At 32.0% G+C, this 60,948-nt stretch overlaps 7 protein-coding genes across 8 annotated transcripts; 5 read left to right on the top strand and 2 right to left on the bottom strand.

Annotated features, from left to right (window-relative positions):
- The first annotated feature begins 7,664 nt into the window (after positions 1 to 7,664).
- On the top strand, positions 7,665 to 14,356 carry LOC25500424 (ABC transporter C family member 8). Its single transcript, XM_013588838.3, has 12 exons — positions 7,665 to 7,852; positions 8,117 to 10,053; positions 10,287 to 10,607; positions 10,747 to 10,833; positions 10,908 to 11,495; positions 11,611 to 11,775; positions 11,877 to 12,171; positions 12,657 to 12,871; positions 13,068 to 13,373; positions 13,450 to 13,513; positions 13,647 to 13,886; positions 13,961 to 14,356. Exons 1-12 carry the CDS (start codon positions 7,828 to 7,830, stop codon positions 14,080 to 14,082), a joined length of 4,365 nt encoding a protein of 1,454 aa, XP_013444292.1. The 5' UTR covers positions 7,665 to 7,827; the 3' UTR covers positions 14,083 to 14,356.
- A 729-nt stretch (positions 14,357 to 15,085) lies between these two features.
- LOC25500423 (ABC transporter C family member 8) lies at positions 15,086 to 22,133 on the top strand. Of its 2 annotated transcripts, none has more exons than XM_013588834.2 (12): positions 15,086 to 15,238; positions 16,134 to 17,548; positions 17,874 to 18,194; positions 18,748 to 18,834; positions 18,907 to 19,527; positions 19,625 to 19,789; positions 19,890 to 20,184; positions 20,384 to 20,598; positions 20,771 to 21,076; positions 21,182 to 21,245; positions 21,374 to 21,613; positions 21,721 to 22,133. In XM_013588834.2, exons 1-12 carry the CDS (start codon positions 15,208 to 15,210, stop codon positions 21,849 to 21,851), a joined length of 3,891 nt encoding a protein of 1,296 aa, XP_013444288.1. In that variant the 5' UTR covers positions 15,086 to 15,207; the 3' UTR covers positions 21,852 to 22,133. The 2 variants fall into 2 exon arrangements, with proteins under 2 accessions (XP_013444288.1, XP_013444289.1); XM_013588835.3 differs by having other exon boundaries at positions 15,110 to 15,238; positions 15,339 to 17,548.
- A 1,633-nt stretch (positions 22,134 to 23,766) lies between these two features.
- LOC25500422 (inorganic pyrophosphatase 2) lies at positions 23,767 to 25,178 on the top strand. Its single transcript, XM_013588833.3, has 3 exons — positions 23,767 to 24,101; positions 24,219 to 24,545; positions 24,731 to 25,178. Exons 1-3 carry the CDS (start codon positions 23,961 to 23,963, stop codon positions 25,085 to 25,087), a joined length of 825 nt encoding a protein of 274 aa, XP_013444287.1. The 5' UTR covers positions 23,767 to 23,960; the 3' UTR covers positions 25,088 to 25,178.
- Positions 25,179 to 27,830: 2,652 nt separating this feature from the next.
- Positions 27,831 to 29,221, top strand: LOC25500421 (inorganic pyrophosphatase 1). The gene is made up of 3 exons (XM_013588832.3): positions 27,831 to 28,071; positions 28,197 to 28,523; positions 28,722 to 29,221. Exons 1-3 carry the CDS (start codon positions 27,931 to 27,933, stop codon positions 29,076 to 29,078), a joined length of 825 nt encoding a protein of 274 aa, XP_013444286.1. The 5' UTR covers positions 27,831 to 27,930; the 3' UTR covers positions 29,079 to 29,221.
- Positions 29,222 to 30,789: 1,568 nt separating this feature from the next.
- LOC25500420 (inorganic pyrophosphatase 2) lies at positions 30,790 to 32,041 on the bottom strand. Its single transcript, XM_013588831.3, has 3 exons — positions 31,810 to 32,041; positions 31,363 to 31,686; positions 30,790 to 31,272 (listed from the first exon to the last, which is right to left on the bottom strand). Exons 1-3 carry the CDS (start codon positions 31,948 to 31,950, stop codon positions 30,934 to 30,936), a joined length of 804 nt encoding a protein of 267 aa, XP_013444285.1. The 5' UTR covers positions 31,951 to 32,041; the 3' UTR covers positions 30,790 to 30,933.
- A 2,881-nt stretch (positions 32,042 to 34,922) lies between these two features.
- LOC25500419 (squamous cell carcinoma antigen recognized by T-cells 3) lies at positions 34,923 to 47,733 on the top strand. Its single transcript, XM_013588830.3, has 15 exons — positions 34,923 to 35,227; positions 35,387 to 35,581; positions 36,518 to 36,733; positions 37,818 to 38,090; positions 38,191 to 38,325; positions 38,429 to 38,554; positions 40,059 to 40,103; positions 40,256 to 40,360; positions 42,056 to 42,198; positions 42,299 to 42,422; positions 44,322 to 44,396; positions 44,904 to 45,257; positions 45,341 to 45,433; positions 46,061 to 46,214; positions 47,024 to 47,733. Exons 1-15 carry the CDS (start codon positions 35,033 to 35,035, stop codon positions 47,281 to 47,283), a joined length of 2,493 nt encoding a protein of 830 aa, XP_013444284.1. The 5' UTR covers positions 34,923 to 35,032; the 3' UTR covers positions 47,284 to 47,733.
- A 1,651-nt stretch (positions 47,734 to 49,384) lies between these two features.
- Positions 49,385 to 52,128, bottom strand: LOC25500417 (inorganic pyrophosphatase 2). Its single transcript, XM_013588828.3, has 3 exons — positions 51,848 to 52,128; positions 51,386 to 51,709; positions 49,385 to 49,919 (listed from the first exon to the last, which is right to left on the bottom strand). The coding sequence occupies exons 1-3, from the start codon at positions 51,986 to 51,988 to the stop codon at positions 49,563 to 49,565; spliced, it is 822 nt and encodes a 273-aa protein (XP_013444282.1). The 5' UTR covers positions 51,989 to 52,128; the 3' UTR covers positions 49,385 to 49,562.
- Positions 52,129 to 60,948: the final 8,820 nt, after the last annotated feature.

Here is a 60,948-nt window from a genome sequence, read left to right as displayed (position 1 = left end):
AGGAAGCCTCGGCAGTTAACTACCAAGAAAAAATGAAACCGGCGGCAGTTAACTGCCGAATTTTTAATTTCTCATAGTTAACTGTCGAGGGGACAAAAACGTATTTTACTCGTGTTTCTCAACCTTATCAAATGTGTCAACAACAATTCTCTAATAACATGATACTTCTTAATAAAGTGAAGGTAATTTCTCATGACAATAATAGTCCAATTAATTCCATAATATAACAGAAGCATATACTGATGGCATAACTCAACAGAATATGTCTGCACACGCCAACAATAGAAATAAGAAAAAGAACTTTTCATTGACATTTCCATTTCCATCCTGTGCTCCTTTTGTAGCAGAGAAGCTTGTCTCATTGAGAACAAGTTTGTTTAAATTATATGTACAACACAACTTTCCACTTGACATGTTCATTTGTATATCTAATCTCTGCACTACGTCCTACAATAATTGTTGCACTTGACCAATTTACACATTAAAAAAATAGGAAATGCTAAAGAATGCCCTTAGGGCATTGATTAAAAGGATAAAAATAAAAATATTATGATGAAAAGTGATGAATTTTTTAAAAGTCAAAATATTGTTGAATTCAATGCAAACTTACTACTTTTGGTTTCCTTAACAAGTGCTATTTTATTAGCATAACCCTAAAAAAATTAAACAAATGAAAGAAAGAGAATTTTGATTTGGAAAATTCTATGGTGAAGTCATGAGAATGACTTTTTTAATGAAGTTAACACTATAGCATCAAAAGTGTTGTAAGTAGCACTCTACTGTTTGTACAGTGGCATCAAAAGTTCAGTCCTTATAGTATCATCAATTCATCAGATTAACAAGAATACACTTAATCTAATTTTATCCAACCTTGTTTTAAGTGTAACACCCCACAAAGTGTAACACTTAAGATTATCAAATGATATCAGCAATTTTGTTTGCATGTTAAAGATAACAACGATAAAATAGTACATGTAAGTCCAAGATGTTGCAAGCATTACTAGATGAATTACTATTAATCATTAATCAGTAATCAACAATTTAAAAATGAATTAAACATTAAGATTAAAATTAACTTTTTCAAAAAAGTCAGTTTCATGACTGCACCATAGAAGCTCCCTTTTGATTTTACTAATTTATCTTATTAATTATTGTTGTATTTACATTACAATAAATGCAAGGTGAAAAATGATAACTTGAAAGTGGTGGAAACTATATTAATTCGAGCATACATTTGAAAAAGGAGTGTAATTGTGTAACAAATATAATTGTTTTTCATTAAGTCAGTCTCCATTGTTTGGGAAGGAACCCTTCCTGCAGCTAGACCAATATTCAGCTACCAACTTAACTTAGAGACTGAAGAGTTTGTGTTCATTAGCTTTGAAGGCTCATCATATTCCACAAGTTTCCCTATATCTTACTTCCAAGCTTCTTACACATAGAAAGTACTAAAGTAAAGAATGAAGGATCAATTCACATTTGTTTGTTACAAGAAAATATCAATTCACTTATTATATATAAAACACACCCCTTCCATTGGATCATCATCATTCATAATCATCGGAAGTCTTTATCCCATGTTATTTTATCCACTAAACTTCCATAATATTTATCCACTAAATAAGCGAACTAAAAAGAAAATAAATAGTTAAATATTGTGCACGAATGTAAATACAGGTCGGATCGAGATTCAAATCATGAATCGGAAGAAAAATTTACGGGTCATGAATTTAATCTTGTTATGAATCATAAGATACCGTATCAATAAAATAGTGACATTTTTCAGTAAAAACAAGTGATATGGCAAAATTATACGTTAAATAATCCAAGATTAATGTCATAAATCAAATGAAAATGAAAAATGTTTGGTTGTTCAAAGTTGACAAAAAAGTTGTTGATTACACAAAGTTTTGATAAAATGATTTGATAGAGCGCACACATGCACGTGCGCGCGTGCACTCACACACACAATATAGATTTGTATTGAGTGGGTTGATTTTAGTATTTGAATCGAGATACGACTCACAAGTACGTAACATATTGATATCAATGATGTGTGCATATTCCTTGATATGAAGCAAAAAGAGAAATAAAGAGAATTTGCATATGGTGAAATCATTTGTTTGAATTACAAGAGTCGTTTTTAATATATAAGCTCAAGGCAATATATTCAAATAAATGTAGAAGATACTATTTCTATTTACATTATATGATATGCATGTACAATAAATAGGAAGATCATATTATATTTTGAACATACATCTTTCTTTATGAGAAATAAATGAAAAAATAAATAAATTTAATGCTTGCTTTAGTGTATGTTTAGAAAATTGACAAATACACAAATGTGCCCCAAAGTGTAAGACGTGTACCGACTTTACCACTAATGGACTTAAACTTATTTCTAACTCTTGCAAGTAAGTACAAGTTTTTCTTATTTTTGGATGATAATAATAATAATAATAATAATAATAATAATAATAATGAGACTACAAGTTCTATTTATACACAAATGTGTCAATATGCTAAGCTATGATGTAACTAACAACACCAGAACATTGTAACTAACAGCCTCACTAGTTAACTTGCTGACTAAGTAACTAGATTTCAAACTTCAGCTTTTGATTTAAGTTTGAAAAAATTAATTGTTATTGAAATTTGTACAAATATAATTTTTTTAATAAATAATTGTTGTTTTCAATAAAAAAAATTTGTTAGTTTTAGTAGTTTTAACATGTGTAATATTGCACATGTTTGACAAACTCTTTAATTTTGCAAGGATAAGAACCTAAGAGCACAAGATAAGAACCTAAAAATAGAATTAAAAAATAAACGTTGCATCGAAAAGATAAATTTTTAAAATTATAAATACACAATTTTCAATACTAAATTTTTAAAATTAGTTTGTTATCTTGTGCCCAAACAAAAAACAGATCACCATATTATTAATACTAAAAAAAACTTACAAGGACTTTCCAAAAAAAACTTACAAAGAGTAATACTAAAAATGACTACAATCGTAAGAAATAAGGACCATTGACATTTTAAACCTAAAAATAAATATTATTGTTCTCGTTGTTACGGTCTAATGATTCAACTGTGAGCATATTTCATGTGGCATCATGACTTTAAACACAGATCACCATATTCTCCTATATTCATGTGTATTTATTTGAGTAATTAAAAAAAGTTAAAGATAATTGGTGAATTCAAAATTATACATAAGAGTGTGTTTGTTCATTGTGAATGCTAAAACGTACGATTGAAAACATATCATGTATATGATGAGAAAGAGAAACATACTGATATCAAACTCCACTTCATTAGAGATGTGATTGAATCCAAAGAATTTCATATGACGGCAGACGGTGCACAACATTAATTAATGAAGTAACTTAAGCAAAAGGAATATTATTTAAAGTTGATTTGACTTACAACAATCACTTTGTCTACCGATAATTTCGTATGGATCGAAGCATATGTCCAAAAGTCAAATTATATGGTTGATAAACTCAAGCTTGGAGGGTCCATTCATTAAATCAATGTCAAATCATCTGGACCAAGTGTATTTTCTGATAGAAGAAATGCCAAATACTTAGAAAATCATATGAGGAAAAGGTAGCATAACATGCGATGTTTCTAGCAAACATCCATGAAAGAGACTAAAGAGAGAAAAGCATCTAGGACTATACTATCCAACATGTAAAAAGATTACAATCCAAACACAAATCCATCAAAAACATTTTCCAGACAACTTTTGTTTTCTTTCGATACAAAAATGTTGAAGACAATGGTGAACAGTGATATGAGAGACAAACCGAAATTATTGTTGGCAAGGAGAATACAATAATGTTATTGTATGTGATTTAAAAAAAAAAAATGTAAGAAAAAAGAAAAGAAAACTGGCACAACCGATTATCAAGTAACAAATAAAAAAGTGGGTGACTTGACAACTTATTATTGGACTATGTTAGAGGGTGCAACCCTAACATTTCTCTAAAATCTCTTTATAAAGAGAGAACTATTTGTAGCTACCTTAAATAGTGAACCAATATAAATACAATGTGTTCATTTCATTTTTTACTATTGATGTTTGGTGTAAATTTCTTTATGCATGTTTTAACGACAACTTTTTGTCTATCTAATTTAATTGAAGTTCTTCTTTAGGGCAAATATATATTATATATAAAAAGGAGAAATATCCTACAAGAGACAAACAAATATAAAAAATTGAATACAATAAGTATTCAAGTCAACTGATAACAAAATTAAAGGATCCATCCTACAGAAAAACAATAGCGAAAACTAAAACAACAACAAAGAACCATTTAAAGCCCTAATAATTGAACAAGAGGAAGACTAGGAACAAAATTCCTCAGTCAACTAACTCATAGACAAATCTGCCACAAGTCACTAATAGTACCAACATATAATGAGTTTATGATCTCACTCATAGAAGGAACAGTATGACCAGAACGTTTTTCCACCTAAATATGAGCATTTAATTGAAGTTAAATGATTTGATAGAGAACTGCTTACTACTACGTTGTTTGCAAAAGAATTTTTAAATGATCAACCCAATTTAAACTCTCATTTTTTTTGTGTTTTCCAACACCTTCAACTTCATTTGTGAACATGTTCAATTATATTTGGTTCACGTTCGGTCTCAGGATCAGCTAGTTGATTTTCTCACTAAATATCTACCAAATCTACTCTTTCTATCTCTGACATCCATGTCTAGAATACTTGACTTTTATTTCCCAACTTGAGCGGGAGTCCATGACCGTCTTAATAAATTCGTAGGCCCGGTTTTAGTCTTTTAGGAATGTAAAAAAATTTGTGGGCCCCAAAAAAAATAACTAAGGCACTATAAAGAAATATTATTAAAAGAAAAACAATCTAGCAAGACTTAAACCCATGACCACACGCTGACACACAAATGGCCACGCCACTGAAGCACTGTGATCAATATGATAATTTTTCACTTTAACCACATATAACTAATATTTTTGTGCGCTAGATAGAAAAGAAAAATATTTTGGGCCCCCAAAAAATTGAGGCCTAGTGGCATAGCTCAGCCTCGACGATTATGGGCTCTGGGGGCGTATTCCACCAATTAGATTCGTTAAGAATAGATTAAGATGTCATTTACTTAGTTATTGTGAGTTAGTTTTTAAACGCTAAATACCAAATCATTGTGTTTATAAAGGGTTATAACTATTTTAACTACTCCCTCTGTTTTAAAATGATGGTCGTTTTAGCCAAAAAAAAAAAATCAAAATGAATGTCACTTTAAGTTTCTAATGCAATAATAATTTTTTCTTTTCAATTGTACCCTTCAATTAATATTATATACACTACTTCCAAAATATTATTTTTTTCATTAATAAAAAACAAAGCAATAGTTGATTAGGATAATTTGGTAAAATATATATCTCTTTCTTTTAATCAATACATTTCTTAATATGTGTGTAAAAACTTTAAACAACATTCATTTTAAAACGGGGGAATATCATCATTCAACTCAGTTTTTCAAGAAATCAAAGAGTTTCATTCTCTCCCAATTCATGAGTTCTTCATTGATGTTTATGTGATAAAACGTGAGAATTTTGTTTCACTTTTTAATAAATTTATTCAGAGAAGAAAACAAAGATGCTGCAATATTCGTGAAACACGATGGAACAGTGGAGAGGCAAATCTTTGTTTGTCTAACTATTTTGGTTTTGTCTGACCAGTTGTGAGATTCCGTATATGTCTTTTTCACATTTGAGTCAGATTTACTTGGCTTCATTGTCATGCATGCATATTGTATCCACACAATCCTTCTTGCATTATTTTTTTCTAAGAAACTAGATAGCCCACTCAAGTTGGTGTCCGAAAGAATTGAATCTAAGATTTTGAAGAGGAGAATACTCTAAAGTCTCAAACCAACACGTCCTTCTTCTTGCATTATTAATATTGCACCGTATGATTATTATCATTTTACAAATATGTTTTTTACTAAAGTTTTGTTTTGATCATAGCTTATTGTGGGTATATTTTTATATTGGATAGATGAATGAATGTATTGCACATGACTCTGTCGTGTTTCTCTCAAGTGTCTTGTGATGTATTGGAAGAATACTAGCTACTAGGAAGTAAAGCTCTAGCTAGCACATTGTTGCTATTCATTTATCATGATTCATCAATTATTGGCCACAAATCTATGTTTTGTCTGATTGTAATCCATATCATTTTTATTGGTTCTTGTTCATGTCTGAAAGATGATTGGTTTTATTGTCCGGATGAGAATGAGAAATCTTTTCTAAATTCTTCACGTGGAGGTGCATAAGTGATGAAGACACTTCAAAGTCGGTAAAAGATATATACATCAACAAAGTGTTATCAAGTTAAATAGCGGTATTGCTACGTCAAAACCCACATTAGCAAATTAATTTGGGGTTAGACCCCTTGTTTTGAGAGATGATTAGTTGGTTAAAAACACGGATAGGTTAAAAACTATTTTAAAGTGTATCATTACATTACTGAGGCCGATAGAGGTTGGTATAATTGGTATGTTGATTCATTTATTGTAAGGGTGTCAGTTCAACTTTCAGCAAGAGTGTTAGGATTTCATTGTGAGACAATTTGTAAGTACGTAGGTTAAAGTACTTTTTAAAATTGATGGAGGATCAAATTGGACGAAGGAGAAAAACATTCCAAACTAACCCCACCAAGATTGATGTTGAAGATAATCAAACACAAGACTTTGTAATTTACTAAATTAATCGTAGTAATATTGTGTTCTTAAGGGAAGCATTTCTATCTACTGAATTTAATTTTTATTTTAGAAAACTCTAGTGAACTCTACCAAAAAAATTGAACTAAAAATATATAAATATGAATAATAAAACCAAACTAATCATATTTTTAAACTTTGTAAATTTATGTTATACTCCAATTATAAAAATAGCATTGTTAACGAGTGCCTCCGGAGCAGTCTTTAAGCATTTTAAAATAAGTAATTGTTCTTTATAAAAGTTAAATATTTTGATTTTTAATGCAATAATTACATGCATTTTCATAAATACTTCTTGCTTATGGTCCTTAAAGAGTGTCTCAGGAAGCACTCGTTAACATTTCCCTATAAAAAATTCATGTAATTATAAATAAAAAATTATTGGGAGAGTGTATAATCATTAAACTCCAAAAGTTTTGTATGATCTCAAGTACAAATATTTTGGATGAGTTTAATTAATATACTCAATGTACAATTATTTCACACGTATTTAATTATGTGTTGTCACTTTAATTAATAGAAATGATAACTCGTGTGTTTTCATATCCATTTGATACATGTATAAAATAATTATACAATAACAAATTACAGAAATTAAATTTGTTTTGGATTTAGGCATACTCAAGATGAAAAAAATTAGAAGAGAAAGTATTTTATTTTTTAAATATTATTATTTCATTTAATTTTTTTAAAAACTACATAGCCCACATTCCAATGTCTCAAGATAACAGCACTAGTTAGGTGTTAATAATGATGTTTCCTTTTTTTACTTTTTATAATTTGTGGTTGTGCTCAAATCCAAAATATTTGTGTGTGACCATATATCATAATATCTCATGATTTAAGGAGTGATATATATATATATATATATGATTAGATGTGGGTATAAAACTTATTTACACTCTCGGTATAAACTCATAACAAATTACTATTATAAACACGTAACAAACAGCAGGAGAATAATGGTCACAACTCTTGGAAATAATCACTTCTCAGAGTCTGTCCTGCTGATGTAAGGAACAAAAACTATTCAAATTCAAGCTCCAAAAATGGCTTACTTTGATAACACAATAGGTAACTTTCATTGTATCTTCTTCCAGCTATATTATGTAACAGATTCATGCTTTTTTAATTTGCACCAATTGATTTATGTATGTTACAACTATCATGATCACTTCTTGATTATTTCGTAGACTAATATTATCTGATAAGTAAGCAGACGCTTTAATGTTGTCGAGTAACAAGAAAACTAAGTATTGTACAATTTGTAATGGATTATTTAACCTTAGAACATTGATTAACTGTTTATCTTTAATGGATTATATATATGCTGTGCAGGTGAAATTTCATGGATTTGTTTGAAGAATTTCGATTTCAATTCTTTATGTTCTCAAAGGAGCTTAATAGACACTATCAATATACTCTTTGTATGTGTCTATTGCACATCTTTGATTATCACTTTAATCAGAAAAAGTTCTACAAATGGAAGCCACGGAAAATGCTGGATTTTCATTATTGTCTCAATTTGTTGTGGTACTATTAGCATTGCATTTTTCAGTATTGGATTGTGGGATTTCATAGCTAAAACTGATAACTCTGAGAAACTGAGTTGCATTATCAAGGGATTGATTTGGATTTCTTTGTCTGTTTCCTTGATCGTTCAAAGAGTCAAATGGATTAGGATATTAATCTCTATATGGTGGACATTTTCTTGTGTATTGGTTTCATCTCTCAACATTGAAATTCTGTTAAGAAATCATGCAATTGAAACATTTGATATTGTACAGTGGCTTGTACATTTCCTTCTTCTATATTGTGCCTTCAAAAATCTTGATTATATAGGAACTCATAGTGTACAAGAAGGTTTAACTGAGCCACTCTTAGCTGGAAAAAATGAAACTAAACAAACAGGATTAGGCCGTGCTACTTTTCTTAGCAAGTTGAATTTCTCTTGGATTAATTCTTTACTCAGTTTAGGTTACTCAAAGCCGCTTGATCTTGAAGATATACCTTCCGTTGTTTCTGAAGATGAAGCTGACATGTCGTATCAAAAATTTGTTAATGCTTGGGAATCACTTGTGAGAGAGAGGACAAAGAATAATACAAAGAGTTTGGTTCTTTGGTCTATAGTTAGAACTTTCTTGAAAGAAAACATATTAATAGCATTTTATGCATTAATAAGAACTGTTTCGGTTGCAGTTTCACCTCTTATACTCTATGCTTTTGTTAACTACTCAAATAGAACCGAGGCAGATCTCAAACAAGGTCTTTCCATAGTTGGTATTTTGATTCTCACCAAAGTTTTTGAGTCTTTATCTCAAAGGCATTGGTTTTTTAACTCAAGGAGGTCAGGAATGAAAATGAGATCAGCTCTTATGGTGGCGGTTTACCGAAAGCAGTTAAAGCTTTCTAGCTCGGCAAGGCAGAGACACTCGGCCGGTGAAATTGTGAATTACATTGCAGTTGATGCATACAGAATGGGAGAATTTCCATGGTGGTTTCATACAACATGGACTTGTGCATTTCAACTTATTCTTTCCATTAGTGTCCTCTTTGGTGTTGTCGGTGTTGGTGCTCTTCCTGGTTTAGTCCCTCTTCTTATATGTGGACTCCTCAATGTACCATTTGCAAGGATCCTACAAAACTGTCAGTCACAGTTTATGATTGCACAGGACGAACGTCTTCGATCAACTTCGGAGGTTCTAAATAGTATGAAGATCATTAAGTTACAGTCATGGGAAGAAAAATTCAAGAACTTAGTTGAGTTGTTACGCGATAAAGAGTTTGTATGGTTGTCGAAGGCACAGATCCTGAAAGCTACTAATTCATTTCTCTATTGGATGTCTCCTACAGTTGTATCTGCTGTTGTTTTTGTTGGATGTGCTGTTACCAAGAGTGCACCATTAAATGCTGAAACCATTTTCACAGTTCTTGCAACATTGAGGAACATGGGAGAACCTGTTAGAATGATCCCTGAAGCTCTATCCATTCTGATTCAAGTTAAGGTTTCGTTCGATCGTCTTACTAATTTTTTGCTTGATGAAGAACTAAACAATGATGATAGTGAAAGAAACATACAGCAACTTTCGGTCAATGCTGTGGAGATTCAAGATGGAAACTTCAATTGGGATCATGAATCTATGTCTCCAACCTTAAAGGATGTAAATTTAGAAATCAAATGGAGACAGAAAATAGCAGTTTGTGGACCAGTTGGAGCTGGAAAATCATCACTTTTGTATGCAATACTTGGAGAGATTCCCAAGATTCAAGGAACTGTAAGTTAGTTATAAAACAGATTTAGTAATAAACATAGTTTTAAGGCATGTTTGAATTGACTCATTTGAGTTTATTTAATAGCATGTCCATAAGTTCTTTTCAGCTTCATTCTATAAGTTTTTCACGATAGCTTATGAATATAGCTTACATGAAAACAGTTTGACTATTTTATTTGTTATAGAAATAGCTTATACATAAGCACTTGTATGATACTTTGCTATAATGGAAACAGGTTAATGTTGGTGGCACACTGGCCTATGTTTCTCAATCTTCTTGGATACAAAGTGGAACAGTTCAAGAAAATATACTCTTTGGCAAGCCAATGGATAAAAGAAGATATGAGAAAGCAATCAAAGCTTGTGCCTTAGATAAGGATATCAATGATTTTAGCCATGGTGATCTTACAGAAATCGGTCAGAGAGGGATTAACATGAGTGGAGGACAAAAGCAAAGGATTCAACTAGCTAGAGCAGTCTACAATGATGCTGATATCTATCTCCTTGATGATCCTTTCAGTGCAGTTGATGCTCATACAGCTGCAATACTATTCAATGTAAGAAAATGTCACTTTAATCATGTTAATCTATACCATAATATATAGAGGTAATTTCAAATTTAACAGCTAATTTTGGCTAGACCTTTTTCGATATAAATTTACTCATATGAAACTAACTGCATCTGCAACATTACAGGATTGTGTCATGACTGCTTTAAGAGAGAAAACAGTCATTCTAGTTACTCATCAAGTGGAGTTTCTCTCAGAAGTTGATACTATCTTGGTAAAATATTTCATTTGGATTCCTGTATTATATTACATTTGAACATTGTTTAACAGGATGAACTCAAATTCTAGGTCATGGAGGGTGGAAAAGTTATTCAATCAGGTAGTTATGAGAATCTCCTGACAGCTGGAACAGCCTTTGAACAACTTGTGAGAGCACATAAGGACACAATTACTGAGTTGAATCAAGATCAGGAAAATAAAGAAGGTTCTGAAAATGAGGTTTTGGCTAAACATCAAAGTGAGGGAGAGATTTCTAGTATCAAGGGTCCAATTGGAGCACAGCTTACACAAGAGGAAGAAAAAGTGATTGGTAATGTTGGATGGAAGCCATTTTGGGATTATATTAATTATTCCAAAGGGACATTCATGCTGTGTATGATCATGTTATCACAATCTGGTTTTATGGCTTTGCAAACTTCATCAACCTATTGGCTTGCTATTGCCATTGAAATTCCAAAAGTAACTAATGCCGCCTTGATTGGAGTTTATGCATTAATTTCTTTTTCTAGTGCTGCTTTTGTTTATGTAAGGTCTTACTTGACTGCACTTTTGGGATTAAAAGCTTCTACTGTTTTCTTCTCAAGCTTCACTACAGCTATCTTCAATGCTCCGATGCTTTTCTTTGATTCAACTCCTGTTGGAAGGATTTTGACAAGAGTAAGATTTTTTTTCATTCCCAAAAAGGAAAAAAAAAATCTATGTATTTTCCTTCAATTCATTCATTACTATTTAATTAACATCCACAATTTTACTATTATTTTCTCTTATGCAGGCTTCATCAGATTTGAGTATTTTGGACTTTGATATACCTTATTCCATCACCTTTGTAGCATCAATAGCAATTGAAGTTTTGGTCATAATTTGTGTAGTGGCTTCAGTCACATGGCAAGTTCTCATTGTTGCTGTTCCTGCAATGGTTGCATCAATATACGTTCAGGTTTAGCCGCTTTCTAAGTTTTCTTGATCCCTCATTCTATGTACAAGGTTAGATCATTGAGCTAAGAACTTCTTAATCTTCCTTTTTATTATTCCTTAAAGCAATATTATCAAGCCACTGCAAGTGAACTAATACGGATCAACGGAACCACCAAAGCTCCAGTCATGAATTTTGCAGCTGAGACATCACTTGGAGTAGTTACAGTAAGATCATTCAACATGGTAGACAGATTTTTCAAAAACTACTTGAAACTTGTGGACACAGATGCTTCATTGTTCTTTCATTCAAATGGGGCCATGGAATGGGTGGTTTTAAGGATTGAAGCACTTCAAAACTTGACTGTCATCACTGCAGCTCTTTTGCTTATTCTACTTCCTCAGGGATATGTATCCCCAGGTAATAATATAACATAGGTTTAAATATATTTTTGGTTCCTGCAAATATATCAAATTTTGTTTTTTGTTCCTGTTATTTTTTTCCATTTTTAGTGCTTACAAATATACCACATTTTCCTTCAAGTCCTTGTTGTTTTGTTTTATTCCCTGCAAAATTTGTTCGAACTGTAATTGGCCCTTGTAATAAGTGTAATATTCATTTTAGTTCTTATGTAGATCATATTGAAGGGACAAAATCAAATGTTCTACATATTACAGGGATCAATTCTAAGTAAGCAAATATTTCAGGGTCTAAAATAAAATAAAAACAAAAAATGAAATATTTGCAGGGACTTCAAAAAAAGATTCAGAGACTAAAAGAAAAAATTGCATATTCGCATATACAAACACATATTTAAACCTGTAATATAATAGTTCTATTAACATTTACCATGACAAGATTTTGTTCAAGCTAATAACTCTTGGCAACTCTTCTGTTGTGTGCAGGCCTTGTGGGGCTGTCTCTTTCTTATGCTTTTACTTTGACAGGAGCCCAAATATTTTGGAGTAGATGGTTTTCCAACTTATCAAACCATATTATCTCCGTTGAAAGAATCAACCAATTCATTCACATACCAGCTGAACCGCCTGCCATTGTGGATAATAACCGACCACCATCTTCATGGCCTTCCAAGGGCAAGATTGATCTTCAAGGCTTAGAGGTAATGTTGCATCCATGTCCTAGTATTTGGGAATCCATCCCAATGACGAATTTAGTATAACCTCTGATATCAACTTGAAATTTCCTATAATACTACACCATGTCTTTTTTTCACCTCTACTTTCAGTTTTCTCCTTTATATTTCTGAATTGAACAGAAAATTGTTCTCTGATGGCTGTTTTTTACATTGGTTTCAGATTAGATATCGTCCTAATAGTCCATTAGTACTTAAGGGAATCATTTGTACATTTAAAGAAGGAAGTAGGGTAGGAGTTGTTGGAAGGACTGGAAGTGGGAAAAGCACACTGATTAGTGCTTTGTTTCGCTTAGTTGAGCCTTCAAGAGGTGATATTCTTATAGATGGGGTTAACATATGCTCAATCGGATTGAAGGATTTGAGAACAAAGCTAAGCATCATTCCTCAAGAACCAACACTTTTCAAGGGCAGCATTAGAACAAACCTGGACCCTCTAGGCCTGTATTCAGATGATGAAATATGGAAGGTGAATTAACAACTTTAATTGCAGTTGAATTTTACATGAGCCATTCAATAAAATAAAATTTGATTTGTATATTTAGGCTGTAGAAAAATGTCAGCTTAAGGAAACAATCAGCAAGCTACCAAATCTCTTAGACTCTTCTGGTAAGTCTTTCAACATTAAGGAAACTATATAATCATTGAAGCTACAGCTATTCATTTCTATTCTATTGTTCAACATATGATTTTGCAACCATTAAATAAGGCATGAAAGTCTTAACTCTGATAAGTTTTGCAGTGAGCGATGAAGGTGGAAATTGGAGCTTGGGACAAAGGCAATTGTTTTGCCTTGGAAGAGTTCTACTTAAGAGAAACAGAATTCTTGTTCTGGATGAAGCAACAGCATCCATTGACTCTGCGACGGATGCAATTCTACAAAGAGTAATTAGACAAGAATTTTCAGAATGCACAGTTATAACTGTGGCTCACAGAGTTCCAACTGTAATAGACAGTGACATGGTCATGGTCCTATCTTATGGTATGTTATTTCCTTAATCTTCTCTACTTTTGTTTTCTATTTTTGCCTCATAATTTTTTGCTGGTTTATTAAAGGGAAACTTGTGGAATATGATGAGCCTTCAAAGCTAATGGATACAAACTCATCATTCTCTAAGCTGGTAGCTGAATATTGGTCTAGTTGCAGGAAGAGTTCCTCACAAAGATTATCAGGATGAAGCGATGAGTAATGACTTATTGGAAAATAAAGATTATAAATAAATTGAGGGAATATAGTTCACACCCCACCCCAGTAGTTATGATCCCAGAAGAATAAAGGGAAAAAATTGATTTCTTGAATTTTTTATATATGTACATATTTAAATTTAGTTGTTCTCCCTAATCTATATATAATAAATGTGTTAAACCTGAAGCAGGTACTGTGAAGATGCTTCTCAGCAAATTCAATCAGTATTATCTTGCTGCATAAGATAATTGTCCACTACTTTAATTTCATTAGTGTTAAGATTCTTTTTAATTTTGAGGTTCAAATAATAATCATTTTGTTAAGAACAATGTTATGAAAACCAGTTTGTATGCATAGAGATAGCTGATATATTTTCCTTAATATAATCATAAAAATGCCACGGTTCAAAAGGCAGCAGCAAGGTAACTTGTTACGAAAAAAACTGCATCATACGTACTACGTAGTCCCCAGAAAACGAAATAATATTAATAGCAAGACAACTGCTACAAAAACTAGTACTATAAAAAGAAGAGTGGTTGAAAATATAAATATTGACATGAAGAAAAGTACAAGAGTTGACCGCTCTCATAAATAATGAGAGTTGGTAAGGGTTTGAAAATATAAATATTGACGTGGTGGATGATTTTTAAGTGCTCTTTGAGCATTGAGATCTATTCTAACTCTTGTGAAATCTCGGACTCCAATTCGTCTAAACTTTTTCTTATAAAAAAACAAAAATTAAGACACTTAATATACATAAAATTATAATTATCTTCTACTTGTCTTTAAATTTTCAAAAGTTTTGTAAGATTTTTTCATTTTCAATTATCTCTCTTTATTTACTTGACCAACCAACAATTCAAAAATTCATCCCACGTGATTATTTATTTGATTAGAATAGGAACTTTTTTATATAAAAAAAAATGTAGAATCTTCTGTGGTGATCTTGTATTGTATTTAATTCAATGGAGTGAAGACATTAATTTAAGGGGGCACAAAAATTTAAAATATCAGTGCAACTGCCCCATATTAATAAGCCTTAGATCCTTCCATGTTCACAACTCAGTCAATTCTGCTGAGCTAAGAAGCACAAGACATTCAATTTCAAGCTCCAAAAATGACTTACTTTGAGAATGAGAACACCATAGGTAACTCATTTGATTTTGTATGTCCAAAGCTTTGTATGAAGATGTGATTATTAACATGTATTTCTGTTCTAATCCCGAGCAAATAAATCCACTAAACCAGAAACTTATGGAGTATGAGACTTGCGACTCTGGGCCAAGTATGTCTTAAAAGTTTAAATCTTCCATCAGCACATCGACATAACATCTCCAAAAGCACCAAAATCATCTCGCATGGCTTTCTTCCTTTCCAATGAAGAAGAAGTTCGGTTAAAACAGAAACACAATCTGATTCCACTGCTCTTACTCTTTTTCTCCCGAACTCCACAAGTTGAATTAACTTTTGTAGTGTTGCTTTTGATTTTTTTTTTTTTTGTTTAAATCTGATCCTTAAGAAGTTGAACTAATTTGACGAAAAACTGTTTTTATATTCTGTAGTTTCGATGGATTAACAACTTTTGATATAGATTTCAACATAAAACTGTGCATGTTCTTGAATTGTAGTTACCCGCTTAGAAAAATCTCATTGAAGAGTCTAAAAATTCTCTATTTTTTAAGTTAAAGAGTGTTAAAACATTTTTCTGATAATTGAAGATTGTAAAGGATGTCTATAGCTTCATCCTCTGCACCTATTTTGAACTCAAAAGCAAAACTTCAACGTCATCATCGTAAAGGGTAACTTCAAATTCAATTGTTTAACATAAATATGAATAATGTGTTGTTTGTCACTGTCCAGACTATAGAGAGTACAAAATGTGTTTAAATACTAAGGCATAATTGGCCGAATCTGTGATCAATTGTTGTTTTCTGGTGTGCATTTAATTATCGGTTTACTTTAGAGCCGGCTATGTTTTTCTAACACTACTCAACCTTGGAACATTGATTAATTGTTTCTCTTTAATGGATTATATATATGCAGGTGATATTTCTGAGCCATTGCTAGCTCAGAAAGTTGAAACAAAACAAACAGGACTAGGCCATGCTACTTTTCTCAGCAAGTTGATTTTCTCTTGGGTTAATTCTCTACTCAGATTAGGTTACTCAAAGCCACTAGATCTTGAAGACATACCTTCCCTTGTTTCTGAAGATGAAGCAGACATGGCTTATCAAAAATTCGTTCGTGCTTGGGAATCACTTGTTAGAGACAAGACAAAGAATAATACAAAGAGTTTGGTTCTTTGGTCTATAATTAGAACTTTCTTAAAAGAAAACATATTAATAGCATTTTATGCATTAATCAGAACTATTTCTGCTGTAGTTTCACCTCTTATACTTTATGCTTTTGTTAACTACTCAAATAGAACTGAGGCAGATCTCAAACAAGGTCTTTCCATAGTTGGTATTTTAATTCTAACCAAATTAGTTGATTCTCTGTCTCAAAGACATTGGTTTTTTAACTCAAGGAGGTCAGGAATGAAAATGAGATCAGCTCTTATGGTGGCAATTTATCAAAAGCAACTAAAGCTTTCTAGCTCGGCAAGGACAAGACACTCGGCCGGTGAAATTGTGAATTACATTGTAGTTGATGCATATAGAATGGGAGAATTTCCATGGTGGTTTCATATGGCATGGGCTTCTGCACTTCAAATTGTTTTGTCTATTTTTATTCTTTTTGGTGTTGTAGGTATTGGTGCTCTTCCAGGTTTAGTCCCTCTTCTTATATGTGGACTCCTCAATGTACCATTTGCAAGGATCCTACAAAATTGTCAGTCACAGTTTATGATTTCACAGGACGAACGTCTTCGATCAACTTCGGAAGTTCTAAATAGTATGAAGATCATTAAGTTACAATCATGGGAAAAAAAATTTAAGAACTTAATCGAGTCGCTACGTGATAAAGAGTTTGTATGGCTGTATAAGGCACAGATCCTGAGAGCTTCTAGTTCATTTCTTTATTGGATGTCTCCTACTGTTATATCCGCCGTTGTTTTCCTTGGATGTGCTGTTTCCAAAAGTGCACCATTGAATGCTGAAACCGTTTTCACAGTTCTTGCAACATTGAGGAACATGGGAGAACCATTTAAATTGATCCCAGAGGCTCTTTCCATTATGATTCAGGTGAAAGTTTCGTTTGATCGTCTTAATAACTTTTTGCTTGATGAAGAGATAAACAATGATGATGGCGAAAGAAGCTTGAAGCAATTTTCAGTTAATGCTATGGAAATTCAAGATGGAAACTTCATTTGGGATCATGAATCAGTGTCTCCAACTTTAAGAGATGTTAATATAGAAATCAGGCGGGGACAGAAAATTGCAGTTTGTGGACCAGTTGGAGCTGGAAAATCATCTCTTTTGTATTCAATACTAGGAGAGATTCCAAAGATTTCAGGAACTGTAAGTTACTAATAGAACATATTTAAATGAGCAAATATCCAAAAAGAGGGATAAACTTGAAAGACATTTTGCGATTTCACAGATGATTTGTAGTATTAATAATGTGAGAGACTAGGTCGATACAGCCCTATAATTTCAAGTCTAACTTGGATATTTTATCATTTAAATTTTTCTCATGCCAAATTCATAAGAATAAACATATTATTTGTATCTGAAATTAGTAAAACAGATTTAGATTTTTATCATGCCACGTTCATGTGAATAAACATAGTATTAGTATCTTGAACATTTTCACCGCATGATATTTTACTATAATGGAGAACAGGTTAATGTAGGTGGAACTCTTGCCTATGTTTCTCAGTCTTCTTGGATACAAAGTGGAACAGTTCAAGATAATATACTATTTGGCAAGACCATGGACAAAACAAGATATGAGAAAGCAATTAAAGCTTGTGCCTTAGATAAGGATATCAATGATTTCAGCCATGGTGATCTTACAGAAATAGGTCAGAGAGGGATCAATATAAGTGGAGGACAAAAGCAAAGGATTCAACTAGCTAGAGCAGTCTACAATGATGCTGATATTTATCTCCTTGATGATCCTTTTAGTGCAGTTGATGCTCATACAGCTGCAATACTATTCAATGTAAGCAAATATAACGTTTTATCATGTTAAGGACAAATACATCTTGCATTCCTATAAATTGTTTAATTGTATTAATTCCTTTGTCCCACATAAGTTATTTAAATCATATTGTGTGTGTATTGGGCAACGGATACATTTGGGACTACACGGCCTATTCTCATAGGGTGATTCCCCCAGTTCATCTACTCTATCGCGCAGTATTTGTCAACAAATTGCTGAACCTAATTTAGAAATGGGCAAGAGGTACATGTAGGCGATGCAAAAGAAGTACACATAGGATAATTTGTCAGGCATGTTCCTGCCACGTCACTAACATAAAACAGACATGTGTGTATATTTGTAATGGAATGTGTGAAAAATGGTAATGGTGAGTTTTAAATGACAGTTGTAGGACCAAAAAAAAACTCAAAACAGACATATGTGTACATTTGGTACAATTAACCATTTTAAATGACTGTGATGAGTTTTGTCTTAACTATTCCGCTAGTTACAATATAACTGTCTACTGTCCTCATTTTGGCGCATCAAACTAACTGCCTCTACAACATTACAGGACTGTGTCATGAATGCTTTAAGAGAGAAAACAGTCATTCTAGTTACTCATCAAGTGGAGTTTCTCTCAGAAGTTGATACTATCTTGGTAAAGTATTTCATTTTGATGTTTATTATATTATATCTGAACATAATTTAACATGATGAACTCAAATTCTAGGTAATGGAGGGTGGAAGAGTTATTCAATCAGGTAGTTATGAGAATATTTTAACATCTGGAACAGCCTTTGAACTACTTGTGAGTGCTCATAAAGACAAAGTTACTGAGTTGAATCGAGATAGTGAAAATAGAGGAGGTTACGAAAATGAGGTTTTGCCTAATCCTCAAGACTCTCATGGTTTTCATCTCACTAAAAATAAAAGTGAGGGAGAGATTTCTAGCATCAAGGATCCAATTGGTACACAACTTACACAAGAGGAAGAAAAAGTGATTGGTAACGTTGGATGGAAGCCATTTTGGGATTATATTAATTATTCCAAAGGGACATCCATGTTGTGTTTAATCATGTTAGCACAATCTGGTTTTATGGCTTTGCAAACTTCATCAACCTATTGGCTTGCTATTGGCATTGAAATTCCAAAAGTAACTAATACCACCTTGATTGGAGTTTATGCATTAATTTCTTTTTCTAGTGCTGCTTTTGTATATTTAAGGTCTTACTTGACTGCACTTTTGGGATTAAAAGCTTCTACTGCTATTTTTTCAAGCTTTACGACAGCTATCTTCAACGCTCCTATGCTTTTCTTTGATTCAACTCCTGTAGGAAGGATTTTAACTAGGGTAAGATTTATTCATTCCCAACAAAGGTAAAAAAATCTATGTATTTCCCTTCTGTTCGTTCATTACTAATTAATCAAATATTTTCTCTTTTATGCAGGCTTCATCAGATTTGAGTATTTTGGACTTTGATATACCTTATTCCATCACCTTTGTAGCATCAACAGCAATTGAAATTTTGGTGGTAATTTGTATAATGGTTTCAGTCACATGGCAAGTTCTCATTGTTGCTGTTCCTGTAATGGTTGCATCAATATACGTTCAGGTTTACCCACTTTCTAAGTTTTCTTGATTCCTCATTCTATGTACAACGTTAGATCATCGAGGTAGGATCTTCTTAACCTTCCTTTCTTTCTTCCTCAAAGCAATACTATCAAGCCGCTGCAAGGGAACTAATACGGATCAATGGAACCACCAAAGCACCAGTTATGAATTTTGCAGCTGAGACATCACTTGGAGTGGTTACTGTAAGAGCATTCAACATGGTAGACAGATTTTTCAAAAACTACTTAAAACTTGTGGACACAGATGCTTCATTGTTCTTTCATTCTAATGTGGCGATGCAATGGATGGTTTTAAGGATTGAAGCACTTCAAAACTTGACTGTCATCACAGCAGCTTTGTTGCTTATTCTACATCCTCAGGGATATGTATCACCAGGTAATAATATAGTATAGGTATAAAAATATATTTGGCCCTCGCAAGTATACCGTATTTTTGCTTTTCAACGCTGTAACTTTCGTTTTTAATCCTTACTATTATATTGCTTTTTGCTTTTGGTCCTTGTTTTGCAAGTACTTAAAACAGAAACAAGATTACCGAGACTAATAACTCTTGGTAACTCTCCTGTTGTGTGCAGGCCTTGTGGGACTGTCTCTTTCTTATGCTTTTTCCTTGACAGGAGCCCAAGTATTTTGGACTCGATGGTTTAACAACTTGTCAAACTATATTATCTCCGTTGAAAGAATCAAGCAATTCATTCACATACCAGCTGAGCCTCCCGCCATTGTGGATAATAACCGACCTCCATATTCGTGGCCTTCCAAGGGCAAGATTGATCTCCAAGGCTTGGAGGTAATGTTGCATCCATGTCTTAGATTTATATAGACTAAGACTCATAAACAATGACTCTCGTATAATACTACACCATGTCTTTTTTTCCACCTCTCCTTTTAGTTTTCTCCGTTATATTTCTGAATGGAACTGAAAAATTATACTCTAAAGGCTATTTTCACATTGGTTTCAGATTAGATATCGCCCTAATGCTCCATTAGTCCTTAAGGGAATCACTTGTACTTTTCAAGAAGGAAGTAGGGTAGGAGTTGTTGGAAGGACTGGAAGCGGAAAAAGTACACTTATAAGTGCTTTGTTTCGCTTAGTTGAGCCTTCAAAAGGTGATATTCTTATTGATGGAATTAACATATGCTCAATCGGGTTAAAGGATTTGAGAACAAAGCTAAGCATCATTCCGCAAGAACCAACACTTTTCAAAGGCAGCATTAGGACAAATCTGGACCCTCTAGGCCTGTACTCAGATGATGAAATATGGAAGGTGAATGAACTAGCTTTACAAATGGTAGAAAAATATATAGCTATTAATTATAGTTGAATTTTACATGAGCTATTCAATAAAGTTATATTTGATGTGTGTGTTTAGGCTGTAGAGAAATGTCAGCTTAAGGAAACAATCAGCAAGCTACCAAGTCTCTTGGACTCTTCTGGTAAGTCTTTCAACATTAAGGAAACTATATAATCATTGAATCTACACCTTCTCATTTCTATTGTTCTATATATGATTTTGCAACCAATATATTAGCAATCAAAGCCTAATTCTTATTAAGTTTTGCAGTGAGTGATGAAGGTGGAAATTGGAGCTTAGGACAGCGGCAACTGTTTTGCCTTGGAAGAGTTCTACTTAAAAGAAATAGAATTCTTGTTCTAGATGAAGCAACAGCATCCATTGACTCAGCCACAGATGCAATTCTACAAAGAGTAATTAGACAAGAATTCGAAGAATGCACAGTTATAACTGTGGCTCACAGAGTTCCAACTGTAATAGACAGTGACATGGTTCTGGTCTTATCTTATGGTATGCTTAATCCTTATTCTTCATTCATTTTTATTTTCCATTTTTTCTGCTTCTGTTTTTTAGTACTATTTGGTTGCCTCATAATTTTTGGCTGGTCATAATTAAAGGGAAACTGGTGGAATATGATGAGCCTTCAAAGCTAATGGACACAAACTCTTCATTCTCTAAGCTGGTAGCTGAATATTGGTCTAGTTGCAGGAAGAATTCCCTTCCAAACATTAGCAGACAGCAACAATGAATACCAACTTTATGAAAAATAAACTGAAGGAAAATTGTTGACATCCCAATAGTTATGAGCCCAAAAGAATAAAGAGAAAAATTTGATTCCTTGAAAAAAAAATTATAAATAAATCTACATATTTCAATTTAGTTTCTCTCCCTAATCTATCTATCTATAATAAATATATTAAACCCTAGGCAAGTGTTGTGGAGATGTCTCTCAACAAATTCAATCAGTATTATTTTGTGTTAATAGACTTTTCAAATTTTTAGTTTGTAATAATAGTCAATTTGTCATAAATGATGTTATTGTTGAGAATCGCTTATAGTTATTGATAAGTGGGGGCATGCCGGTCGAACGAAGAGAAAGTAAGAACTATAAAGGCAACGATATTGTAATCTGAACCGTATTATTTAAATACAAGTTTTACATCGTAAATAATCCTTAACTTTGATATAATAGAGGAACTGCAACCATGAAAAGTTGCCTACCTTTCTTCCCACCTCTCTCATCTTTTATTTTCTCTATCATATTTTCCCTCCATATTTTTTTACATTATCTCTTCTATTTTAGCTTAAAGTCACTCAAAGATAGACACACAATGTAAAAAATCAGATTATAATTGAACTAAATTCACTTGATCAAAATTAAATAGCAGAGGATTCTTTTTAAGATTATTGTATATATTTTTTATCAAAAGACAAAGTACAGTTTTCAAATTTGGTATGTTTAATTTAAACGTTAATAAGTAAAATATTATACTTTGTCAAAAAAAAGTAAAATATTATACTTGATAAAAAAAAAAAAAAAAGCAAAATAATGTACGTTATTTTGTTTTGAGGCAAAATAATATACGTTATTAATGTAAAAAAAAAGTCATAAATTAAGGGGAGGCATAAGTTGGCTTTGAAAAATTGGGAGCAAGTTATCCACAACTTATGTATACTCCATCAACTTTTTTCGGTTACAAATACTCCATCAACTATTCCTTCAAAAAAAAAAAATACTCCATCAACTATGGTAAGCTCTTTAAATTAAATTAAACTCTTTAAATTAATTATTATTATTATTATTAATAACACTAAAATATAAGTACTTGAGACTTTGGGGTATGTTTTTCTCGAGTTAGATTCTTTCTAATATCAATTTTAGTAGACTAATTTATCTTCTTAAAAATACACTAAAATAGGAGTATTTCTTTGTAAAAAATATCAATAAATAAAGAGAAATGATATTTGAACATCCATTTTGTGACAACCTTTGCTACAATTTTCTCTCTCATACTCACATTATTTTTTATTTTATCTCTCTATTGCTTTGATTTTCGTGCAAATACATATTCTTTCTTTGCAAATTATCATTGTCCCTATAAGTTGTCAATTAAAGGTTGTTCAAATAACATTCCTCATAAATAAAGTAGATAATTTTTTTTTTAGAAATGATATTTGAACAATCATTTTTTACAAGTGACAACTTTATCTCTCATACTCACATTATCTTTTTACTTTCTCTCTCTATTGCTTAAGTTTTTGTGTCACTACCTCATTTCCTTTGTAAAATTTTGATTGTCACATAAATTGTCACATGTATGGATGTTCAAATAACATAATTATTTTTTTTTTAAGGAATGTAGAGTAGAGTAAATAAATGCACGATTTTGGTACCATACATGAAATGGAACTATACTTGGAATATTCTTGTAGGTTGCAAATGCATCTTGTGGTAGAAGAGAAGTAGAATTTGCTTTACACAGTCACAACTCACAACAACAACATAAAGTAAAGTAGCCACCTAATTTTCTCTCATGGTCAAATCAAGCCACACCCTCTGCTCTTCTTCCCAACCACAATTTAACGGCTAAGATTGAATATGAAATGCCCCAAAGATTAAAACTTATTTATAAGTTCTAAGATATAATGTAATATTCCTTTGGCATCAAAGATTCTCCAACACCTTCTCTTACTATAAATACCTCTCTCTCTCTCTCTCTGTATCAAATCCAAGCCAAAAACCTATTTTGAAACCACTTTCAGATACCCATTTAGCTTCTATTTCTTGTGAACCAGTTCTTTCTTTCTGGGTCATTCAAATTTTTCACATTCTCTTTCTCACCTCTCAAAGAGAAAAATGACTAATAACATTGTTATTGTTTTTGATTTTGACAAAACGATCATTGATTGTGACAGTGATAATTGGTTGATTGATGAATTGGGTTTCACTGATTTGTTCAATCAACTCCTTCCTACAATGCCTTGGAATTCTGTTATGGTATGCTTTTTATTCCTTTCATGTGCTCTGTTTTGTAAAATACTCTGTTTTTCATTCATTTGAAATTCTGCATTGTCTCTAATATATGTGATTAACTTTTTGGTTTTGGAATTGTAGGACAAAATGATGATGGAGTTTCATTCAAATGGAATAACCATTGAAGAGATTGAAAAGGTTCTTCAAAGGATTCCAATTCATCACAGAATAATACCTGCAATTAAATCAGCTCATGCTTTAGGGTGTGATTTGAGGATTGTTAGTGATGCTAATATGTTTTACATTGAAACTATTTTGAAGCATTTAGGAATAAGTGAATACTTCACTGAGATTAACACTAATCCTGGTTATGTTAATCAAGAAGGAAGAGTTAGAATTTCACCTTACCATGATTTCAATAAGGCTTCACATGGTTGCAACAATGTTTGCCCTCCAAACATGTGCAAGGTATATATATTTTTTTGGGTGTTTTTGGTCTCTTATTTGTGCACTAGATTTTATGCCAATATAAAATAAAGAATAATTTGATGTAGGACCACTAGTTTAAATTAATAAAGAAGTTACTCTGTCTTTATTTTAAAATTTAATTATGATAAAATATACTAATCTTTTTTTTAAAATCATTATTTCAGGGTTTAATCATTGATAAAATTCAAAATTCAATTTTTGAAGAGGATAGCAAGAGGTTTATCTACCTTGGTGATGGTGCAGGGGACTATTGCCCTAGTTTGAGGCTTAGAGAAAGAGACTTTGTGATGCCAAGGAAGAATTTTCCAGTGTGGGATTTGATATGCAAAGATCCTTCACTTGTCAAAGCTGAAATTCATGGTTGGAGTGATGGAGAAGAATTGGAACAAGTTTTGATGAATTTGATTAACAAAATTATGATGGAGGAACATGTTCAATTTATTTCATCAGATTGCAAGCTACAAACTCTATCTAGTCCAGTACTTGTATCTTTGCCTAAAGCTGTCTCAGTTAGGCCATAGATTCTAAGCTTACTAATTTTCTATCATTGCAAATGTAATGGGTCTTTCTTTTGTCCTTTGATTAACTTTTAATAAACCTTTTCTTGTACTAGAATTGGTCTAAACTTTCCTTGATTGTGCTGGTTAATTATTTTACTAGTGTATTGATGTGTAAAAAATATTTGTATCAAAACTAGTTTTAAATTTATTCTAAAAATATTTGTAGTATTTTTTTTTACTACAACAACCTTAAATCATTTCATTAAGAATAATATTAATACAAGTTGTATGTAAGTGAAAATGTGAAAACTAATTAGAGATGTGATCGTCTTTATTAACTTGTGGGCAACTTCATTAACTTGTCTTTTAGTATATCAACGCAAAAGTTTGTTAAAAATCAAACTATGAAGTCTTTGACAATCTTAAATAATAGCACCACGCTTCGAATTATCTTATATTTTGATATGAAATTTGAACACAATATTCTTAGAGTCTATTTCAAAATCCACGTTGATACGATGTAAATTTCGAACTCATTATATAGGAGTCAAAGGACCCAAATTTTCATGGTATTGGATTAGTTGAAAGGTGACTTGTATAATTAACTACACTCACAGACATAGAAAATGAAAACAAGTAAGATTGTATGATACCAGTACAATTTAAAATGAGTTTTTTTATAAATGAGTGGTGTTATTTATCGCGAAAAATAGCTTTTCAAATGATTCATGAATTCACGAAATGTGACTCAACCAATTAAATTTCTTCTCCCATTATGAAAATAGTGCATGCATAATAGTTATATGCATTTTGTTGGGTCACGAGGGGAGTCAGGGGCCACCCACGTCCAAATCAGAGCAACAACACAAGCGATAGAGACATCACACTCTTACTCAAAATCTTAAGGCAATGATTTTATGGGTCTTCCCATTTATAAAGTGTTCAACCTCTCCTTTTTTATTCAATGTAGAACATATAACTCATACTTGCACACAATAATTCGGATAGTGACAGAAATGAAACATTCGTGTTTTTAGTGGATGAAGACATTTTACTTGAAGTCGTTATGATTTTGTTAGAAGAGAAGTATAAACAGAAAACGATACGATAATGCATAAATATACTGTGAGAGGATTACAAAAAATTGTAATTGAGCAACAATATGTGTGGAAGGATCGATGTGAGCATTGACTGGTGTGACAGCCATGGATTGATGCTTGATACCCTCCTCCCTTGAATTATATATGGCTATAAGAAGAAGTCATTTAATGAAATAAAACTATATGTCGAATTTGTTGCTTCACTTAATTAGCTTGCTTGTAATATGACCATCTTTTGGAATCGATAAAAGGAGGGTATTACGGTGCAATTGTCCACTAGTCCATCTCGTTCACATACTTTATTATTGAAAAAATAAGAAAAAGAAAATTAAAATGGATTAGCCCAACCATACAATGCAAGGTGGTTGGTTCACTGAGAGCAAGAGGTGGCCGGCACGATTGCCCTCTCGGCCTACATGAACCATAGAACCAAATAGCGACTTTGTTTTTAGAGGATATAGGATTTTAAAGGTGTTACTATTAAGTCTATATTTTCATATATATACTTTATATTAAAAAAAAAAAAAACTAAAAGAATAACATGATAATATGTGGTCATGTATCATGTTGATTTTCAATTTATTTATTTTGATATATACCTGTCTTTGGAGGATTTTGGAGGAAATATAGGGTTATGAAGTGTTAAATCTATATTTTAATATATATTTAATATTTTTTTTAAAATACTAATACTAAACTAGTATTGTAAATATAGTAATGATAAGTCCATGAAAAAAATAAAGATAGGTATATATACTATTATATTTTAAGGGATATGAGATTTTGGATTGGTTTTCTCATTATTCTAAGTTAAGTTAAGGAATTAGAACAAAATCAAAATTAGTTTTATATATATACAGAAAATAAAAAAAGATTGGTAAATAAATAAATTGATTAAAATTAAAATAAACCAATTTTAGAAGCATATGGAATGGAACTATACCAAGAATATGCTTATGGGCTGCAAATGCATTTAGTGGTGGAGATGTGCATTTCACACTCATAATCCTCGTCATCAATCCTCCTTATTCTTCTCATGCCCTAACCATCCCACACACTCCGATCTTCTAAATAACCTAAATTCAAACTGATCCAACGGTGGATATTTAATTTATTTTAAAATACGACGAGGATTATAAGTTATGGTATGTTACGTAATATTCCTCTCAAATAAAATATTCTTTTTATCATTTAAAACAAAATTAATTGGGAGCTTCTACGGTACACCTCATAAATTGAGGTGTACCGAGACTCTGCTTCATAAATTTATAAATTAATGATTATTTTTTGAAATAAGTTGTTATTTATCATTATTTATATTTTAGAAAACACCATCTCATGAGAAAAAAAAACATCATTTCATTGTTTATATGAATTATATTAAATTTTTAACATTTTCTCATAAAAATTCTTCATTATGAGCAATAAAAATTCAAAAAAAGTAAATTTTATTTCATCGACGCTTTTGGTAAATAAGATTTAATTATTATAATTGCCAATGATAGAAAATAATTATTTTTTCTTCAAAAAACAATCAATTTAATTATTAATTTAATGTATGGTGTACCGGTACACTCAAACCATAGAATTTGCCAAATTAATTACTTGTTTTCCGTTTTGGCTTTTTCAATTTCCCTATAAATACCTTTCTCTCTCACTATATCAACTCCAAACCAAGAAAGAACCAACTTTGAGAGCAGTGAGAGATTTTTTTCAGGTCATTGAAATTTTTCACATTCACTTTCTCACATCTCAAAGAAAAAAATGTCTAATAATATTGTTATTATTTTTGACTTTGACAAAACCATCATTGATTGTGATAGTGATAATTGGTTGATTGATGAATTGGGTTTCACCGATTTGTTCAATCAGCTCCTTCCCACAATGCCTTGGAATTCCGTCATGGTATGTTTTTTATTCTCTTCATATTCATGTGTTCTATTTTCATTCATTAGAAATTCTGCATGGTGTTAATTTGCATAAATATATTATTAACTTTATTCTTTCTTGTTTTGGTTTTGAAATTATAGGACAAAATGATGATGGAATTTCATTCAAATGGTGTAACCATTGAAGAGATTGAAAAGGTTCTTCAAAGGATTCCAATTCATCACAGAATAATACCTGCAATTAAATCAGCTCATGCTTTAGGGTGTGATTTGAGGATTGTTAGTGATGCTAATATGTTTTACATTGAAACTATTTTGAAGCATTTGGGAATTAGTGAATGCTTCTCAGAGATTAACTCTAATCCTGGTTATGTTAATCAAGAAGGAAGAGTTAGAATTTCACCTTACCATGATTTCAATAAGGCTTCACATGGTTGCAACAATGTCTGCCCTCCAAACATGTGCAAGGTATATATTTTTTTAGTGTTTTAGGTCTCTTGTTTGAGACCACTAGATTTTATATATGCCAATATAAAATAAAGAATAATTTGATGTAGGACCACTAAGATTTTATGCCAATATAAAATAAAGAAGCTACTCTTTGTCTTTATTTTAAAATTTAATTAAGATCAAATATACTAAATTTTGATTAAATCATTTTTTCAGGGTTTAATCATTGATAAAATCAAAAATACAATTTATGATGGGGATAACAAGAGGTTTATCTACCTTGGTGATGGTGCTGGAGATTATTGCCCTAGCTTGAGGTTTAAAGAGAGAGACTTTGTGATGCCAAGGAAGAATTTTCCAGTGTGGGATTTGATATGCAAAGACCCTTCACTTGTTAAGGCTGAAATTCATGGTTGGTGTGATGGAGAAGAGCTTGAACAAATTTTGATTCAATTGATCAACAAAATTATCATTGAGGACAACGTTCAATTCATTGCTACTGATTGCAAGCTGCAAACTCTATCTATTCATGTGCTTGAATCCTTGCCTAAAGCTCTCCCAGTTGGTCCATAAATTTTTAGTTTACTATCAATATTGCAAATGTGTTTAGCTGTGTTTGTTAATTTTTAGATTATGTTTAATCAAGCTTTTCTTGGAATTCGTCCATGATGCAAACATGTAATGTCTATCTAATACAATGATCAATTTGCCCTACATGTTCTTCTTTTCTTGTTTTTTTTTTTAACTCAATTTAAAACTTCAGTAACAAAATCTTCATTCTTAAACTTTTTTTCGGTTCAACAATCTTCTCTCAATTTTCCCTAATGAAATCATTTTATCTCTTATTTTCAGTCATATCATCCTTATACAAGTATTTTTTCATATGAGATTAATTTTTATACATTGGATTGAACAGCGTAAAACTTCATTACACAAACATCCAATCAAGTTATATCATGTAAATATTTGAAGTGATATGTTTAAGAATTATCCTAATAAAGGGGCATTATAACATGGATTGATTATATGCATGTGTAAAGAATATCGTTATACTTTTTTTTTGGTACAAGAATATCATTATACTTATATTCTGATAAATATTTTTTTATCAAAAAATATTATGATATATGTTTATAGCTTTTATATTAAATCAAATCAATATTAACTTTTTCTTAATTAAAATATGGTATAATTCTAAAAAAGTTAAGCCGAAACTCTAATATTATGCTTTTCGACTTGAGCATGTGGTAGTACAATATTTCCCAGAAACATCTTGAACTTGGATGGCCATCAGTGGCAGACAGAAGTCAGTAAGCGTGTGAAATACAATGTTTTATTATGATATATAGGCCATAGATTGGGAACATAAGTGAGCATCTGATTTTTTTTTATCCCTTAAACAAAGTTATTATAGATTCTTTAGAGTTGTAAAATTCTAGGTGTCTTAACATATCCATGATCTATTTGCAATAGGTCATTACCACTTGTATTCTCTTTTAAGATAAGTTGTAATTTCGGAGAAATGGATTCTAGTAATTTGGAGTTCGGGCATGAGGTAAATGATAGTCATCAAAAAATGTTCTACTTAAAAATCAAACATAGATTCTCCTAAATAATTCGTCTTTGATGAAAGTCATTTACCACTTGAACTCAATTGTTTGGTTCATATGCTTACATATAACGACCTCTTCTAAAATGGACCAATACAAAAGTTGGTGTAAATTGAGCAAAAAAATATAGGAATGTTATTTAAACAACTAGTTTGTGGAACAAGCAAAATATATAAAGTAATATATCTATTAGCACAAAAACCAAAATAACTGAGAACAAAAGTAAAAATACATTGTGGGAATGAGAGAAAAAAATTTCACAAATAATTGTTCAAATATCATTTCTAATAAAAAAAAAAAAAAAAAAAAAAATTGATTCATGATACCCTCAAATTCATCTTTTCTTCACCAAACATACATTGTATCCGATGTATAGAATTCGCTCATCTTCTCTTCCAAATCTCCACTTGTCAATCTCAACAATTCTACCTATCTCACCCACAAATTTGTCTTTGTAGTCTCTTCATCACAATTTTTCATTATTTATCCTTTCCTATCATATTTTCCCTTTAACAACGACGTTACCCTCTTTAATTGCTCTTCAATTGAACAACACCATCTCAAAAGCTAGAAACAAACAAACATTGGTAGCAACGACCTATAATAATAATGGTCAGAAACATGTTTTCACATTCAATGTTTAGAATATAAGGTTGTTATATGCAAAAGAGTGATGGTTAAAATTGTCTTGAACATTCAAAAATCATTTGTAGCATTTCCTCGAAAATTGATATTCAAAGCAAGAATTCTCTGCTTCAATACAAACACTCTGATAAAAGAAACATCTAACACAAAAACTAAGAATTTAAGGCCCAACTTTAGGCAATGACTGGTGAACGGGAACAAATAGAGTTTGTAGCTAGCTTGCAGTCAGATGCAATGAATTGAACATGTTCCTCCATCATAATTTTGTTAATCAAATTCATCAAAACTTGTTCCAATTCTTCTCCATCACTCCAACCATGAATTTCAGCCTTAACAAGTGAAGGATCTTTGCATATCAAATCCCACACTGGAAAATTCTTCCTTGGCATCACAAAGTCTCTTTCTCTAAGCCTCAAGCTAGGGCAATAGTCCCCAGCACCATCACCAAGGTAGATAAATCTCTTCTTCTCCACTTCAGAAATTGATTTTTGGATTCTATCAATGATTAAACCCTGAAACAATGATTCAAGAAAAACTTTAGTATATTTAATCATATATTTGAAACTAAATACTACAAAGAGAGAATAACTTCTATATTATACCTTGCACATGTTTGGGGGACAAAGAGTGCAACCATGAGAAGCTTTGTTGAAGTCATGATAAGGCATAACTTTTAATCTTCCTTCTTGATTAACATAACCAGGATTGGTGTTAATCTCAGAGAAGCATTCACTAATTCCCAAATGCTTCAAAATTGTGTCAATGAAAATCGTATTAGCATCGCTAACAATCCTCAAATCACACCCCAAAGCATAAGCTGATTTAATAGCAGATATTATTCTGTGATTAATTGGTATCCTTTGAAGAACTTTTTCAATATCTTCGATACTTTTTCCATTTGAATGAAGCTCCATCATCATTCTGTCCTGTATTTCCAAAACCAAAACACAAGTTAATTATTTGTTATAAATATAATATTCAGAATATCGAGTGAATGAAAAACAGAGTATTTTTAAAAACAGAGCATATGAAAAGAGTGAAAAACATACCATGAGAGAATTGAAAGGCATAGTGGGAAGGAGTTGATTGAACAAATCGGTGAAACCTAATTCATCAACAACCCAATTATCACTATCACAATCAATTATGGTTTTATCGAAGTCGAAAACTATCACAATATTATTAGACATTTTTTCTTCTCTTTGAGAGGTGAGAAAAAGAATGTGAAAAATTCCAATGACCCACGTTCACAAGGAATAGAAGACAAATGGGTTTCTCTCAAAATTGGTTCTTGGCTTGGATTTGATACACAGAGAAAGAAAGGTATTTATAGCGGAAAAATATGATGAGAAACGGTACAACGAAAACAGGGGAATTTAGTTTTTTTCTTTAAAAAACAGAGAATATTTGATTTCAAAGGAATATTACATAGCATCTTCTAAGTTTGTTACTCCCTTATTTTGCGTAAAAAAAAAAAAAAAAAGTTACTCTCTTTATTATTTCTAGAACTAATTGAATTTATGAGAAGTTGTAATCCGTGTGAAAATTCAAGTTTAGTTTAAGCCGTTGGATCTGGTGAGATTTGGGTTAGTTAGAAGATCGAAGGGTGTGCCATGCTTAGGCTATGAAAACTAATCGGGGGGTTAATTAAAGACGAGTATTATGAGCTGTTGTGAGTTGTGAATGTGTTACATGCACTTGGTATAAATCCGACAAGAATATTCTTGTGCTTGGTAAAAAAAATCGTGCGTTTAATTTCTCTAAGCTGCTCCTAAAAAAAATAAAAATCTACACTTAATTAATATTACCTCCGTCCCTATATATATATAAGACCTTTTTTTCAAAATCACGGGAATTAAGATAGTAGATATTTGTATTAAAGTTGTTTGTAAACATTATTATTTTACAAATTTATCCTTTATGAGAGAGAATTAATTTATGTTTTCAACATATTATTTATTATTGATTGAAGAAAAAGATGTATAATAAATAGGGGCATGTATGTAAAGAAATAATTAATGTAGTTGAAAGTAGCAAAAGAGTCTTATGAAAAGGGAAAAGAAGATTCTCAAAAGGTCTTATAATTAAGGACAGAGGTAGTAGACATAAATTTTTTGACAAAAATTAATAAAAAAAGAATATTATTTACCCATCCTTTCTTTGACTTATTTTTTTTGGCTGTTTTCTTTGACTTATTTGTTAAGTTATAAATCACCCTTAAAAAAAAAAAAAAATTAAGTGGTACATCAATTTTGTTTGCCTTTTTGATTTGGTCAAAAATACTCTACAAATTTACTCTTAATTTTGAAAAAATAATTTGTTATTATATTTGTAATCTTTAAATTAAATTTTGAGTTACTCCATAAAAAAACAAAAATCAAGTTATTATTTTTTAAAAGGTTGTCAAAATCTGCATTGCTTTGGTTGTCGAAGGAGGAACCATCCATATTAACTTTGATATAATCTTCCGCAAGGGATACCAAAGAACTTGCTTATGGATGAGATGTTTGTCCGAGTAACCAATAACACGAACCACGTAAGAGTGATAAGAAAAAAAATATTATTAATGGAACCAAGTACCTTTTTTATCATGATAAAAAATATATTTATTTCCATTTCTTCAAATCTCTTAACAAGTAACTATAAAAAGAGGTCATGCCTTTAAGCATAACATGATGCTTAAACCAAATTTCACAATCAATCCTAAGAAGATCATACATAAATATGAAACGAAAATAACCCCCAAGCAGACATTGCTATAGTGTTACTTGCAAAACTACCATTAGTCATGTTGCCCATCTGCTTAGACAATTGTCCAATATGAGTTTCAAAGTTCTTTATAGAACCTTCATTGTTTATATCGGCGCTCTCTCGACTCTTGGTCAAAGCTTTGAAGTTGTCTTGTGATATCTTAATAAACTGGGCAAGAGTTTCTTCAAGGCTCTACTTCGTAAGCTGCATCTGAGGAGTACTCTACGAAGGCTTAAAACCTTGATTTCTCTTCCAAAAAGAGTTGGGATGATCCTGCACAGAGTGTGTGTGTCGAAGTCCTTTGCCATTTTCACCTCTTAATTGAGAAATAACCTCTTAGTTGTATGGTATTCATGTCTTGACTATGATTAGTCTTCGTACTTTGACAGCATCCACATAACGTCTTTTGATCGAATTAACCCACTAGTTTATATGAAAAAGACTATGACACTCTACATAGTTATAAATGTAAAAATTCTTTTAAAATCCCACAAAATCAATATAATCTCACAAAGTCTTTTAAAATCTTAAAAGATTTTTTTTGCTGAAATAAATTTTTTAAATCATAATCCAATACATTCCCTTAACTATTTTTTTGAACGATGTGGATTTCCGAGTTGAAATGATAAATTCGTTATATGAACCAAACTACTTTGGGTTTGAATGTGTTGGTTTTTATTGGACCTAAATTAAATACATTCGGTCACCCATAGACTCAAGTGATGAAGATTTGAAAATACTTGATTGGTTTGATTTTAGCTAACACTTGTCATTTAAAAAATAGGCAAATAATTATTTTCGTTCATAAATGTATAACGAGTAAACAATAATTCATGTCAAAATTTCAAAGCAGTCCTAAGATTGCATTCATTAAACAAAATAGTCATTGAAATTAAATACTCTAATAATACTATCATATAAGTCTTTTAATATATTCATTTATTGTCGTATCAATTCTTATATGTATTTACTTACTCTTATATCGATCTCTATAAAAAAGAGTTACTTTCAACATTACGTTACATAACTATTGTCAAAAAAAAAAAAAAAAAAATTACGTTACATAACGATTGGGCTACCCGTTACACAACAACAACAACAACAATCAAAGTTTATCCCACTAAATGCAGTCGGCTACATAGATCAAACGATGTCATAATGTTTTATCATAAACTAAATTTTCATAAACTAAATTTGGATTCAACTCATTGACCTCCAAATCCATTATAATGATTTCTATGATAGTTTTTCTAGGTCTTTCTCTACCTCTTCTGACTTACTCTCCTCCGTTTGATTTGCTCTTCTTTTTTTGGTTACCGATCTACTCTTCTTACGACAACATCTAACGGAGAAAATGATTATTAAAAATATATTTAATTATTTATTTATTTATACATTATTTTTTATTTTGACATAAGAAACAATTCTCACTCAATCTCGCTAGTATCTCTCCCATCGCCGCTGAAAACCGGACCGACCCATACGCGACGGCGCTGAAAGCTAGAAGTACAGTAATCTGCAATGGAGGTGGAGCAAACACTAACCCTAACTTCAGAAGCTGAACGAGAGCCAGAGAAAGACGAAGCAACAGCCATGTCTGATTCCTCCAACGATTCCGATTCCGATTCCGACGATGAAGCTCAGCAGAACATCCAACTTCAATCTCTCCAGACCGAGCTTGCCGCTAATCCCGCCAACTACGATGCTCATTTGCAAGTAATTCTTATTTCTTTACTTTTCTTTTAATGCTTCTGAGCTTAACAATTTCGACATATTTGACAGTTGAGTTAGGTTTTGTGAACACATTTCTTTACCATTCAATCAAGTTATTGTTACACTAATTCGCTGCTTGATTCATCCTCCTTTCATTTTCAGTATATAACGCTACTTCGGAAAACCGGTGATGTTGATAAACTGAGAAAAGCAAGGGAAGTTATGGCTGAAATCTTTCCATTGACCCCTTCCTTGTGGCAGCAGTGGATTAAAGATGAGCTTTCTCTCACCACCGCCAATAATGACACTTTCTCTACCGTTGTTAAGCTTTATGAATGCGCGGTGTTTGATTATCTGGTAAGTATGTTCTGTTTGTTAGAATATTAGTTTTTTGAGTTTACATTGTTGATTATATTTCCTGTTGATGCACATTAGATTACCAGGTTATTGAGCCTTTTGTTATAATTGAGCTAAGAGTGCGTTTAATTTGCTAAAAAATAATAGGATTAGACTCGACAACATTTTTTGCAGTACCCTGTTTGATTTAGAATATTAGTTGTTTTGAGTAGTAGCGGAAAGATGAGTGCCTGTTCGTCCTCTTTTTTATTTCCCTTGATGCATTTTTTTTTTTTTGTATTTCGTTGTACATATATTTTGTTATAAAATATTTACTTTATTTTTTAATTCAATTTATGTGTTTTCAAATTTAAATAAGAAAATAAGATTAGATTATTAGGGTGCAAATTTGTAGCAAAAAAACCTCATGCTAAAAGATAGCAGCTAGTTTTCAGATTTCCTAGAACTTTGGGGTAGATTTATATTTAAATTTAAACTAAATAAAATTGAGTTTATAAGAGTTATTTTGTCCAGAAAAAGGTTCGACCAGAAAGTAGTTAATCGGTACTATTGCCTTTATATAATGGTATAGATGTTTTTCATTTTTTGTTTGACAAACTTTGGATGCATCGTGAGTTTGAGGGGAGGTGTTAGATAATTGCTGAGACCTCGAGGAGGAGCACATTCCCAGGTTCCAAGCCAATACCACTAGGCCAACCCAAGTGGGTTTAGTTTAGTGTATTTATATTTCACTATATATTCTTAGAGTAATGTTTGTGTTCCGAAGCTTTGCTTTTCTAAAAAATGCTGGCCTCCTTTATTATTCTCTGATTCTCTATATTGTTAACACTGTTCTGCCTTCACACTCTATTTTTTACTTTTTTTTGCTACATTCTCTATTTTTCACTTTGAAACGGTAGCTCTTTTACTCAACTGTTGCATTATCCTTCATTTCAGTCTGTCTCTCTATGGTGTGACTACCTCCAATCTGTTCAAGACTTTGATCCAATGCTAAAACAATCTTCACCCACTGCTATTTCCAAGGGAAGGGATCTCTTTGAAAGGGCCCTTACGGCTGCTGGTTTGCATGTTGCCCAAGGCAGTAAGATATGGGAAGCATATAGGCAATATGAACAGGCTATACTTCTGACTATTGATGAATCTGATACACAGGTTACAAAGAATATTTCTCTTCACTTTACTATACATCTATCTTGATGCTGTTTGTTACAAATATGATATGTTGTACTTATGCAGTCATTTTGGAATGATGTTGGTTTTAAATGTATGTTTGCTGAAGACTTGTAACTTTTTCTTGCTTATTATGATTTTTTTTTGTTAATGGTGAGTTATTTGTTTAATTTTACATCAACTATATGTTTACAGTATTATTCATGTAATTTGTCCAAAAAATGATTAAATAGCAGCCCACCTGCTACACACTGTCATGTTATCCTACTTTTGGGGTAGGCCGCTATCCGGAACTGACAACTGAGTTTATGACAATGCTGAAAAACTTGCCGATAGTAGTTGGGCTATAGGTAAATTATACATGTCAATACAATGGTTTTATTTTCTGTTCCAGGCATTGCTTTGGTTACATAATTATCTGCTGAAGAAAGGGTTAATGTTGATTACTTGGTAAATGTTTTATATACACTACGCATTACTGTCTTAGACAAAGTCGAAGAATTTTTGATCAATTATAAACTAATGGTATTACTTGTCGGATATAATTAAAGACAAAGCAAGGTAGTTGCAGCTCTAAAAAAATATTACATAATTATCTGCTGAAGAAAGTGTTAATGTTGATTAATTAGGCAAATGTTTTATATACACTACGCATTACTGTCTTAGACAAAGTCGAAGAATTTTTTATCAATTATAAACTAATGGTATTACTTGTCAGATATAATTAAAGACAAAGCAAGGTAGTTGCAGCTCTAAAAAAATATTATTGCTGAGGCAGTGCCTTGAATGCTCCAAAGCATCCCAAGCTAAATGTAAAAATTCAATTGAATGCATTGTTTAATTTTGGTTAGTGCCTTGAATGCACAAATGCGGCCAAAGTTAAGTGTAAGAAAATTTTATTGTGAATATTGTTAAATTTTGGTTTGTTCAAGAGAGATTAAGAACAAAGAAAACTCAGCAACCCAAGACAACCGTTTAGTTACATGCTAACTGTTGTAGTATTTTGCAGCATTATAGAATATAGATTGTTTCAGGTGAAGAAGTAAGTTGTGTTCTTGTGTTGCAGGCAAAAGAAAAGCAAGTTCAACACATTCGAAGTTTATTCCATCGCCAGTTGTCTATCCCCCTTGCTGACATGAATTCAGCACTTATTGCCTATAAGACTTGGGAGGTGGAACAGGGAAATTTTCATGATGTATCCATTGACCTGATTGATCGTTATCCTCACGTTGCATCAGCATACCAGAAGGCCTTGGAGATGTATAATGCTCGCGTTCATCTTGAAGAACAGATTTCTAGCCAAGATATTTCTGATTCAGAAAGACTACAACAATACATGGTATGTCTCTAAGTCTAAATACAACTATTTAATTGTAGGAGATAGAATTCACAAATTTGTTTATTTATTGTTCATTTTAATTGAGACAATTTTATTGCAGAACTATTTGAAATTTGAGCAGTCTTCAGGAACACCAGCCCGAATTCAAGTTCTATACGAGCGGGCTATTACCGACTTTCCTTTATCACCTGATCTCTGGCTTGATTATACACACTATTTGGACAAAACTTTGAAGGTTTCGATTTCCCTCCTTGCTGTCATTGTTGTCAATTCTCAATATCCATTTTCTAGACCAAGATTATAATCTGAATTTATTCCCCCCTTTTCTTTCTTTCCAGGTTGGTAAGATTGTTTCTGATGTATATTCTAGGGCCACTAAGAACTGCCCTTGGGTCGGAGAACTTTGGGTTCGGTATATGCTTTGTTTGGAGCGCGGTCATGCTTCAGAGAAAGACTTGGCTGCAGTAAGATTTCAGATACAACTCTCCTTCATAGATTTTTTTTCTTTCTTTTTGATGCATATAATCCTCTTACCTTGAACAGTCTATTGAATATTGATGAGACAATTGCATCATCTCTGTTTTAATTATAAACTGGCAAGTTCTTGCTGTTGTGATGTACTTACGCTTGCATTGTTCTGAAGTCAACTTCACAGCTTTCATGCAGTATTAACAAGTCATATGGCCGATCCCCTAAACCGATATGACAGATGGCATAATGATTGCTAGGTTTTAGCCTGCAATTGATATTTAGTATCTAGTACATGCATACAAAGGAGTATGATAGCTGACCCCCCAATCAAGAGAGTCTATGTTACGTAGAGTCGAAGTGTTAGTAGGGGGTTAGTTTTCAACTTTGATGATAACAGAATAACCACATGTATTTTGTCATAGAAGGAAACTGGAAGTGAGAGGGCCTGTTCAATCCTTGGCAGTTAGAGAGAGGGACTTTCCACTGTATTGTTTGGGATCTCTGGTTTTGTATTACTTATACCAATTAGAGTGGCTTTTGCACATAGATTTGTTTAAATTTATGTATGGACCGGTGGTCCACACGATATTAAAAAAAAAAAATTTGAGGGGGAGAGTCCACTAATTAGAGTGGCTTTTGCACATAGGTCTGTTCTCTGTCAAAATAATGTGAAAGAACAATGATTAGAGGAAGAAGATAGATGAAAATTTTCAGACAGAGTACTTAAGTCGACGGACTCTACGAAGGAAGAGCCTTAACTTTGTTCGGTTTAGTACTTTACGAGACTGCGTTGTGCATTGAGTCAGGAATTAGGAGTGAATATTGTGAAGGAGTGTTTTTCTTTTAATTAGCTTTTATACTTTGAAACAGAGAACTGAGGACACATTTATGTCCAAAACTAAGAATCCCAATGGCTCGATGTTGGGAATGATGGAAGTAATGAGAGAAAGTTCTATGCAACAACCATTTCATCTTCATGGCGAATGGTACGGATGGTTGTCATAAAGCTGCTATCTGTATACATGGTTGGTGTCATCGCATTGACATGTTGAAGATGCATGTCATCCTGTCATCGGGGCCGCTAATGACAAACCTGCATATATGTATAATGCCCCGTGCCATCCTCTTAAATATGTGTCGTGTATGTAGTGCGATAATATGTCTGCAATAAACATATTTTCCTATTGTATGCAGCTATGTCTTTTACCGAGATTATGTTAATGCTTGAGTTTAATTGTTTAAGTTATCTCTTCTGGCTTTCTCAAGGAGTGGCAAAGTTGCCTCCTTCCAACATCGACATGCACGCAATTTCCATTTTGTTTCTAATATTACCTTTCTATTTCCTGTCCCAGATCAAGGTTCTTGGTTGACTCTTTTAATGAATTGAATAAGAAGGAAATTCTTTTGGCATATAAATTATTAATTACTAGACTTGTTTGTGGAACGAATTTTTCATACTTTAATGCGTTGTTTAGACAATTTTGCTACTGATTTCAGATCTTTGAGAAGTCCTTGCAATGCACCTTTTCTACGTTAGATGAGGTATGACTGATATTTAGTTTAGTTTGTTTGCTTCATTCTTTATACTTGTAATTTTGCCCTTTTCTAATTCAATTTGTCTGCTTCCCTAAAATTCCATAAATATCTAGAATATATTGCATTCGTAAACTCTTCAATATAAATTTTTGTTTCAGTATCTTGATTTGTTTCTCACCCGGGTAGATGGCTTAAGGCGAAGAATGACATTCACCAAAGAAGAGGATCCATTGGAATATAAAATAATAAAGGAGACCTTCCAGGTTAGTTATATGTATTTTGAGACCTGTAAACCATGTACATCTTTACCAAAATTAGTGTTGTCTTTTGCATAAAAAATATTCTAGTAATGATAAGTTGGAATTGAAAATGAAAATAGTCTTGTTGGTATTCTACTCCATCTTTTTTTTTATTTCTCACTTAGTTCTTCATGTGTTAACTCTGTCTCTGGTTATTCAACTAAGGCAATTTGGCCATGTAAGAAAACTCATAGAATCCAAGAAGTTTCTTGATTCATGACAAAATAGTTTGAGGTAAAGGGAAGCCACGAAGAACTCCCAGAGACGATTAAAATGGACCAAAATCAAATGGACCTCATGACAAAATATGTTGTTGTTGTTTGGTTTACATTGCTAGCTATCCCGACACACGTGTTGCCTTATTGGGATATGTCTTTTGTAGTAGTTGTTGGTACTTGGTACTCCCACTTCGATTAGTTTCCCAAGAGACATTTAAGCATCTCTATCGAGCTAAATTTGTAGCAAGTCATTAATTGTTCTTCTTATCGAGGCTGTCAAACTCGATATCTCATCTAAGATCATTGGAGGAGTTGTAACTAACTGACCGATACTAGCCAGTCAACTTAGAGTAGCAACCTGCTACTGCTGGTCCAGTGCAGAAGTCTATAAATAAACAATTAGAGCTTGTTATCATTTGATCAATCATTCAACACAATTCTGTTAGAGATTCCTAATGAACTCTAAGAGAATCTATGCCTAGTTTACATAATCCTAATAGAGTGGGAAAAACCAAATTCCCACATAGATATAAGGGAGTCGTTTTTAGATCCAGGTAGATATCGAATGTTGGGTAGGGTGCTGATCTATCTTACTATGATTAGACCTAACATATCCTTTTCTATTAGTGTTGTAAGTCAATTTTTTATTTATTCTTGCGATTGTCATTGGAATGTAGTGGTTTGAATCATGGGATATATAAAGGTGTCCCAACTCCCAAGAAAGAGAGTTAATTTATGAGAGCAAAGGTCTTGCTAACGTTGTTGTATATTCATATGCAGAATGGGTTGGATATTTGGGGGAATGTTACTTTTTGGAACAGGAAAAAAACGTAGTATTGCTAAATTTGATAAAGACTGAATATTGAGCTACGACTCTCACTACATGTGAACATATTTGGTTGAAACAACTTCTTGATGAGTTAGAGTTCTTCATAGCTAATTCAGCGAGTCTTATTTGTGATAATCAAGCAACTTAACACATCACATCCAATAAAGTCTTCTTCGAGCAAACTAAGCACATAAAGATTAATTGCCACTTTATTTGTGAGAAAACTCTTCATGGCTAGATTTTTACATCCTTTGTGAACTTGAATGATTAGTTGGCTGATGTAACAAGTTTCTCAGAGGTCGAAGGATATCTTGCTTGTATATGAATCATACTTGATGCATATGATAGAAATGTTTAAACTAGTCTAGGGCTAGCTAGACGAATACAATGCTAGTACTACCATTAACTAAAATTTTGGATTTAGCAAGCAAATTCACATAATGGCTTGATGACATGAATATTTTCGACAAACTAAAATTGAGCTTGTTGCAAGAGACAGGGTTTTCAGTTTTCACCAACTAATCAATTTGTATGCTGTTGTAAAATGTTTTCTTTTGAAATTTGTGTATTATTTGTCAATAAAACTATATACTTACTATTTGCCTGTTCCAGCGTGCATCAGATTACTTGTCACCATACATGAAGAATACAGATGGTTTGTTACAAATACATGCTTATTGGGCTCATTTAGAAACAAAACTTGGAAAAGATATAACTGCAGCTCGTGGAGTTTGGGAGAATTTTCTTAAGACCTGGTCTGATAATGCTCAATTAAATCCTTTCATAATTAAATGCTTTTGTTATGTGTTATTTATCCTATTCAATTCTACATACTTTTTGACTTACTTTATGCAGTGGTTCAATGCTGGCCGCATGGACTGGTTATATAGCCATGGAAGTTGAATTGGGTCACATAAATGAAGCAAGGTCCATATACAAAAGATGCTACAGTAAAAGGTTTTATGGGACCGGTTCAGAGGTATAACAAGCTTCTCTTATTTCTATAAACATTGCCACTTTATTCTATAATGTCAAATGCAACGCTATTGTGTTTGATCACAAACTTGTGGTGCGATGGGGAGCTTGGTTGCAACACAATAGTTTGGTGAGAGAGTTCACATGCAATCCAAAACAAATCAGAATGCAACATGACAGGGGGAGCTTATATGCACAAGAAATTGACCGACTTTCCACAAAAGGCGTGTTTAAAACTTGTTTAAGGGTTTTCTAATCCCAAAAGGCGTGTTAAGGAGCCGGGTTCCCGATTCACAAATCCAACTCTAAGAAACCCAAAAATGGAATTAACAAAGTGGCACGATACCACCGTTTTCTCAATCTCGCGCGGATATCACAGCCGTGACCACCAGATTGCAATTCCATCCATGCCCAAACACGCCCAAACCCATCAAGATCGCAGACTTGCAGGATTTCATGTGATTGTGTGCGATCTTGACTACCATGCCCCTTGGCTGTTTAAAACTTGTTTAAGGGTTTTCTAATCCCAAAAGGCGTGTTAAGGAGCCGGGTTCCCGATTCACAAATCCAACTCTAAGAAACCCAAAAATGGAATTGACAAAGTGGCACGATACCACCGTTTTCTCAATCTCGCGCGGATATCACAGCCATGACCACCAGATTGCAATTCCATCCATGCCCAAACACGCCCAAACCCATCAAGATCGCAGACTTGCAGGATTTCATGTGATTGTGTGCGATCTTGACTACCATGCCCCTTGGCTGTTTAAAACTTGTTTAAGGGTTTTCTAATCCCAAAAGGCGTGTTAAGGAGCCGGGTTCCCGATTCACAAATCCAACTCTAAGAAACCCAAAAATGGAATTGACAAAGTGGCACGATACCACCGTTTTCTCAATCTCGCGCGGATATCACAGCCATGACCACCAGATTGCAATTCCATCCATGCCCAAACACGCCCAAACCCATCAAGATCGCAGACTTGCAGGATTTCATGTGATTGTGTGCGATCTTGACTACCATGCCCCTTGGCTGTTTAAAACTTGTTTAAGGGTTTTCTAATCCCAAAAGGCGTGTTAAGGAGCCGGGTTCCCGATTCACAAATCCAACTCTAAGAAACCCAAAAATGGAATTGACAAAGTGGCACGATACCACCGTTTTCTCAATCTCGCGCGGATATCACAGCGGTGACCACCAGATTGCAATTCCATCCATGCCCAAACACGCCCAAACCCATCAAGATCGCAGACTTGCAGGATTTCATGTGATTGTGTGCGATCTTGACTACCATGCCCCTTGGCAATTACTTTTCTTACACAATAGTCCTTCAAAAAATGGTAGATCTAATGGCTCGTCTGTGCCTTATTCCACCTTGTAGCTGTATCAAATTCAATACCCAATACCATACCTAGTGCTCTACTGCTAAGGAAGTAGAGACATAGATGAACCTTATTTGCATAAGAAAACTATAGATTTTTAGCATTTGAATTTGAATATTCCTAGAGCAAACTTTGAAATGATTTTTACTTGCATTGATCTTGTCTAGTCAAAGTATGAATTCTTTGATTCACACTACTGCTGAATAAGAAGTTACTTGAGGGTTATATAGAAAGATAGATTAAAAGGGGAGCGTCGTGCGCTTTATATTGTCTTGAGCCTGTTCTATTGTACTTTGCAAGCAATGTGTCTTTCGCATGAGTAATGACTTGAACCCGTGATATTTTCACCAGTGTCATTGCTTGAGGGACATCATAGTCATAGTATTTTTATTTTTTTCCTCGAGAGAATTATATAAGGATTGCGATTTTTTGTATGTACACAAATTTACGGGTTAGATTTTACTTGCTTTTTAATACTGTTTGGATTAGATGATACCTTCCCTTCCTAAAACACAGAATCATTCAGGACATTTGCAACTCATGGTTACGCTTTGAGAGGGAGTTTGGCAAGCTGGAAGATTTTGATCTTGCTTTGCAAAAGGTACATACATTCCTCTTCAATTTATGTCTTTTATAAAATGTAAGTTTGGAATCAATAGGAAAATGTGAGAAGTGGTGAGAAGAGAAGGTGAGAAAATGATAGAAAATATGCAGAGGAAAAATTGAGAGAACTTTAGTGTAATTAGTTGTTGGAAGTATCATATAATTATTGTTCCTCTTATCAATTACAATTAAAATTATAATATTACAGGGTTCATTGCATTCTTAGATTCTTTGTACCTTAGAAGTTAATGCTAGTTATAAGTTTTCTTCTTGTAAATTGTAATTGTCATGTATATAAATAGATGCTCTTGTTGAGTGTTACTCAAGCATTCAGAAATCTCTATCGTATTTTAATAGTGGTTACTTTGGTTATCCTTTGTTATTTATTGAGGAAGTTAATGATAAACCCTACTCCATGAACTTGAATGTCAATTTGATGAGAAAAAGACATTTAACAAACAATAGGTTTGGTATGCTGATTTGTTTTTGTGCTGTCTTTCCACAGGTTACCCCACGTCTGGAAGAGCTACGTTTATTTAGGTTGCAGCAGGAATCCAAGTCAGTAGAGGAAAGTGAAAATAATCCAAGAAAAAATGTAGGTGAGAAAAGAAAGCCGGGGGCAGATATAGCCGATGAACAGTCGCCAGCAAAGCGAAAGAAAGATGCTGGTAAAAAAATACAAAAAGCACCCAAGGATAATATAGATCAAGTGCAGAACTCTACTCAGGTGACAAAAGTGGAAGGGTCCAATCAGAAAAATAACAAATCGGATGACAGCCAAAAGCAACAGCTTACCCGTGGAAAACACCGGGCATACTCTGACCAGTGCACTGCTTTTTTATCAAATCTTAACCCTACGGTAAATAGAGAACTCTTAGCCTGTCTTTCTTCTGTGTTTGCATGTTTGGGACAGAGAGAGACTAATGATTTGTGTTATTGCAGGCAAATGATGGGCATATTCGTGATTTCTTCAGTGATATCGGTGGAATTGTAGCCATCCGCATCCTACATGACAAGTTCACTGGAAAGTCCAGGGTACTAAATTAATAGTTCTTTATCTTATTTATTTTACTTCTTTTTTATGCCTTAATTGGTTTTGAAAGTAAATTGGCTTGTTGACTAAAATTTTAAAGTGGACTTCATTTTGGAGAAAGCCCCCCTTCCTGAGTTTATTTAGTCGGGTGCATGAGGCGGGCTTCGGGAAGGTTTGGTGCCTTCAATTTGAAACCATGCTATTTTAGGGTTTTTTTCCTTACCTTTTTACATTCATGTTGTTGAGAATTAATTCTATTAAGTTGGGGAACACAGCTGTAAAAGGAGGCCTTCATCCATGAGCTAGGCGAGGAACTACACTTTACGCACCTTAATCGAAAACCTTAAGGCTTGGTTCACAAGAGTTTCCAAATTTGTGGTTATTGTCCTCACTTAGTTCATTTACTCTGATGCGGGACTTTCTTATATAGATACATGAATTTCGGACAAATACTATATGACGTTGATCACTTGCTTGGCTAAATCTTGGAATATATTTAAGTAGTATGAGAGAACTAAAATATACTTTTCTGTGCTCCTTTAATTTTTTATTTTTTATTTTAATCGTAAGGGCCACCTTACATTTCGAGAAGTGAATGGTATATAATTGCTAACTTGATATTTATTTAGGGACTAGCTTATGTGGACTTTTTGGATGACGAGCACCTTGTTGCAGCGGTAGCTAAGAACAAGAACACCTTACTTGGGAAAAAGCTAAGTATTGCTCGATCGAACCCTAAGCGAGGTGGAAAGGAAACTTCTAATCCAAAAAAGTCAGAACATGGTAAGTGAACTTTGAATATATTTTTATTTTATACAAGCACTTACATGAATATACATTTGATACTCCTTGCTAGTGATCTTTCATGTACGCATAATACCTTATATAGATATGTAGAAAGCTGTTACGTAACTCCATTTGTCAGATAACTTGTGATCACTTGAGTTTAGGGAATATCTGAAATTGTTTCTGAAAGACTTGAGAGATTGAGCTCACATGTTTATTTATAAAAATGTATTAATTATAAGCATTCATTTATCATTCTCTGCAAACTCATTCTCTTCAAAGGGATGGAAGATTTCCATATCTTTCCCTCTAATCCCCTCTGCCCAAAGTCCCTCCCTCCCCTCCCCTCCCCTCCCCTCCAATCTCTCAAACAGACCCTAAAGTTAAATTGGGAAATGACAAACACCACTTATAAAATTTAAAATTGCATAAATCACAGGTTGGGAATTACAACAAACCCTAACCATTTAGTGGTGGCAAGTGGGCTACCTCCAAAATCCATACACTCAGCTAAGATCACGGTGAAACTAGACAATAGAAGTATATATAATTATCCGTTAAAGAAAAACCTTATCCGTTAAAGAAAAACCAAACAGATGAAAATCTAACAATAAGAAGCTTTGAGATTTTTGTAAGTCACATGCATTATTGTTCTTTTAGTATCCTCCACCTCTAATTTTTTTGCTGATTGAGGAAGTCCCGCATCAGAGTAAATGAACTAAGTGAATTTGGACTAAGTGAATTTGTCCTCTCCTCTTCTGGTTAGTTTAAGAATTAACTGCTACTTTTGTTTATGTTGATTACAGAACATGACATTGATCATTCTGATAAAAAAGGTTCAGTATCAAAAGAAACTGATGATACCTCCAAGAAGGATGTAAAAGATGGGAAGTTCTCTTCTAGAAAGCCAGGAAGTGACAACATTCAGTTTAAAGGGAAGAATACTTTTGCTGTGCCTAGAAATGTCAGAGCACTTGGTTGCACTGAAAATAAACCAAAAGCAGAAGTGGGTGATGAACAGCCAAAATCCAATGAAGAATTCAGAAAGATGTTCATTCAACGATAAGGGTTCCCCAGCAGCATTAATTTGCAACTACGAAGGAAGTAGCTCATTTTCACAACAATGGACGGTATAAGATTTACTTCTGAGTACGAGTCACTTGGTTCTACAAGTGATTTGTTGAAAATAGTATACGGCTCTATCTGACTTGAAAAATATATTTTGGTGTTTTTAGTGGGACCTCTTCCCAGACCATGGGTATCCAAGAGCGTTAGTGCACTGGACTACCGTTTTTTATTTTTATTAGGTTCTTATATCGAGTCTTACTCATCTTTACAAATTTAACTTGTAAGGTGAAGGGTACCACTTTTTATAAGTTCTTTTAGGGTTTATTTCCTATGGGATTTGAGCTTTTTCCAATATCATGCCTAACACTATTGGACTTGTGTATGAATATAAATGACCTGAATAGATAAACTTTGAAACAATATTATGCTTTATGTCAGATTTAACTCATTCCTATAAAAAAAACCGGTTTGTAAAATAAGGGATATCACTTTTTATAAATTCATTTAAGGCATTTTCTTTATTATAGGCGAGACTTACGGTTTTCTTGATTTCAGTTGATCTCATACGTAGTACATATGTTGTTGCTAATACCCAAAAATGGCTCGTCCAACTAATCTCCACATACCCTCTTTGGAACTGAGCACCGCACACAAGTCTTTCATATTTGGGTCCCACAAATTAGTCTTCCAAAGTTAGATTTTACTGTAGCACCCGCTCCATCGAATTAAGTTACAAAACTAAAATACAATATATCATAAAATATATATATATATGTTTTGATGTACACATTTGTTTGCATTTCACTTACTTATGAGTTTAACGTAAGTTATAACCTATAGCTTTATAAATTTAATGTAAGTTATCACATAGGATGTAAAGTTTATGTTAATAAAAAAGGATATAAAGTCAATAAACGTTGTTGTAGTAAATATAAAAAATAAAACATGAATTATGATAGACGTTTGGTAAGCGTATCAAATTCTATCGAAGTAGTAAAAATATCGTTCCCACAAGGATTGATTTTAATTTCAATAATTCAATTACGTTGTAAAATATGATGTATAAAGTTATTTTGTTTTGCTACTAAACAGTAGATTGGTTTGTTTGCATAAAAGTAAAGACAGAAAATAAAGATTGGTTTTAAGAATAAGAGAGAGATGAGTTTAGTGGTATGAGTCATAATGTTTTAATATCTCATGTAGATCTTGACAAAATCATGAAGAACGAAATGAAGTAGAAGAAGAAACAAGAGAGGGGAAGAAATGAAAGACGTGATTTTTTAAGAAGGAAATGAAAGACATGATAGGATCAATTAACTTAATTATTGAGTTAGCGGTATTTATCACAAAGTGAATTTAACTTTGGGGTCAAATTTTTTATTACAGTAGTTATTAGTTACATTCCACCAAGCTGAACCTAGCCTAGCGCTCTCCTTAAGCCGCCCCCTTGTTTCTCATAATGAGCCTTCAACACATTATACACAACCCGTCTTTATAAACTAACATCCTCCAATACCATTTATCTAATAATGACAAGTTAAACTCCCTCAACCTTCTAACACCTAACCATTCATCCTCCTTACTCCGACATACAGAATCTTAATTCACCCAAGATATTTTGCTAAAATTCTCACATCCCCCCAAAAAAATATTTTAAGTTTTGATATAAGAGATTATACCTGTGGGGGCTTTGAAGAAGGAAAGAAAGTAAATCGAAAGAGAATACATGACAAACTTCAAAAGGATCGGACGATCACCAAATGAAATATACTTGCTTTTCCAACTAGACAACCTCAAATTAATGCGATCAAGGAGAGGGTTCCAGAAGCCTAAACAATGACAATCCCCGCCAATTGAAATACCCGAATACATAAAGGAAATACTATAAGTCTTGCAATATGGATAAAGGTTAAGAAGTAGGTTATCTTTATTCATAATATTTTTTATGATGTAACCAAAAAAAATATGGACGCATCCTTTGATGAGGGTTCAAAGCACCACAAGTATTTGTTGTTGTATTATCAAATATATGATAATAGCAATTTGATACAGTAATATACTGTTAGAAATATTTTAATTATTTTGACACAATAATAATCTACTAGAATAATTAACCAGCACCATCAAGGGCAAATTGATATTTAGCATGTTATAATACAAATCCATATGAAACCAATTACATGATTAGCAACATTATAAAAGGTTGATTTATATCAAACAAAACACAAGAAAAATTAGTACTTTATGATACATTTGCAATGATTGTAAACTAAAAATTTATGGCCTAACTGAAAGAGCTTTAGGCAAGGTTTCATGCACAGGAATTGATAGAGTTTGTAGCTTGCAATCACTTGAAATGAATTGAGCATTTTCCTCAATGATAATTTTGTTGATCAATTGAATCAAAATTTGTTCAAGCTCTTCTCCATCACACCAACCATGAATTTCAGCCTTAACAAGTGAAGGGTCTTTGCATATCAAATCCCACACTGGAAAATTCTTCCTTGGCATCATGAAATCTTTCTCTCTAAGCCTTAAACTAGGACAATAATCTCCAATGCCATCACCAAGGTAGATAAACCTCTTGTTCTCCCCTTCAGAAAATGTATTTTGGATTCTATCTATGATTAAACCCTGTAATATGCAAAAAGAAAAAAGTTATAATTATATTTGATAGATAATATTTCAATATGAAAAAATAGAGACACATATATCGAACTCTTTTTATTTTAAAAAACACTAGTGGCTTTAGATAATAAAAAAAAAGTTCCATATTTTATATTTGCACTCAATCTAGTGGCCTCAAATGATAGACAACATACCACTAAAAATAGGTGGTTTGGCATAATATTTTAAGGCTAGAAAAATTGGAGACGACAACATTCCAGCCTTATAGGATCAAGTCATTACTTGGATACAGATAATGTCATGTAATCATCTATCTTAATTATTAAAAATATAACATCATACTACTTCTCCATAAGATAAAGCAAGTTAAGATGAAGTTGAAAACAATTGAGTAAAACATTCAAATTCATCATTAAAATATTACTCTCTTATTTATTTATTTTGACAAAATATTACTCTTTCATATTTAGTTATTGAACTATAAAAAAATAAAATATAATAAATAATCTCTAAACTATTATTAATTTATCAAATTAATCTCTAGTACTTTTTTTTTTAACAAAAGATTAATCTCTAGAAACTAACTCCATAAATTGAAAATAGTTAAGAACTACTTATTTTTATAATCATACACTAAATAGGAAGGAGTTTGTCCTTGTAAGATTAGCTCAATTGATATGAGCAATGCATAAAATATGCAAGGTCCATGGTTCAAATTTCCGGCCACCCCAAAAAAATACATTAAATAGGAAGGAGTTTGATACTTTATGTACCAAATTGAAGGTTTAGTCAAAACAATATGAAAACTTGATCCAAATATATTTTTTATAAACCGAAATAAATTTTGAAAAGTGAGCTTATCAAAAGAAAAAAATAGAACAAAGAATTAGCTTAAAATGATTTTTCATAAAAAAGAACTAGGGTTAAATATGTTTTTGGTCCCTATAAAATAAAGACCTTTCAAGTTTAGTCCTTATTTAATTTTAATGGTTCTTTTAGTCCCTAAAAAAAAATTCTGCATTCAGTATTAGTCCCTCCTCAATTCAAATTTGTTTAATTTATGTTTAAACTCTTGAGTTTTTGAACAATTTTTTACTGACGTGTTAAGAACATTACTAAAAGTTCCTATGCCAAAAATTGTCGCAAAATTTGATTTCTACGTTTAGATTTTGTTAATTTTATCTTTAACTTTTTGCCGTTTTAAAAAATTCATATTTAATTCGTTTCATGTTAAAAAATTCTAAATTTTAGTAAATGAACCTTTCGCAGCGTTCTGAATTTGTCTCAAAAAAATCGTTCAAAAATTTAAGAGTTTAAGGATAATTAAACAAACTTTGTTGTAAGAGGGACTAAAATTAGAAGTAATTTTTTTTTATAGGGACTAAAAAACCTATTAAAATTAAGTAAGGATTAAACTTGAAAGGTCCCTATTTTATAAGGACCAAAAACATATTTAACCCAAAGAACTATACCTTGCACATATTTGGAGGACAGAGAATGCAACCATGTGAATCCTTATTGAAATCATGGTAAGGTAAAATTCTTAATCTTCCTTGTTGATTAACATAACCAGGATTAGTGTTAATCTCAGTGAAGTATTCACTTATTCCCAAATTCTTCAAAATTGTTTCAATGAAAAATGTATTAGCATCACTAACAATCCTCAAATCACACCCTAATGCATGTGCTGATTTAATAGCAGGTATTATTCTGTGATGAATTGGTATCCTTTGAAGAACTTTTTCAATCTCTTCAATGGTTTTACCATTTGAATGAATCTCCATCATCATCCTATCCTGTAATTCAAAAATATAAAACATAAACTTAATATATTTATTCCATTGAAACAATGCTGATTGAATCATTAAAAAAATCTGAAAACAAAGATATGATTTGTGAAAAACAGAGTACATGAAGGGAACAAAAAAACATACCATGAGAGAATTCCAAGGCATAGTGGGAAGGAGCTGATTGAACAAATCAGTGAAACCCAATTCATCAATAACCCAATTATCACTGTCACAATCAATTATGGTTTTATCAAAATCAAAAACTACAACAATATTATTAGACATTTTTTCTTTTTCTTTGAGATATGAGAAAGAGAATGTGAAAAATGGTTCACAAGAAATAGAAGGAAAATGGGTGTTTAATGGTGATCTCTGAATAATATTTGTTGTTGGCTTGGATTTAGATGCAGAGAAAGAGAAAGAGAAAGGTATTTATAGTGAAGAAAGAAAAAGACAAGACCGAAAAAAGAAGGAATCTTTGGAATATTACATAGCATCCTCCTAAAAGTGGAGGCTAAGATTAATTCAAAAGAGAAGTTATCTTTAGAGTGGAAGAATTTATCAAAACAAAATTGTTTTATTCACATTTAATAAATTCTTATATCTTTTAGAGTTTCTTGGCTTGGATTAATATAAAATTATTGACCATAATTATAACCGTGTGTTTTTTAAATAGATGAAATGGTTAAGCCATATAAATGAAAGTGTCAGACTTTGAACACCGTTCATGATGTTTAGTTTAACAATTTCGATATTTTTATAAATAAAATGCGAACTTGTGGACAGTTTTTAAACAAAAAAGATTGTATGATGACATGGGATTAAAATGATATCTGAGCTGTTGGATTCGTGGCTATGAAGATCGTGGTGTGTGTGTGGGAAGATTAAACCATAATAAGATGAGATTAGTTAAAGAGGAATATTCGAGAGGAGGATGCAATCGCAAGCATTAGGTAGCCGCCACCTGTGACTGTGCAATGCACTAATTCCATTCGGCACCACTTCAATGGAATGGAATAGATGCACCCTACAAGAATGAATATTCTCGGTATAAAATCGTGTTCTTGTCCCTGTGAATTCAGCTCACAGGGACAAGAAATAATACATAATATATAATATATGTAGGGGTTGAATTTCTCTAACCGTTAGATTGCTTGACAAAAAAAATAAAATCTTATACTTAATTTTGTAAAAACTAATTAATATGTTAATTCTACGAGTTTAATAGATATAGAGAGGAAGTTTGTGCAGTTGATAATGATTTATACGCTGCAAGATGTGAATCCACTATTGTTGTTAATGTAAGGAGTAAGGAATTCATTGATAGAATCTTAGCTCGGTTTTATAAGAGCTTGAGTTTGAATACATTTGTAAGTCTTGTGGTTTAGTGATGAACGTTTGAATTTTAGAGTGTATTTCTCTCATGTTCGAATTCTATTAATGTCAATTTTTGTGAGCTAAAACACATGGAACAACGTTAACAAGATCTTTCGGATTAATCATGGAGTTTTGAAAAAACATATGAAAATAACGACATATTACTCATTTGTAAAACAGTTTTTTGAGATCATTGATCTAATGAGATTAGTCTAATTAATTTTATATATAAACCAATATTTAATAATTTTCTTCTGGTTTTTATTTGCATCATTGAATCAAAGAAATAGTTTCTCATCAAACTAATATTTTTCACTTTAATTAATTATAATTTCTCTTTTCCTTAATTTCTTTTAAAAAAGTTATTTTTTTCATATTTTCGCAGATAAGTTTCTTAATATTTTAAAATGTGAACATGATTGAAATGGATCAAACTAACATGCTCTACATCACTTTAGTTTGTTTCAGCCAAACCAAACACACTATTTTTACAGTTTTTTTCTCTCAAAAATTATCAAACAAAGAAGTGACAACATTATATAAATCTCAAATCAATATAATAAAATAAAATAAAATAAAAGGAGCTTACAAAATGAGTTTGACTCTCACAACTACGAATTAAGATTTGAATTTGTGCTGAAAGATGTGTCCAAATTTAATGTTCAAAATGTGTCTAAGGAGATCAAACTAGGTGCCACAACAGAAATGGAAAAGGTTAATGGGAAAAGAAAGGAGTAATTTAGAGATCTAAATGAGTTTTAGAGATCAAATTATCTCTTTCTAGTTAATGTGGGAGACAAATATTGTCTCTGAAAATACTGCAATACCACATTTTCAATATGGACACGGTGAACTATCACATGGATGAATGAATCTGCATTCTGCACACAAGCCAGCAAAATAAAATTTGTCTTTACTAAACACCAATAATTAGCATCAATATATTTTTTTAGAATCAATCAAGCTGGGTTCTCTTAACACAGCTTTGCTACAGTGTTTTTATGAGAATTTTTTTTAGAAGTTTGTCTTTATTTGTTAAAGTTTTTTTTTTTTAAATGGTGAAAATTGGGCGGAAAAAATCAAAAAATTATTTAAAATTATATAAGCTGTTTTGAGGATCCTAAAAAAATTAGTAACTAATTTTCATTAAGGGAACAAACACAATATAAATTATACTTTTACAAAGTCTCTAAACTATTAGATACAAATTCACCTTTTTTATAATACGTAACAAACATATCTATAATAAATGTTTGAATGCAAATCAAATAATTGTTGAAATATTTTTTCTAAAAATACAGTCGGATAAAAACTCTTTTAAGATTTGATTAATCAAATACAACAAATCATCTTAGCCTTTTAGTCTACCGTTTTGGGACATGACGATGAGTCCAATATATCTACTATCTAGTCGTCATTTGCCAAATTTAATAAACACCAAAAAAATTGTTAGGAGTTTTGGATTAAACGCAATGCAAAATGTCCTTTTTTTTAGTTGGCTATGAATACACGTGGTGTCCAATACATACACTATACATTATAATATACATATGTTTTGGCATTATTATTTCATCATGCAACATGCAAATTAATCATAATCGGTTGTTACAAGCATTGGGAATTACACATGGCGCCTAACATGACAATATGTAAGTTCACGAGAGCATCAACTATTATTGCTCACTTTTCACTTTTGATTAATATTGTGGTTGTTGAATCAAACTAAGAACCATGCACGTCTCTTCCACTTTTTCTTCCACTTCTTTGGAAATTTATACGTGTCTCCTAGGGTTCTTATTCAAGCCATGAATCAATCCTAATCATAAAAAATATGAACAAAAAAAGGAACTACCCGTAGTTTGATTATATACGTACCATGCTTATAAAGAATAGGTGCTTCTAAAAAATAAAAATAAAAGGTGACAAGTAGAGTACTCTAATTCAATCATCGTGAGCTTAATTCAGTTAGTAGGGATATTGTACATTATATGTAGGGATCAGGGTTCAAACCCCAAACATCCTACTTCTCCATAACTAATTAAATTGTGTAGTTCTAACCACTCGACTATTTGACAAAAAAATACTCCAATTCAATTTATAGACTATATTTTATTTGAGTGAAACGATCTTTTTTTTGTTAAAAGTGAAATGATCATTTAATCCAATTCAATTTATATGGATCGAGATAATTGAATTTTTTGTTTTTTTTTTTAAATAGTCTAATGATTAAGAATTCACCATTTAAGATGAAGAATAGAAAGTTCGAGATTCAAACCGTAGATTTTGCTTATTGTAATGTATTTACCAAACTAAATTGATAAATAGGGATATACGCAATTAATCCAATATAAAAAAATCACATCTATTTATATTTTTATATTTTAGGGGACATCTAGTTACAATTTATTCACAACATATATAGTTCAAAATATAAGTGAAAATATAAGTTTCTTTCAAAAAAAAAAAAAAGTGAAAATATAAGTTGATGATTATTTTCAAATCTCTCAAACGAGTATTCTTAAGTGTAAGTGAATAAAATAAATCTCTCAAAAGTTGAGTGATAACGGTGTCGTGGATGCAAATCTTCCCACAAACAAAATAAAAGTAGGATTTGTCATTAAAAAAAAATAGTTTTCACTAACTAATAATCAAATTAAAAAATGTAAATTGTTTTCGTGTTTGGTTATTTTAGTTTTCACCTTTACATGTGTTCGGTTGATTTATTATAATTTGCATTAAATTTTTTTGAAGGATAATTTGCATTAGATTATACCTCTTTATAAACATTTACTAAATCACCCATCACCTAATATTTGACACATTATATCTCAATGCGGAATGACGTATATTTTGTTTTCGTGTTTTCTAGACTTCATGTATCAAAAACACAAAAAGAACTATCAGTCATTTGCAAAATGATAAAAAAAAATGTGGAGGTTTCTTTTTTTTTGTTTTTTTTGTCAGATAGCCTAATGGCTAGAATTCACCTTATAAGGTGAATAAATTGGATGTCCGCGGTTCGAACCCTGGCCCCTGCATATGATAATATCCTACTAACTGAGCTATGCTCACGGGACAATGTGGAGGTTTCTTCTATTCACACCCCTTTATTGTTTTGAATAACATACACATGTAGTACGATAATAGACTAATATATTCTCGTCTCTTATATTATTTTTTTTATACTTGTATTAAGTTCAATGACCAACTAATTTGAATGGACAATCTTATCGTCTATTTGTGAGGTTCTATTTAAAGTATGATCAAAGTTTTGTATGAACTAGTCAACTAAAATTGACATAAAAAAAATGAACCTAAAACTTTAAGAAGAGCACACCTACGATAATCGACTAATATATTCTCGTCTCTTAAACTTCTTTTTTTTAAAAACTTGTATTTAGTCCAATGACCAACTAATTTGAATGGATAATCTTATCGTTTATTTGTGAGGTTCTATTTGAAGTAAGATCAAAGTTTTGTATGAACTGGTCAAGCGAAATTGACATAAAGAAAGCAAACCTAAAACTTTAAGAGGAGCACGTTTCAAAATTTCAAGTCAACACGACTAAGTCAACCAAAGTGATACGGTACTTAAAATAAGGAGGAACACTCATGTGGTGACTTGCCTAGTTCTAGAAGCAAAGACGACTCACCTTATTCTAGAAGGGTCTAATGTAGGAAGTAATATTGAGTTTGTTGGTGTGCACTTATCTTATTATGGGTGTATATTTACCTACATAGACATTGTATGACCTTATAACGAATCAATGAAAAATTTGAGTATGTTCTTTAGTTTTTAGATAGGAGCAGATGGAGTAATTTATTTTTGGTGATGAATGATATTCATCACCTATCACCAAGTGAGTTTCTCTTTTAGTATGGTTGAATAATAAAGTACCTCCGTCCCTAATTATAAGACTCTTTTGATAAAAAATTGTCCCTTTTTATAAGACTCTTTTGGTATTTCCAAGTACATTAATTATTTTTTTACCAACATACCCTTATTTATTTTGCATATTTTTCTTCAATCAACAATAAATATTTTGTTGAAAACATAAATGAACTCTCTCTCTTAAGGATAAAATTCTAAAAACAATAGTAATTTATATACAAATTTAATACTACAACCAACTTTCTTAATCTCCGTAATTTTTGTAAAAGACTCCTATATTTAGGGACGGAAGTAGTATAAAAAATTTTAATTTGGGCCCAGTATTCCTTAATGATAGTATCAAAAATAACATTATGAGAAAAACATTTTTTAAAAGGAAAAAATAGCTCCTCGGAAGGTGTATTTGCAAACATGTGAAATGTTAATAGCAAGTTTATTCTAGCTTTTCATTTAGTAGTTTCTTTGGTCCATATTCAACAATTAAAAAAAAAAAAAAAACATGAGGCAGGTCCAAAATTTGATTTTCTATCAATAAAGGATATTTGTTTCATGAAAATTTGCCATGCATCCTTACATTTGTACCAGCACCCCCCTATAAACCATTAAAAATATCAATTTTATCCTTTGTTTGATTTAACTTTTTACACCTTTATTTTTTCACTCTTAATTTTAACCTTTCCGATTCAAGATGAGTTCACCCCCACATAACATTTTGGGTTTGTTATTTTTTCCCGAAATAGTGATTGTGCATCTAAATGTGGGCATTGAACTATCCATAAATTGTTGAAGGACATAAGATATAGAAAACTAGAAGAAAAAAAATTAGGATAAAATTCCTTTAATTATAAGTTATTATCATGTTTGCTTAATTTGAAATTAGGATCCAGTCGTATACGCATTGAACTGAAACTTGCCAAATTTTAGACTCATTGTAGCTAATTTAACATATTTCCATTTACTTTATAAAGTTTATTTTGTTTCTAAAACTTTTGTCTGGTTCAGCAATTGCTGATATCTTCTTAATTTGAAGTTTAAATTGTTGAAGAACAAAAAGATACAAAAGAATTAGATGTTTAATTTAAACGAGAGGTTTCCAGCTTTCCATGCATGCATGCATGTTTATTTATGTATTTACCATTTTCTTTTGACTGTTTCATAGTTTTGATGTTTTTTTTTAGTTTTACATTAAACGTTACAAGTTGATCTTCATTCTGCAATAAATCAACTGCAAAATATATACAGACGATTTAAAGCAAATTCTGTATGAGAGAATATAAAGTAGTATAGTGCTACATGTGATTAGACAAAAAGTAATTGGCAATAAGTTTGGGCAACATGATTGGTGTTTTTTTTATACATTTTCCTGTCATTTTTGTAGTTGCTAGAAAGATGAAAAATTTACATGCATAGTGTAGTCTTACGATTGATTGTGTATATATATTATGTCTATCTCTTTGTAGGAATACAATATAAAAGTAGTTTTATTAAATGACCAAGATTATCATTGGAGCCAATGGAATCGACCTCTCGAAGTACTTTGCAAATATTATTTCACTGATTTGTTTAAGATTGGACTTGATTGATATATATTGGGATTGTAATGCTATGATATTAGATGTTACGCTATTATATAGGTCTGAACTGTATAAAGATACTGGGCGAGAAGATATATTTTTAAGCGAACAATTATCTCCTAAAAAATTGGGATAAGTAGATAATACATATCAATCGAGTCAAATTTTTATTTGCGACTGTTAAATGTGTGAAGACTTTGTGGTTAAATGGGGGTCAAGATGTATATCTTCAAGCGAACAATTATCTCATAAAAAATTTAAAGGATTTGAAAGCACTAAATTAATACACAATTTCTCGGTCAAGATGTTATTTTATTAATAACCCTTACTCCTTAATGTTATTAGGTTTGCAAACACTTAACCCTAAAAATTTCCCTCTAAATCTATTGCATTAATTGTTGTTATTGTAGCCCTAAAAAATTCCCTCTAAATCCCATATTTGAATTTCAAAAAGAATACCAATAATTGAATTTTGAAATATGATGGTGGGAATCAGAGAAAATTTAGCCTTTTTTTCCTCCACTTTTTAACGTGCCATATTGATACAATGAATTGCATTAATTTCCATCCCTTACTATCCCACATAGAAAACACAAAGCTCTCCACTCAGCGTATCATTTAGTTTTCCCATACATTAACACCGATTATCCCACCCACTTTGTTTCCTATATATACATGTATATCATTTCCCTTGTTCATATCATCTTGGTTCTTGCTTTTTTCGTTTGGTGTTAGTTAATTTTTAGGTTGCTTTTTAATTTTCAAGACTTTTAATTTCATGTTTCAGTAGTCAATGAAGCATTATATGCTTCTGTATGTGTTTTCTCAATTATGTCAAATGTTGTACTTAAATTCTGGCAAATTTAATATATGCAAGTGTTTCACCAATTATATATATTCGATTTTTATTTAAGCTTCCTTCAAGGACCATTTTCATATTCCCTTTACTGTTAACTGAGATATCAATTTGGACGCGGAAGTATAGCAGCAAAGCACACAAATAATCTTGCCACATTAAACAGCAAAAGCCAAGCAAATATAATTTTAGTTTTGCTCAGCTTAAGTGAAAATTATTTATACATATACTGTAAAATACAAAGCTTTTGTATATTTTTAGCAAGTAAATCCCAATTTGTAAATGTCCCGTATATCGGTGTTTCTTAAGCGGATTAATAAAAATTTTATGATCATTGTAAATGTTTCACATATATTTGTGTCATGCAGGTGATTAATAAATTTTTTTTGAAAATCTTCCATTGATTGTACATCTTTTCATGTTAACTCTTGTATCTTGACAAGGAAATTGTGCCAATAAATTATGTAGTGTTCTCTTTGTATTTTTTTTTCTAAAATATATGCTGTCGTGCATAAATTGTGAAAGATTTGAGAATCAACTCACTTCCATGGTTTGTGAAATAAAGTAGCTTTGTTAAATTATTTGTGTAGATGTTATTTATCAAATTGGTATATACTTTGTCTTACTTCATTTTGTTTCAAGGGATCTGATTTACTAACTTATAGCCACTTTCAGTTACCATACATATAAGAAAAATGAAATGATTGGTGACTGTTTGGATCTGACCATATAAAACGAAAAAATGAAAATATTTGGATCTTGGGAAATTATTCATGTGGACGTTGTTTGGAAATTTTTTATGGATTGTGTTATTTCAATTTGGCTCAAGTGACTGAATCACCAAATTATAGCCTTTTCAATTGCCATACAATTAAGAAAAAGGAAAAAAATTAGTGACTGTTTATATTTGCGTCACGTTGGATTGTACCTCCCGACATCCGTGTTTTCACATGGACAACTATATGTTACTGTATCAAGAGTTGCATCCAGAAAAGGATCAAAGATATTGATAACTGATAAGATGGTGAAGATATTGATAACTGATAAGATAGTGAAGATATTGATGTGACGTCCAATGTTGTGTTTAATGAAGTATTTCGAAATGTTTGATACCAAATAACTTATGCCAATTTGTCTTTAAAAACAATTTATATATATGTTGTAATCTCAACTTCCTATTACATTATATTTCCATATACACTCATATATATTTTGTTTATGTATTATCAAGTTTAAATTTCAATCCAAATATTCTTCTTATTATATATCAAATTATTATGGCTCATAAGACCCGTGCGGTGCACGGGTCGACGATCTAGTTAATTGTATTTTGTATCAGGTATATAACAAATTATATGTATAATAAAACTATGTGTATGTTTATAATCAATTTTCTTCATCCATATTGCACAAGTGTATAGACTAGTACCAACCACCCTCCACGTCTTCCTGCAAAGAAAAATAGTTATCGGAGCCCTACACCTCTTGAGTAACTCTTTCTCCCAGACAAACAAACATTTTCTCCAACTCCAGCCCCTTCCTTCAA

This window comes from Medicago truncatula, chromosome 8 (genome assembly GCF_003473485.1).
Source record: "Medicago truncatula cultivar Jemalong A17 chromosome 8, MtrunA17r5.0-ANR, whole genome shotgun sequence".
In the NCBI taxonomy this organism is placed as follows: Eukaryota; Viridiplantae; Streptophyta; class Magnoliopsida; order Fabales; family Fabaceae; genus Medicago; species Medicago truncatula.
The sequence above is the reverse complement of the archived record's forward strand: the minus strand, read 5'-3'. Positions and strand labels throughout refer to the sequence as shown.

Excerpts from the sequence above, each read along its gene's own strand:
- LOC25500420 (XM_013588831.3), bottom strand. The coding sequence starts at position 31,950 with ATGTCTAATAATATTGTGATAGTTTTCGACTTCGATAAAACCATAATT. Across the intron at positions 31,687-31,809 it reads TGCCTTTCAATTCTCTCATG|GACAGAATGATGATGGAGCT; the intron begins GTATGTTTTTCA and ends TTGGAAATACAG. Across the intron at positions 31,273-31,362 it reads GTCCCCCAAACATGTGCAAG|GGTTTAATCATTGATAGAAT; the intron begins GTATAATATAGA and ends TCATTGTTTCAG.
- LOC25500421 (XM_013588832.3), top strand. The coding sequence starts at position 27,931 with ATGTCTAATAATATTGTTATTATTTTTGACTTTGACAAAACCATCATT. Across the intron at positions 28,072-28,196 it reads TGCCTTGGAATTCCGTCATG|GACAAAATGATGATGGAATT; the intron begins GTATGTTTTTTA and ends TTGAAATTATAG. Across the intron at positions 28,524-28,721 it reads GCCCTCCAAACATGTGCAAG|GGTTTAATCATTGATAAAAT; the intron begins GTATATATTTTT and ends TCATTTTTTCAG.
- LOC25500423 (XM_013588834.2), top strand. The coding sequence starts at position 15,208 with ATGACTTACTTTGAGAATGAGAACACCATAG. Across the intron at positions 15,239-16,133 it reads TGAGAATGAGAACACCATAG|GTGATATTTCTGAGCCATTG; the intron begins GTAACTCATTTG and ends ATATATATGCAG. Across the intron at positions 19,790-19,889 it reads TTGCATCAATATACGTTCAG|CAATACTATCAAGCCGCTGC; the intron begins GTTTACCCACTT and ends TCTTCCTCAAAG.
- LOC25500417 (XM_013588828.3), bottom strand. The coding sequence starts at position 51,988 with ATGTCTAATAATATTGTTGTAGTTTTTGATTTTGATAAAACCATAATT. Across the intron at positions 51,710-51,847 it reads TGCCTTGGAATTCTCTCATG|GATAGGATGATGATGGAGAT; the intron begins GTATGTTTTTTT and ends TTTGAATTACAG. Across the intron at positions 49,920-51,385 it reads GTCCTCCAAATATGTGCAAG|GGTTTAATCATAGATAGAAT; the intron begins GTATAGTTCTTT and ends TGCATATTACAG.
- LOC25500419 (XM_013588830.3), top strand. The coding sequence starts at position 35,033 with ATGGAGGTGGAGCAAACACTAACCCTAACTTCAGAAGCTGAACGAGAG. Across the intron at positions 42,423-44,321 it reads TTTATGGGACCGGTTCAGAG|GACATTTGCAACTCATGGTT; the intron begins GTATAACAAGCT and ends AGAATCATTCAG. Across the intron at positions 44,397-44,903 it reads TTGATCTTGCTTTGCAAAAG|GTTACCCCACGTCTGGAAGA; the intron begins GTACATACATTC and ends GTCTTTCCACAG.
- LOC25500424 (XM_013588838.3), top strand. The coding sequence starts at position 7,828 with ATGGCTTACTTTGATAACACAATAG. Across the intron at positions 10,054-10,286 it reads TTCCCAAGATTCAAGGAACT|GTTAATGTTGGTGGCACACT; the intron begins GTAAGTTAGTTA and ends TAATGGAAACAG. Across the intron at positions 12,872-13,067 it reads TTGATCTTCAAGGCTTAGAG|ATTAGATATCGTCCTAATAG; the intron begins GTAATGTTGCAT and ends CATTGGTTTCAG.
- LOC25500422 (XM_013588833.3), top strand. The coding sequence starts at position 23,961 with ATGACTAATAACATTGTTATTGTTTTTGATTTTGACAAAACGATCATT. Across the intron at positions 24,102-24,218 it reads TGCCTTGGAATTCTGTTATG|GACAAAATGATGATGGAGTT; the intron begins GTATGCTTTTTA and ends TTGGAATTGTAG. Across the intron at positions 24,546-24,730 it reads GCCCTCCAAACATGTGCAAG|GGTTTAATCATTGATAAAAT; the intron begins GTATATATATTT and ends TCATTATTTCAG.